Raw genomic sequence first — 72,089 nt, 5'->3', positions numbered from 1 at the left:
GGACACTGTGCCCCTCCTTAGAATTGGGAACAAAACACCCATGGAAGGAGTTACAGAGACAAAGTTTGGAGCTGTGACAAAAGGATTGACCATCTAGAGACTGCCATATCCGGGGATCCATCCCATGATCAGCTTCCAAACGCTGACACCATTGCATACACTAGCAAGATTTTGCTGAAAGGACCCAGATATAGCTGTCTCTTGTGAGACTATGCCGGGGCCTAGCAAACACAGAAGTGGATGCTCACAGTCAACTAGTGGATGGATCACAGGGCTCCCAAGGGAGGAGCTAGAGAAAGTACCCAAGGAGCTAAAGGGAACTGCAACCCTATAGGTGGAACAACATTATGAACTAACCAGTACCCCGGAGCTCTTGACTCTAGCTGCATATGTATCAAAAGATGGCCTAGTCAGCCATCACTGGAAAGAGAGGCCCATTGGACACGCAAACTTTATATGCCCCAGTACAGGGGAACGCCAGGGCCAAAAAAATGGGAATGGGTGGGTAGGGAAGTGGGGGAGAGGGGATGGGGGACTTTTGGGATAGCATTGGAAATGTAATTGAGGAAAATATGTAATAAAAAATATTTTTAAAAAAAGAAAGTGAAAAGAAAATTCAGGTGGTGCTTGGGATTGGGCTAAAGTCTTTTTATGTAGTCCAAGTTAGCATCAGAGTTATATTCCTCTTGCCTCGGTCTTCTTGGTGCTATTTTCAAGTTGTAACATTACATAAGACTGCTTGCCTAAAGTAAATGGCAGAGAAATCTAGAAGAGGGAGACTGCCTTTGGACGAGACAGGCTTTGAAGGGAAGGTGCCATTTGTGATGGAACTGTTAAAACGGTACCAAGGCACTCCTCTTGGAGACTTGACTACAGGTCTATACTAGGCTCCGGTCTCTACATCTAGGTTGTATCTAAGATCAAGAAATCCAGGGCCCTTTGCAGAGTAAACATATACAGTATATTCATTGCTGGCCCCTGACACTGTTAACCTTTGACACTCATGAGTCTACAGTAGAAAGGAAGAGAGGGATTCAAACAAAAGAGTTTTATACAATCTCATCGTGTTTGTTCAGTGGCTGACTAGTGATGGTCAGGGAGTCATACCTAGTCCTGGGTAGTGGACATCCTTCTCCTATCTGGAAAAGAGCAAGGTTTGCAGAAGTTGAACTCTGCAGCTGTAGGCACACTTACATAATCTAGAAGCTTGATCCTGGTCCAAGAGGCAGGACACTACAGGGCTAAAGGAGTATAGCAACCATCTTCTCAGCAGAGCCCTGAGAGTTCAGATGTCAGTCTGGTACCTCACTAAAGACAAAACACACACATGTCATCCCAATAGCACGGCTGACAATTTAAGGTCGGTAGTTTCTACCGTTCATTACATGAGCATCTGAGGAGAGGCTCGATATATATGTGCTAAGTTGATATTTACTACAACTGTGGATGGGATGTCCACAAGGCACATGGACATAAGAAAAATGTCATTCAAAAGACTGAAAAAAAAATAGCACAAAGTTCAGAAAGAGCATCAGGTCCCTATGTGGAGGTCCTGAGATGTCAATTGAGAAAGGGTGAAGTGGAGATGACGTGGCCTTTAGTGACTTCTGGGAGCATTAACACAGTGCCCTTGTGCACAATATTTTACAAATTTATTACACTACTAAATTGATAATGAAGAATGTAATATTTATCTTGCACTTAAGATGATAACTGACTATTGTTTGAGAGTTTGAGACTTGAGGAAAGCTTGGCTTCCAGATGCCTTTGCTGTCAGGTCCCTGTATACAGGCTAGGATCTGTTGATTTGGTTTGACATAATTTCTACCTGCCTTTTAAGTCTTTTGACCTTTCTGATTTTTTGACCTTTCTTTTTAAAAGCCAGATGTCATCTAAGCATCTGTTTGTGTCTCTTGACAGGAGTGGCAGGTGCCCATGCAGCCATCTGTCCCCCTTGGTGACTAAAGCAACCCAGCCACTGTAGTGCCTGCCTTTGGATTTGCTGGAATCTTTGTCTCTGCTTGCCTGATCTTTCTCAGCTTTTCTTCTCTTAGCAATCCCATATGGCTTATTTTAATTTAATTTGTTTAATGCTCCACTATGTTCATAGCAGCCTTATTTATAATAGCCAGAAGCTGGAAAGAACCTAGATGTCCCTCAACAGAAGAATGGATACAGAAAATGGGGTACATTTACACAATGGAGTACTACTCAGCTATTAAAAACAATGGATTTATGAAATTCTTGGACAAATGGATGTATCTGGAGGATATCATCCTTAGTGAGGTAATCCAATCACAAAAAAAGTCACTAGATATGCACTCACTGATAAGTGGATATTAGCCCAGAAACATAGAACACCCAAGATACAATTTGCAAAACACAAGAAAATCAAGAAGAGGTAAGACCAATGGGGAACAAAATACCCATGAAAGGAGTTGCAGAGACAAAGTTTGGAGCTAAGACGAAAAGATGGACCATCCAGAGACTACCCCACCTGGGGATCCATCCTACAATCATCCACCAAACCCAGACACTATTGCATATGCCAGAAAGATTTTGCTGAAGGGACCCTGTTATAGCTGTCTCGTATGAGGCTATGCCAGTGCCTAGCAAATACAGAAGTGGATGCTCACAGTCATCTATAAGATGAAACACAGGGCCCCCATTGGAGAAGCTTGAGAAAGTACTCAAGGAGCTGAAGGGGTCTGCAACCTTATAGGTGGAACAATAATATGAACTAATCAGTACCCCCAGAGCTCGTGTCTCTAGCTGCATATGTAGCAGAAGATGGCTTAGTCGGCCATCATTGGGAAGAGTGTCCCCTTGGTCTTGCAAACTTTATATGCCCCAGTATAGGGGAACACCAGGGCCAAGAAGTGGGAGTGGGTGGGTAGGGGAGTGGGGGGAGGGGAGGGTATAGGGAACTTTTGGGAGAGCATTTGAAATGTAAATGAAGAAAATATCACTCACTTCTACCTCCCAGAGGCTAGGATCACAGGCCTGTACTTGCCTGTTCACTGGTTGCTCCTTTACAAACTCAGCTGCTTCTAGAGCCAGATAAATACCACTGGATAATATTGAGGGCACAAACTGAGTGTGTAAATGGAACAGGGCTCTCCAGCGTGTGTGTGTGTGTGTGTGTGTGTGTGTGTGTGTGTGTGTGTGTGTGTGTGTGTGTTGCTACCTCTGTCATCCTAGAACAGACTGCTTCAAATTCAGGCTTTCCTGGGTACGTCCCAAATACCGTAAGAACAGACCCCAAATATTTACCCTTACTTTTAATTCTCTGAGTCTCACCCTCTGCTGGAGGACAGGTTTTTCTTGACCCAGCTGTGCAGGGTGATGAACGATTACCTTCTAACAGATGAACTAAGTTGAGGGTGGAGGGCATAAGGAGGAGGTGGTGAAAGAAAAGGAGGTCGTGAAAGAAAAGCCATCAGAAGCAACTGCGGAGGGAGTCCAAGCAGGAGAAGCCAGAGACCTTCCTGGCTCCCTTAAGACTCAGAGGAGGAAGGCCCACAAAGAACATCCATCGGAGGTCCTGAGCAAGCTACACCCCTTGCAGTACAGGTGGGTTCTGTGGTTCTTCAAGAATGACCGAAGCCGGGCCTGGCAGGACAACCTGCAGCTAGTCTCCAAGTTTAACACTGTGGAGGACTTCTGGGTGATGTACAGCCATATCAAGCTAGCCAGCAAGCTCTCTTCCTGCTGTGACTATGCCCTATTCAAGGAAGGCATCCTGCCCATGTGGGAAGACAACAGAAACAAGTGGGGTAGCCGCTGGCTGCTCAGCATTGACAAACAACTGCGCCACTTCGAACTGGACCGTCTGTGGCTGGAGACGTTGGTGTGTCTGGTCGGGAACTGTTTTGAGGAATACAGCGGTGCTGTCGTGAACATCTGCACGAAGAGGGACAAGATTGCCCTGTGGACGAATGAAGCAGAGGACAAAGCCGGAGTGATGCAGATCGGGCAAATATACAAAGAGCGCCTGGGCATCCCTACGAAGACCATCCTTGGGTACCAGGCCCATGCAGACACTGCTGCCAAGAGCAACAACTTAGCAAACAAGTTTGTGGTGTGAGACCGGTTTCAGCCACTACTTGGTGGGCACCCTCCTCTTGCTGTTTGATGGACAACGAAGACTGCACTGTGGATTCTGGGGCAGGCCTTGGGGGAGGCAGACAGCCTGGTTCTTTACCTCTCTTGGAACACATATAAGCACCACTCCTTAGATAAGGTCTCACCTGTTGCCCAGGTTGGCCTCATATTTGTGGGCTTAAGCCACTCTCCTGCTTCAGCCTACAGACCTGGGACTGCCACAGCTCATCACTGTGCCTGCATCCATAATAACTTCTTCAGCATGTTTTGGGCTCAGGCCTCATGGCAGCTGGCCAATGCTTATAAGCTACTCTCAATCGCTAGCCCTGCACGTGGCCATTTGCCAAGGGCAGGGTAAAGCAAAGTCCTGGCTCAACCATGCCAACCAAGGACAGCAGACTCCTGAGGCAGGCTCTTCTGTCTTGGGAGGATGGTTCCAGGCCACTGATATTAAGGGTTAGGAGTTCAGTTCTCCGTGAGCTTAAAGGCGTATTATGGGGTTACTCTCATCAGATCTGTAGCTTGGGTACCCATCCTAAAACCTGTTCCTTCCCTGGACCAGTTGTGATTGGGTCCTCCCTCCCTCCCTCCCTCCTCCCCCCACCCCCCCAAGTATGGACTAGTGATGAGGAATTTGTGTAAAGACAGGTAGGACTGGGAACTGGGAATGCCCTGCACAGCCTTCCCATCTGAAGACAGTCCTGTGGGTTCTGTGTGTCTCCTCCTGCTGAAGTGATGGATGGATAAACCTTCACGAGTGAAGAGATTACAGTGGTAGTTGGGCTTCCCCGTGGTTTTGTTAGGAGGGATTCATTTGCTGCTGCTGATGCTTACGGTCCTTTCTGTATCTAAATAAACACTTCCGGAACAACAACAACAAAAGAAAATATCTAATAATGAAATCTATAAAGGAAAAGATTTAATTTGTTTAATGTGTATTTATTTTATGTGATTGGGTAAATGTTTGCATATATATATGTGTGTACACCATGTGCATGTCTGGTCCTTATTGAAACCAGAAGAGAGAGCTGGATCCAAAGGAACTGAAGTTACAGGAGGTTATGAGCCACCATGTGGGTGCTGAGAATCGAACCTGGGTCTTCTGTAAGAGTGGCAGGTAATCTTAAGTAACAAGTACTGCTCAGCCCTGTCTGTAGCCTCCCTTTTGGTGTTATTTTGCTTGCTAGTTAGTTTTTATTTGTTGTTTGGGAGGTTGTGTTGTTTTGTTTTGAGACAAAGTTTTACTATATAGCTCTTGAGTGCCTGGAAACTCTCTGTGTAGAACAAACTGGTCTCCGAGCTTACAGAGCTATGCTTGCCTCTGCCTCCCAAGTGCTGGAATTAAAGTTATGCACCATCACATTGAGATTGTCATGTGGGTTTTAAAACGGCAATTCGGGGGCTGGAGAGAGGGCTCATCAGTTAGGTGCATTCCAGAAGACCCAGATATAATTCCCAGCACCCACATGAATGTTCACAAATGTCTGTAACGTCATTCCCAGGGGATCTGATGCCTTCTTCTGGCCTCCACCAGTACAGCGTGTATGTGGTGTACAAATATACATGATGCAGGCAAAAACATCCATGCATATAAACAAATAAGAAAAAGTGATCACTTTGGGACATGATCACATTAGGGTTTTTTTTATGGTTTCTCATCTTCTCTTCAAATTAGCATAGAAGCCTCTTCCTAAAGAATGGATACTTAATTCTTAACTTGAAAATATCTTTTCTCTGTGTGTTTTCCTCTCCATTGACTGTTCGCTCTATCTATCTATCTATCTATCCATCTATCTACTGAAATTAAAAATAAGGGAACGCCTTCTTCTCTTCATTCTTGTTTGTTGTTTGTTTGTTTGTTTGTTTTTGAGACAGGGTTTCTCTGTGTAGCCCTGGCTGTCCTGGAACTCACTTTGTAGACCAGGCTGGTCTTGAACTCAGAAATCTGCCTGCCTCTGCCTCCCAAGTGCTGGGATTAAAGGCGTGCACCACCACCACCTGGCTCTCTTCATTCTTTTTAAAACGATTTTTGAAACCTTTTTAGTGAGGTCAACATTGTGTACTCCAGTCCCACTCATCTTCCTGTCCCTTCCCTCTTAGGCCTGCCTGTCTGGTACCTCACTCATGTTTGTGTATTCTCTGTGCTGAGCCTCTTCTGTGCTTTCCCAGCACATGGCTGCTGGCTCCAGTTTCATTCCAGTCCCTTGTGATGTGAGCCTAGTTCAGTCTGCTTACTAACACTCTCTGTCTCCCAAACCATCTTTTTCAAGAAGCATCTCACTCAGCAGCCAAGCAGATGCCGTCAAGTGGCCACACTCGTTGGAGGTTGTCCTATAGGCTAAGCTGCTACCCTGGGCTGACACTTAACCCAGACCCAGCAAGTTATGCTGTGTAGAGGAGTCTGAGGACTAGAAATAGAACAGATGATGGATGGAGAAGCAAGGATTCCCTTAGGACAGCGGTTCTCAACCTTCCCAATGCTGTGACCCTTTAATACAGTTCCTCACGTTATTTCGTTGCTACTTCATATCTGTACTTTTGCTAGTGTTATGAATTGAACTGTAATGTAAATACCTGATATGTAAGTTATCTGATATTCGACCTTCAAAGGGGTTGTGATCCACAGGTGGAAAGACAGTGCCTTAAAGAGAGAGAGGGAGAGGGGGAGGGGAGGGGGGGAGGGGGAGAGAGAGATGTAGATTTGTCAGGAGGCATTCACTAACTCTAGTTCAGTGCTCTTAACCAGTCTCTTCTTCTTTGTGAGCTGGCATTTCTCACCCAAAAGCGGAAGTAGGGGTATATGTGGCATTCAGCCAACGCTTGTGCTCCTCTGTGACTGACTATCGTTGCCAAGGTTCTTGGTGACAGATGTGAGGTGGAAGGAGATAGAGAAGACAGAGACAACTTGCTGGCGATTTTTGCTCCCTTCTCAGCCACACAGCGGGTAAAAGAAAAACTGCATGTGCTGGTCAGAGAGCAGCCACGGGTAGAAGACATTTGATTTTTTTTTTTTTTCTGGAACTGTACTTCCTTTTACAATTTTCTATGATGAAATACTTCTCATGGTTTGCGTTTAAAAAGGAACAAATAAATACACCCTTTGCTATTAGAAAAAGACGTTGCATGGGGGCAAAGGGAGGAAAGGAACCATCAGGAAAAGCTGTTGTGATTGAGTGGGTTATCTGTCCCTATGCCTCATGTGTTTTCTTAGTCAGTGGATATTAACCGCTATTCCATCTCACAGCTATTCAATAAGGCTCTGAGAAGTACTCTGACGTTTTATAATGATTCACCATGTGTTGGAAGTTTATACGTTACCAATCGAGTACTTTCTCTCTTTGGTATGGACTCAGAGCCTGTCTTGACTTTTTATTATTATTATTACTATTATTATTAGATATTTTCTTTATTTACTTTTCAAGTGTTATCCCCTTTCCTAATTTTCCCTCCGAATGCTAACTAAATGCTGATACGCAGTAGAAGGGACTGAAGAGTGTGAGAAAGCCCATGTGCATGCATTAGGGAGCTACACATGGGAAGCCAGGTAGAGCTGCAGAGTAAAATGAATGTGTAAAAAAATTCAACAAAGCCTTTGGCTTTTGCAGAGGTTCGTGGATAGATAAAATATGGTTTTATCTAGTTCAGTGGTCTCTTACTTATACATATTTTTATAAGAATTGTATTAAGCTGCTTTAATTTTGAGACTTACGAGTGTTGTGCCCTGAGTCCACGGGAAACCCAGACGAGCCCAAGAATTGGGAAGTCTGCTGCAACTTGCAAAAGAGTCTTTTATTGTTTCAAGTTTGAACTCACCACATGAATGCTGGCAAGTGACCCTGAGTTCAGAAAACACTGGGCTTGTATACAGTATAGTTAAAAAAAGGGGAGCAGAGGGCTGTAAGCATTTGGTGGAAAGGTACTGAAGCAGGAGGGGGTTAATGGGTGTCTGTTCAGGGACTAATTTTATGGCTGTCATAACTGTCTGTGACCTGACCTCTGATTATCTTTTCTCCATGACTTAAACGTGAGGCCCTAGCCTTCCTTGAGCTTGTTATTTCTCTAAGGTCTCAAGGACAGACAAATGGAGAGTTCTGCTGCTTATCAGGAGGAGGGTTGGTTTTTGGAGACACAAAGGTGGAGAGGATGTCTCTAGCTGTCTCTTCAGAATGTCCTCATTAAAGGGGAGTTTTATAGATAGTGCCATTCTAACACTAGGGGAGGGGGAGGGGGCCCCAGGCAGGAGGATGCAGCACAGAAACCAGCTGTCTGCATATCGTGCTTGCCACAGGCTGGAGGGACAAAGGGAACTTCTGGCAGGGGGTGGGGGGCAGCAGGCAAACTGTACACAACACTGAAGTCTCTCTAGTATCAGTAATTCGGGGGTTACAACACGAGCAGACGAGAGATGGATAGCACTGACAATATCTCCCAGAGCAGGAAATTAAGTGACGTAGTTCATGCAGTGGTTAGAATGAGTGGTTAGTGTGTGTCTCCTCATGGATTCCCCACTCCCAATAAGCTGCCACTTCCCTCCTCTTCCACCTCACCAACACGATATATAAACAGTTTAAATGTTAGCTTGGATCAATATTAAATTTATACTGATTATAAGGTTATAAATATTTAACGTATTGCGCTTCTCTGCTTGGAGACTTAGTTTGTTGGGCTCCCGAGTGGTAAAATTACAGCTGCATGTTCATGCTAGACTAAATTATTCCTTTTTCTGCTCCCTTGAAGAGAAGATCTCTCTCACAAAGTTCGTTCTGGCCTTGAACTCACTTTGTAAATGAGAATGGCCTTGAGCTCCTCACTGCCTTGCCTATTCAAGCCCTGGGATTACAGATATATACCACCATATCTGCTGACATGTACCTGGGATAACAGGTATACATCACCATATCTGCTGACATATACCTGGGATAACAGGTATACATCACCATATCTGCTGACATATACCTGGGATAACAGGTATACATCACCATATCTGCTGACATACACCTTTAAAATTTGTTTTAGTTAATATTGAAAGATTGATAGTAATCTAATTATCATACAGATAATTAATATGAAGTTGTTTAAAGCAAATATTAAATAATTTATTTTAATTTCTTTTTTAGTATTGTAGACTTCTATTTGGTTCTTCCATTTTCCCTTTTTATTTCTCTTTATTTGGGGCCAGCATATTAATTAGAAAAGATACTCAGATGTCTCCACATCCTCTGCACACTCTCTGTCACTAAAAGTACTGGTCGACTGGCCATGCCTCAGTTTCTCCAGATCTAATATGCCTCGGAAAGTTCTTGTGAAGGTCAGATGTCACCACTAGAGCTTCGGGAAGGATCAGGGTCCTTCCTTTCCTACCTCACTTGCACTGGCAAACAGGATGAGAAAAGGCCCAGAATTCACTTCCCAAATGCTGTGGGATGGGTAGCAAGAGTTGAGAATTGCTCCTGTTTGAGGTTGTAGCTTTGAAAGATCCTGACAGAATGTAAAAGGTCACAGAAGCCCTGAAATTGGCAAAATAGATTTCATTGTTAGCAGAAGTAGCTTCACTGATTTAGAAAAATAGAGGTGCACAATGCTCTGGCCACTCCTTGAACCCATGTGTGTGCCCACTGCTGCACCTCACTGCCAGGTGTTTGTGATATTGGTTGCTAAGATAGAGTCAGAAAATCTCCCCAGCAACCACAGCTGGGGCCAATCCGGAGTTACTACACCTGCATTAGACTCTTTCCTTGTTTCCCTCCCATACCCATTTCTTGAGAAATCAATCATTTTACATTGTTTAGATCTGGAACCCCCCTACTCCCCCCTTTTCCTTTCCCCCCTGAGGACCTATAAAAACTGGGACCCTTCGAGGTTGACTCCTCTACCCCTGTGTGGGATATGAGTCGTCCCCAGAGCTCTGGCTTTCCCTGAATAAAGCCTCATGTGGTTTGCATCAAGCTTGGTCTCTCGTGAGTTCTTGGAGGTAGGCTATTATCCCGAGGTTTGAGGGGCTCCTCTCGGGGTCTTTCAGCGTAGTGAGGGAAAGACTGTCTAGCATGTACAAGATCCTAGGCTTTCTGATAAACTACCCACTATTTATTTGTGCCTTTGTAAACATTACTGGCTTCACACACACACACTTGATCATCCATAATATCAGGTGACCTGTGGCTCTCTCCATATTAGTCATAAAGAAATTCAGTTTCAGAGTTTCAAAGACATGTTGGTGTGTATTAAAGTTAAAATGGGAACAAGCAATTCACAGCTTGAGCTGTCTGAGTGACTTAAACCTTCCAGAGACAGCAGCAGCTCAGCATGACACGTATGGTAAAGGAAGACACATCACTTCTCTGGTGTGTTCACCAATTCATTTCCTCTCTTGGCTATTTAATTCTGCAGAGAATACAAAACCTCTCCCCCACAGCCATGAGACATAACAGGTTTTGGCAAAGTAGTTTTAATTAAGCATTATAACATATTTTGTTTTTGAACACAAATTGTGACCTTCCACTAGCAAAGTCAGGGGATGAGAGGCCTCCAAGGGAGGCAGGTGCACACATTCAAAGTCTGGCTTTAAGCGAGAACAGCTTGTTCTTTAAAAGTCTAGTTCTGGGAGGTTACATCTAATTCTCAGCGGGGGGAAATTGCCTTAACAGAAAAAAACTATCTTCTTTGTGGCTTTTTTGGCTTGTGCAAAAGCAGAAAACATCAGATGTGGAAAATCTGATGTCTTTATGTCACTGGCTCTGAGGCATCCTCCTGGGAATTACACACACTGTGGGTTATCTGTGGATAAGACTCAGGGCCAGCCAGCTCCTAATAAATCCAACCTCCTAGCTACTTTACTGTGCATCTAGCCTGTGCCAGAGAACTCGGATGATTTTAATACCTGCAACAGCAGGCCTGAAGTTAAAAGGTAAATCTGCTAAAAACAAAGTCAGACTCCAACAACATAGTACAGTTCAAATTAAGTAGTTTTGTTGTTGTTGTTGTTGTTGTTGTTGTTGTATATGGCAGTTGGCTCTCCACTTCCGGAATTCTGTCACACTCTTGTTGCAGCAATACTGGTGTTGCTGAATCTTTAGTTGTTTCTCTGACTTAGTTCAGATCGTCTTTCCTTCTGGTCTGTATTGATGTGTGTCCCATGCTCTTTGCAAATCCACGCATTTCTCATGATATCCTAAGATTACTTGGGGAATTCACTTTTGGTCATCAGCCTCTGAGATAGCCCTTAAAGATCCCATGCCACCCTGCTTCCAATACCTGTGCCCACTGTTAAGTTACCTCCCACAACACACCAGGGCTGTTGCACGACAGACATCACTGGCAGGAGTGATGGTGTGTCACCCTGTGATGGGGATGCAAGAGGCTGAGGCTTCTTCATCTAGCCTCAGGCTTTTCTCCTCTTGTTTGGTACGTCATGCATGGAGGGACCTGTCTAGCAATAAGGCAACAATATACCATCATCATTGAGCTTGGACGTGAGTCCTGCAATCCAGCTACCCTGACTGTAACCTCATGAGAGACCCCAAGCCAGAGCCAGAGCCATCTAATATAAGCCATTCTAGAATCTACAGGAACTAGTTGTTTTAATTAGCTAAGGTTTTGTTTGTTTGTTTTTTGTTTTGTTTTTTAAGATTTATTATGTGTACAGTGTTCTGCCTGCTTGTGCACCCGCAGGCCACAAGAGGGCACCAGATCTTATTACAGATGGTTCTGAGCCACCATGTGGTTGCTGGTAATTGAACTCAGGACCTTTGGAAGAGCGGTCAGAGCTCTTGATCTCTGAGCCATCCCTCCAGCCCCAGCTAAGTTTTGAAATTTAACAGTAGATAGAAATATATTGTCGATTCTTCTGTCATTACCTACAGCCTCCACATTTAATTTCCAGGTTGGAATTCCTATTTGCCCTGAAATCCTAGCTTTGTAAGTACCAGGATGGTGCTGCCCAAATCATTTATTTTTCTGATCACTACTCGTTTCCAACAGCTCTACTTAGTTATTTCCAAACCTACTCCTCCTTCAAAGTATCCTACCTACACCCTTTCCAATGAAATGACTGGGGCCTTTTTTGGTTCCTGGATAGAAATCGTGCAGTGCAGTAAGAGGCCCTTCAGTTCAGGATCTATGGTGTTAGACAACACAAATGGTAGCAACAGACAGATGGGAACAGCAGGCTGTGTTGTGTAGCTCTGGGGTCAGAGATCCTATGTCTTGGGGGTGAGGAGTGTTCTTAGGAAATTGGAACTTTCCATCTCTTGATAGCAGCTGGCATTATAGTTCCATGCTCTATGGTGTCTTGGCTGGTAAAGTGGTGGCAGCTGCAGCAGCTTTTTCAATCCCTGGGTCGCTGAAGCCTTCTTATAGTGATTTCCATTGGCCCTGCTGCCTGTTGCTGTTGCTTCTCCATTGCTCTGTTCCGCTGCTGGGTGTACAGCTCTATCTCTGCCGTTATTGAGGCCACCGGCAGTTCCCACAGATGTCCGTCTTCTGCAGCTGTCAAAGCTAGATCTACTTTTCTCTCCACTGCTTCTATGGCTCAGCTGATGGCCATTTGCTGTCTTCAGTGCCACGGCTTCTTTCTTCATCTTCCAGCTCAACCTACTCTGCTAAAAGAACCCAGGAAAAGAGGACATACGAGAAGCCTTTGGGGGAGTCTAATGTTGCCTGGGGGCAGCTTGGGGCAAGGATAAAAGATGTCCTGCACCACCCTTGACCCTAGGCTCTCTAAATACTCTGTAGATTTCAACTCAGAATGGTTTTGGCTTAGCACAGACCTTCCTTCTATGTCCTTGAGATGGTGACAAATGGCTCTCAAATTCTTCAGTCTTTCCTATACTTGCCTTATCTCTCAACTAAGTTGCAAGCCACTGTGATCCTTATATGTTGTGACAGATATTTCTCTGCTCTTCTGTACATTGCCCACAGCATGGTTCTCTGCTCCTTATCTGTTTTGACTTCACAGTGCCCTTGCAAGGCAGAGATTTTTACCTCCAGTGTTTTGGTGATGAAGCTGAGATGCAGAAATAACAAGAATTGTCCCAAGTTACATAATTAGGAAACTGTTAGTGGAGGCCTTTGGCCCATGTTTGTCCTCCTTCTTCTGCACCATGTACTGGTCTCGTCCATAGTTCTCAGCTTGGGGTGCAGTCAGGTGGTCGATAATGCATCCTTGAGCATCATGCTCCACTTAGTATATGTGACAAAGTGATAGATATGAGTGAAGAAAATGAAAAAGAAGGGCTGTAAATAGAAGTAATTACTACAGGACTACTACATTTTTAAAAAGGCATAAGAGATCATTTATTTTGAAGCCAAATATAAGTGACAGGGCCAGCAATACAGATTTGAGTTATTCCAAACTCAAGGTCCCTACTACATTAAAAATTATTTGTACATATGTATGTTTTTGTGTGAATATATGCCATGTGTGCTGTGTTTTATAAAAGCTAGGGATATTTTTGGTAGAGGTGCAATATGGTGCGGTGGGAGGGGGGCCTCAGCAGGCCCATACTGAGGCATTTCTTCCCCCTGAGGTACCAGCCATACGATGGGTCTAGTATAGAATAGACTTCATTTAGGGTCATGGAAAGGGGAGTTTAAAAGGGAATAGAGGCAGAGAAAGGAGAAAGAGAGGGCCCAGAGAAGGAGAGGAGATGAGAGGAGAGGAGAGGAGAGGAGAGGAGAGGAGAGAGAGGAGAGAGGAGAGAGAGGAGAGAGAGGAGAGGGGAGAGGGGAGAGGAGAGAGGAGAGAGGAGAGAGGAGAGAGGAGAGAGGAGAGAGGAGAGAGGAGAGAGGAGAAAGAGAAAGAGAAAGAGAAAGAGAAAGAGAAAGAGAAAGAGAAAGAAAGAGGAGAAAGAGAAAAGAGACAAGACTGGGCAGGAACATGTGGGGAGAGAGGAAGGAGGGGAAGGGGAGGGAGGGAAAAAGGGATTAGGGAGAGCAAAAGGAGTCAAAGAGAGAGCAAGGGACCAAGCAGCCCCTTATATAGCAAGCCAGGCCCACCTGGCTATTACCAGGTAACTGTTGGGCAGAGTCTAGAAGGAATGCCAACATTCCTCCATTTTGGTTTGATTTAAAAAGGAGAAACTAGAAAGAGGTAATGGTCAAGCGGGAATAGGGTTGCTGTGATCTTTAACTACTTCCTGCTGACTTTGGGGTGATGTGTAAACCTAAGAAAATAGAGATAGGGATGGGGATGTTGGTTCAGTCTTAGGAGAGTTGGCTGTTTTCTTGCTGTCCAGGGTCTGTGGAACTACCTGTGAGTATAAGGAGCAGGTTCAGAAGACGTGTCTGTAAGAGTAGGCTAGAACATCTGTGGGTTGCTTCTCTGGAGCTGTCCTGGATGCAGATTTTGAGTAAACACCTGGACTTGGCAAGATGCTGAAAAAACAGACATATATGTTTTTCTTAGGTGTACATTTGAAACCTTTAGGTCTTGGTGGTTGGGGTGTGGGGAGTCCCAATCCCAGGGAACAGGAGAGGAATTCCACCCTCACATCAGGTAGAGACTTAGGCTATTGATTGGCAGGTGCACTTATCCAGAGGGAGTCTGTTTGGTAGATCTAAGTGCATTTCTTGGAGTTTATAGGTTTATAAGAGAGATGAAGTTGGTAACAGCATGAACAGTCTTTAAGGTGAGCTTAGGAAAGACAAAAACCTTTTGTGGAGCAGAAGGAACAAGAAGGACTCTTTTTTTTTTTTTGTCTAGGAGACTGAATATATACAAATTTAGCATAGTGAGAAGCATTTTGAAGTATACAATTAAAATGTATACAATAAAAAACAGGAAACTTGAAAATCTGATGAACTTGTAAATATGATAATTGATCACATAGTTTAGCAGGAGAACACCTTAAGTCTGTGGTTAAAAGATAACTAATGGAAACTTAAAATTTGAACTTGTGATTATAAAACGTGGATCATATAGTGGAATGTTTTATTAAAGCTAGGCTAATTTATAAGAACTATTTTGGTTACTATTAGGACAGTGGTACAATAAGAGGAGAAAGTCTGAAGCATTTAGTCACTGGAAAGTGAGTTTAGATAAGGAAGTAGCAGACAGTTACATCTGTGAAAGGTTACATCTGAATTTGTGTATCCTTTATCGTGAAGCCTGTGAGTAAGGCAAACCTGTCTGTCTTTTTTATAAGAGATCTGGCAGTCTTAGCTAGTTAATAAATTGACTATTGAGCTAATAAGGTGATGTATTACCTTGGGATAAGGAGCTAGAGGTATCTTCTCTAGCCGTCAAGCTATAGTTAGCTTAGCTGTCAATATAAACAGAAATCTGTGAAGAATAAATTATAATCTAGATGTCATATATTAATTAAAATTACAGAAGTTAGTTTATAGTCCACTATCTAAACAGTCCCTGTTCTCTCCATCACAACTTGGATAGAGTCAGCCTAGCTGTCAGGCCCAGAAAATGAAAAGCTTTTTCCTGTGGAGTAAGAATATGGGAGAAATGACTCACCTTGTCATAGGCAATATGGGACATTTAACTCTCTGGGTATCCTCTGTCCACAATTTAGGCCAAGCCCTGGCAGCAGGCAAGGCAATGCAGTGGTGTTTCTCTGTGGTTATCATACCACAATCCAGGTAGTGTTGAAAGAATATAAAACTTGAGACCTGTGATTCATGTAATTTATGTCAAATAGCCCAAAGAGTTGTTTGTGAGCTTTGAAACCTGGGGCTGAGAACATAGCAGAACAGGCTAGGACATCCCCGGGAAGGCCCATAGTTAAGACATTCCTGAGGCTGCTTGGCCATAAAGATAAAGAGAATGACAAGTCCGACTGGCCCGGCGCCTCCCTATCTCCCGCCCTTCTGACCTAAGTTAAATGTTATCTGCATGTACAGTCTGCTGATGTTTAAATGGACCAATCATGTGAAACCGTGCCAATTCCTCCCCCATCCCCAGACCCTTTTCTATAAAAACCCCTAGCTTCCAAGCCTCGTGGTCGAATCCACTGTCTCCTGTGTGAGATACGTTTTGACCTGGAGCTCTGCTATTAAACTACCTCGTGTTTTTACATCAAGGCGTTCTGTTCTGTTCGTGATTCTTGGGTGCATGCTGAATCGGGAACAGAGTGGGGGTTTCCCCACTAGGTTCTTTCAGTGTCTTGTTGCTGTGCCCATATATTCTTAGAGACGTTAGGAGCAAAACTGTGAGCATTTGGGAGTCTCTGTCTGTCATAATAAGCTTAAATTTAAGCATATCTGAGTTAAACAATCTGTGCTTGTTTTTAATTACTTGTCCTAGATTGTATCTAGCAAATAAAGAGGGTATATTATAACCTAATGATAGTAAAAATAAGGCTAAAAATATCTTTAAGATAGTGATCTTTAACATTTTTATTGTTTTAAATCTTTAAATTAATATTAAAATTATTTACCAAGCCAGGATAGAAATTATATGAAAACCTTATCTTAAAAGTGTCTTTGGAGACCTTAAGTCAGATTGTTTGATAGAAAGAAGGCAGTGAGGTGGGAGCTGCCCATAACAAAGATGGTGGATAGTCATGAGACTGCCTTTAACCAAGATGGTAAAGAAGCTACAGTCAGCCATGTGACTGCCCTTAGCTAAGATGGCACTGAAGTGATAGCTTATGAAAAAAACCTTATCTGCCCATAACAAAGATGGCAGATAGTCACGAGCTTGCCTTTAACCAAGATGGTGCTGAAGCTATAGACAGCCATGTGACCACCCTTAGCTAAGATGGCACTGAAGTGACAGCACCTCCTGTGGAGGAAAGTCAGGTGTTATACCTTAGAATGGATCAGCAGAAGGTTGCTATATATCAGCAGAAACAAATGGACACATTTTGTCTGGTGGACAGTAGGTCTCACCACAGTCAGCCTCTGTTGCGTGACCCCTTCTCCTGGCATACCTATCTTAGAACTGGTAAGGATCAGAATGGAAGGAAATCAGAGATTAGAGATAAAATTTTCCCAAGAAGTAAAACTTTAAGACTGCCTGCTGAAGCAAACAGGGGGGTGGGGTGGGAGGGGGACTGCAGGAGCCCGAGAATTCAGTGACAGAGCAAATTAAGTCCAAAACAAGGTCTGGAGAGTGCAGTTAAAAGTCAAAGGGTAGGGAGCAAGCAGGGTGGGGAGGGAAGGAAAAAGGGGGTTGGGAGCAAAGGTGAGGGGAAAAGCCTACATAGAAATCTTTCCAGCTTAGGTCTGAAAGTTTCTTGTCTTTTGTTTTATTTTGTTTTTAAAGATTCGATAAGTGGCCATTTAGAGTAATTATCTATTGGGGCCAAATTTAGCCTGTGAATTAGGAAGCCTTTAAAACTGGAAGGCATCTCAGTAGTAGGGTGAAGGCATTCACTTTGAGTGACAGAGGCATCCCAGCGGGGTGCCTGGGGGTACAGAAGAAGGTGAGAGTAGAGGCTATTACTATCATCACTTTCTGCATCCCAAGCATAAGTCATAGCTAATAACGAGCAGCCAGGCGAGATTTACAAGGTCTTCACGAAATAGTAGATGAGCTGTGGACCAGCACCTAAGCTGTGGGGCCAGAGTCCAAGAGAGAATTTCGGTTTACCTGGGCCTAGGATATTCCAGCAGTGTGAGAGAGAAACAGAGAGAGAAACTGTCTTTGAAACCATCTCGAGGAGACTGACTGAGCTCACTCAAGTGTAGAGGTCCTAAAACAAGACTGTGGATATAGGAAACATATTAGTTCGCCGGCTTTTGGATGGAGAGTTCTAGCGATCCAATGGCTGGAAAGTCCACGTGGCAGGGGGAAATACGAACCTGTGCTGAGTTCATAAATCTGAGTCTTGGGAAATGTGAACCTGCAAGTTTCTAAATCTGAGTCATGGCACCAAATGTTGTATTTTATAAAAAGAGCAGGGTATGTTTTGTAGAACATGGTATGGTGAGGTGGGAGGGGTGCCTTGGTGGGCCCATGCTGAGACATCCCTTCCCTCTGAGGTACCAGCCATATTACGGGTTTATTTAGGGTATGGGAAGGGGAGTTGAGAAGGATGTATACACATACATACACACACACACACACACACACACACACACACACACACATACACACACATGAGAGAGGAGAGAGAGGAGACACACACAATGACTGGGAAATGAACTCAGATCCTGTAGGGAGTACAGCAAGTACTCCTAACCACTGAGCTGTCTCTCTAATTCCAGGCTATTACATTTTTTAAGATGGAAAAATTTTTAATGTGTTTATACACTAGGAGAAAGGAGCCAGTAGGCAGATATAGCAATAACAGTCGCCGGTATTTACTAGGCATATCCCTGTGCCAGGAGCCATGCAGACACTACCAGGATCACCTCCCTAAGCTTCCACAACATAGTCATCACTAAATATTAATATTCTCATAATACTTTACAGATGAGGGGAGTTAGCCTTTGTCCAAGATTATACAATGAGCAATGGTTTACAAACAGGAGTCTGAAACACCATGGCCCCAAATGCAAAGGCATAGACTCCTTTCTTGGGTGGAAGCCAAGCCTGTTTATGAGCACCCAGTAAATAAATAAATATATATGTGTATATACACCCATGTCAAAACTGGCAAAAATGAGATGGAATGGCTCTGACTTGTCCAAATTCTTTTTTAACTTACTGTAAAAATTATTTCTAAAAAACTTTTATATATTTTGACCATATTCTTTCCTCTCTTCCATAAATCCCCTAAGATTCTACCCAATTCATGTTTTGTCTAAAAACAAACAAGCAAAAAAACAAAAAACAAAACCCCAAATGACATCCAACAAACAAAACAAACCCTGAACCAAATAGACTAAGATCAAACCATAATAAGAACAACAAAAAGAATACAGTAAAACATGAAGTCTACTTTGTGTTGGCTGACTACTATTGAGCATGTTCCCTGCACGGAGGGTGGTTGATATACTCAATGACATTCCATTGGAGAAAACTCACTTTCCCTCTCCCACCAGATATCAGCTGCAAATAGCTTCATGGTTAGGGGTGGAACTTTGTACCTTCTCTGCTTGGATTTTGTGCAGGTTTTGTATATGGTGACTCGGTCTCTATGTGTTCATGTGTGCATCAGCCCTGTTGTGTTGGGAAGAAACTGTTTCCCTGCAGCACCTCTTGCTTTGACAATCTTTCTGCCTCCTTTTCCACCTAGGCTCCTGAGCCCTGAGGGGAGGGGTTTAGTAAACCCATTTAGTAAATGCCATTTAGGACTGAGTGTCCCAGTCTCTTGCTCTCTATCCAGCTGTGGGTCTCTGCGTTAGTTTTCATCTATTGCAAGAAGCAGCTTCTCTGATGGGGTTGAGTGATGCTCTGATCAATGTTGCCTAAACTCGTCACCTTCTATCTCTAAACAATAATATTCTGCAAACCATAGAAACAAACCATAATTGACATCTTAGAAGAAATACCTGAAACCCTAAGGGGGGAAAAAAAACCAATGACACTACTAAAAAAATGACAGGCTTTTGGGGAAAGTATTGAAGAATAGAACTCTCAATAGATTACAAGGACAACATCAAGGGGAATTAAAGGGCAGGAGATGTGCTAGCACAGAGGAACTCAGAGGTGAGTCAACAGCTCAGTAAGATGTGCCCTGTCAGTGGTTCTTCTTCTTGATAGGTTGGGTCTATTACAGGTCAGAAAGTTCCTTTATCCACTTTCCAAGACCAAAAAGAAAATGATACAGAGGAAAGCCTTGGGAGGTATTTGGGTCAGCAAAGTATAAGACACAGAGATTCCCAACTCAGTAGGGGATACTTTTCCTGATTAAATTTTTTGTATACTGAAAAATAAAGAGGACATTTGGATCTTAGCATGTATTCATAAGCCCAGTGTTGGGGAGGTGAGCCCACTCTGAAGGGTGAGTTCCAGGGCCAGCAAGAGACCTTGTCTCATGAAACAAAGAGACCAGAGGCTGTCCTCTGTCTCCACAGCTATGTACACATGTATTCCACCACCACACACATCTGGCCACAAATAAACACAAAGATAAACACAAAAGGAATATAAGATGCAATCCTATGATTTTTTTTTTTAATTAGGAGTTAGGATTACTGGAAAGGCAGTTACATGGAGTGCATGGCTGCTCTGAAGGCAAACATGGAACAAACAGAGTTATTTGGACATAGGATACTCAGCCTCTAAGGAAGGATAGCCAAATGGTAAAGCTTAATTCTTGAACTTAAAGGAAGAAGGCTCAGCTTTACGTGAGTGGTTATATTTAGGCCTTACTTCAAATACTTATTTATAGTAACCAAACTATTTGGGGGAAAAATAGAAAATTATGTCAGTATTTAAGCTTTTCATTGTTAAGTTATGCTTCTGCCTTCAGACCCATCTGGAGTAAGTTTACAAATGGGTTTGCTGGAAGATGCAAGGACCTAATATTTACTTTGCAGTATCAACTACAATCATAAGTTAAATGCAAAATAAGGAGGTATCAATCTCTTTGCAGCTACTTGTGCATTCAATTAATACAGGACAGAGAATATCTCAGCACAAATTTCTTTCAGAACTAATTAGAGTAAGGAAAATGGACAGAGGATGGAGATGCTGAGGACTATAGACCAGAGCGCCCTTAGCAAGAGACACAAAACCATGCCTGGCCTGAGGGAAGTCTTTAGGCTGTGATGACCTCCAACCCATCCATTTTACAAAACAAAGAAGGAAGAATCCATCCACTTCTGAAAAGTAGCTGGGTTAACATTTTAGCTGCACGCCTCTGAAAAGGCTATCCTCTCTTCCCCTATCCTAAAAAGCTATCCTAAGCTTCCCCTCCAGGAGGATAGGGCACGCTGTTCAGAATCCAAAGTCCACTGGCCACATTCTTGGGATACTAAGTGGCTCTAGAACGAGAGGCCTTGAAAGCTGATTAGTTTGGAAAAGGGTGAAGTGAGAGAAAGAGCAGCTCTTCAGCAAAATGAATGGCCTTCAAACATTAACAATAAGCTTGAAAAGGCCTGGAGCTTGTTCCTGGCACTATTACATCTCTGGGTAACTTAGGCACATACAATACTAAGGCAAACTGGCAGTGGATCTGAAGAAAGCCAAGAAAGAAAACCATGAAGGAGTGGGCTCTGTCGGCAGGGGCTGGTGCAGACAAACAATATGGTGGGAGGACAGCACAGTGCAGACAGCGGCAGGGTGTCAAGGGTTAGGAAAGTCAGGGGAAAACTGACATTGTTTGAAGATAGAGAATAAGGAAAGCAATCAACTGATAAAACTATATGGAATATGAGGTTAAATATCAGAAGTGAAAGAAAATGCTTAGTGTTGTTGGAGCTTGCTATTTGTTTAAAATAGAGAAATGCAAGCTTTTCTTTCAAGCCTCTTCTTTTGCAATCTGGAAGAAGGCCTGCAGTTGGAGAAAGCAACATGAAGCTTTGGTTAAGAGAGGGTAAACAGGTTCATCGTAGGATCAGTCAGAAACACGGAAGGTAAAGGTCAAAACATAAGAGAATGAAAATTCCCCAGCTCCCTTGTAAAAAGAGGACACTGCTCACTGAGTCAATAACGTTTTTATTTTTTATTAAGGAGATGGTATTTTTACGATGCTAAACCATCTCCTTTTCGCTCTTTGTGTGACAGAGGTTAAAAAGTACTTGGCTGTTTTTCTCTCAGTGCTTTGAAACATGTTCCCGGTGATTTAGTCTAATGTGATGTAAACTTCAATAGGAGGTAAAGTTTTTCTTAGTGGCATAGGGCTCCCATCCCTACAGAAGATCAGTTTATCTTAAGACTTATCAACTTGAGTCTGTCTGATGCTTTTGGCCAGATAGTTCTTAACAAAGGGTCATTCTGTGCCTAGAAGGATGTTAAGGGCTGACCACCTAGACACCAACAGCAACCAACACCACCAGCGGCAATGAGGACCAAAAATGTCTCTACAAACATCCTACGGGTGCCAATCAAACACTGACATAACTTAAAAAATGTTGGGATAGACTACTTAAAATTTACTATCTGAACCGGGATAGAGTGGGGCATGCCTCTGATTCCCTGTGATCTCAGCTCTCTGGAGGTGAAGGAAGGAAACATTTGAGGTGAGCTTGAGATATACAACAAGACCCTGTCAAAAAATAAAATAAAATAAAAATATTTATCTTCTGTTTATTAAAGAAATCAGCGGGCTTGTTTAATAAATTAACGATCCTCATTAGACTGTTTCTAACAAAGTAAGGTTCACTGGGATATGTAAATCTCACACCATCCCTTCAGCACTCAAAAGCACCAGTTGTTGCAAATGGCCGATGGTGATGGACAGGCATGAGGTGGAAGGTGGGGGTGGTGAAGGAAGAAGTGGCCGGGAAGGGAGGGAGCAGAACAACAAGTCCCAGCCACATTCTTGGGATACACAAGTCGGTGGCTCTAGAAAGAACTGCCTTAAAACTGGTTTAGTTTGGAAAAGGGTAAAGGGAGAGAAAGAGCAGCTCTTAAGCAAAACATATGGTTTTCAAACGTAAATGTAAGCTTGAAAGGCCTGGAGTTTGTTCCTGGCTACTTCAGGCTCTCTATGCCTGCTTCACACTCAGCGCTGGCGCTGGCTGGCTCAGAGCTTGTGAGTAGGGAGGGTGGAGGACAAAGGAGGAGTCACGGAGGATAAAGGGATTTGACTGGGTTTTCATCAAACTTTGCCTTTTTTTGGGTCCAATTATTTCCAGGCCTTCATTCTTTTATACACAGGGCATCTTCTGGTACCAATTAATAGCAACTTGGCCTTGTGAGAAGTACACACCCATCAGACAAATAGGATTTATTTCCAGGGGAGACATAGAGGAGGAAGATAGCATATTACTCACAGGCTTGGTAATGCTTTCAAGTTTCTCATATTTCATCTAAAGGCAATGAACTCCACATCCATTGTGCATATATGGTCAGTAAATGATTGGTTACTGCATGCAATATGCAGTAATTGGGCAGATGTTGATTAGCTTCTTTGCAGGGGATCCTAGAAAGGTTGTGAGGTAACCATTGCCCTCCACATTAGAGGCAAAATATCAAACTCAGAAAGGATGTGTTCTCTGCCTGACAGTTTTCTCTAAATAGAAACATTCCCTCTAGGGGTAAGAGGGCGGCTCATGAGACACAGGAGGTAAATATCACATGCCTGGAAAAGCTGAAAATTGGAAGATTCTGGAAAACCCAGTAGCTTTTAAAAAGCCATCAACACTTGCTGAGTGAAGACGCAGAGGGGATCTTTCAGACAAGTCATGCAGAGAACTACAGAGGGGCAGCTCTTTGTGTCATCACGGTCTCAGGTGGGCTTGGTGATGCTTTTGGGTCTTCTGTGCTCCTGTATGCAGCTCCTCACAGAACTGTTCACAGCCTCTTAAAAACCCATAGGTTCGCTGAGTTGGACTTTGCTGCAATCATTGTTTTTGTCAGTCCTGAATTCATATCATATCTGGAATGAATTGCACACTCTCTCTCTCTCTCTCTCTCTCTCTCTCTCTCTCTCTTTCTCTCTCTCTCTCTCTCTCTCTCTCTCTCTCTCTCTCTGTGTGTGTGTGTCTGTATGTGTGTATGTATTACATTCTCTCAGGAAAAGTCTCTCACACAACACCAGGATAACTATAGTTATTTTGACAAATGACATGGTATTCTTTCCATAGATCTTTCTCCCAGACCAGAGACACCCTTCAGGAGCTGTGTGCTTAAAACAGAACTTGTTCTGTAGCTCAGGTTGGCCTCAAACTCAGAGATTCCCCTGCCTCTACCTTCTGGGTGCTGAGATTAAAGGCAATTCTTTTCTTCTGTTGCCTTTTCCCACCCCTTACCCACCAGCACATCCATCCTAACTTGCTCATCCCACTAAGGGGAGGATGTAGATAGGGTACCACTTGGATCAGGAGGCTACACTAAGTACCACATTCAGAGAGTCCTAGCAGAGTTGATTCATTTCTGCATCTGTGCCAATCACAGAGAGAGAGAGGGGTACCCTCAGAAGTGAAAGTGGGACATTGCCTTGAGCCAGACTCATGTCAGCCAGTGGCTCATTTGAGCAGCTCTGGCAGTTGTAAATTCTTGAACTCCATCCTTTTTGTTGGTAGTTATTCACTGCTCAGAGTCCCTGCACCCTGGGGCCAGTGCCTAATAATCCCCCACCCCCTTGCTGAGCCACTTTAAAAAGAGTGTGAATAACACCGTCAGGGCTGGTGCTTTAATGCTTCTATCTAAGGACTGAGTTCCATGTACAAATACATTTCATTGACCTCAAATACCACACTGCAGCATGTACCATGTTAAGGGGATAAATGTACAGATCACAGAGTAAAGGGCTAGTAAAAATGGGAGTAGAGTGGAAATGCAGAAGGGCTTTTTCTTCAGTTTGACATTAAGGATAACCACCACCATTCCTCATTCTTGATCCACAGAGAAAGGAGACGGGAGGCTTGAAGACAAGGGAGTGCCTGGCAGAAATGGCTAGAACATATTCCTGACTGACCACATGGCTGAATCAAGAGTAGAAAAACAGCCTCCCTGTGCATTTGCCTTTGTGAAGATTAAGATAACTAACACAACAGGATACAGAGGTGAATCAACATTCACCTACTGACCAGGGGCTGCTAATTGACTTAGTCTGGTACCTGAGAAACATCAGCACTTGGGGGGGGGGGGTGTCAGGAAGTATGCAAATGTTGTTTCATTGTAGCATTTTTCAAACAGATTTTGCTTCCTGTGTTTCTCTTCCTCCTTTCCTCTCTGCATTCATTGGCTCCCTTCCATTTTCATGTTACCTGGATCCCTTTGCCCTGCCCCCTCCTTTCCTCAACATCTCTTTCCCTTCTGTGGTCTCTTACCTACTGTGGTGGTTTGAATATGTTTGGCCGGGGGAGTAGCTCTATTAGGAGGTGTGGTCTTGTTGGAAGAAGTGTGTCACTATGGGGGTGGACTCTGAAATCCTCCTCTTAGCTGCATGGAAGCCAGTCTTCTCCTGTTTGCCTTCAGAACAAGATACAAAACTTAGTTCCTCCTGCCTGCCTGGAAGCTGCCATGCTTCCTGCCATGATACTAGTGGACTGAACCTCTGAATCTGTAAGCTAGCCCTAATTAAATGTTGTCCATTATAAGAGTTGCCTTGGTCATGGTGTCTCTTTACAGCAATTGAAATCCTATCTAAGACACAGTTTCTTAACCTGTGTCCACTATCCCTATTATCTAGATATGCACAAACATTCAAAGTTAGTGGTGCAGGATGGTATCTGTATTTTTCTTTCTTTCTCAGTTTGCCTTACCCGACAATGTTAGACTCTCCAGATCTGTCTATTTTCCTGGTAATTCCATAATTTCATTTTCATTTACAGTGGAGTATAATTTAACTGTGTCTGTGTGCCATGCTTGATGGTGACTTCTTCTTTTAATGAAATGAGATCTTTTAAGAGACTTGTGTTGCAGGGTTTTCCCTGTCCAATTACTTGAGGGCAGTGGGAGGCCTGTGATTGGCCAGGGGAAAGGGAGAGCACGAAGAGATCGAGAGACAGAGCATCTCAGGGTAGCATGGAGAAAGGAAGATAGTAGCAGATGTGAATCACAGTGACTATGACCAGCCACAGCTTGTTATGATATCATAAAGGTTAGAATATTGAGATAACTTGTCTAAACTAGGTGGGCAGCTTTTATCATTATCAATTGGTTCTGAAATTATTGTATTGGCATCTTTTATATTGAGAATTTATTGATATATAAATCTGTTTATTTATAAGCATTGAGTCTTGTTTTTACTGGGTTACTGGGTATTGTGTTATCAAACCACAAGGATGGTGGATATATATGGTTATTGGAATGTGGGACAGAGCTGGCAGACCCCACCAGGACATAGCATTATGGCCTACCGGTGCCGGTACTAGAGCAGGAACGTAGCCTGGCAGGGCCCGGGAGTTGTGCAGGTTCATTTTTAAAATATTTCCCACAATAGGTTTGTTTTTAATATGTGTGTGTGTGTGTGTGTGTGTGTAGGTAGGTAGGTGCACATGAGTACAGATGCCCGCACAGGCCAGAAGCATTGCACCCCTCTGAAGCTGGAGTTACAGGCAGCTACGAGCGGCTTACCATATGTGCTAGGCATTCTACAAGACCAGTATGTGGTCTTAGTTACTGAGCCATCTCACTAGCCCCCAGTTTCAGGCTTTAAATTGAGGTGTTTGATCTACTTTGAACAATTTTTTGGGGGGGGGGCGGGTGTGGATCTTCTTTCATTCTTCTGCAGAAAGAAGCACCATTAATTACTGGGGTTTGTTCTTTGAAACACTGACTCATGTAGCCCAGGATAGCCTCAAACTTGAAACAGCAACCTCCTCAACCTCCCAACAGCTGGGATTATAGGTGTGGGCCCAGCCAATTCTATCAGATTAGCGTGACCCTGCTTAGCTCTGGGTGGGGCCTGTCTTCTATCAGCCAAGTTGAAAATCTGTAAATGCTTCAAGAGCGCCACGGAAGAGCAGGCCTGCCTTTGTTGGCATGTAAGTGTAGAGTCACAAATTGTTGCTCAAGCTCTTTGTTTTGATGGGTGGGGAGGGACGTTAACAGCTCTGTCACTGGTCTTTAATTCTCAACAATTGCTCCTTTAACTTGTGGTTTGCATGTGGAACCTAATGTGATAGTGAAGCAGTGTGTGAGCAGAAGAGTACACATCTGTCCCACACTTCTGCTTGCACGATGCACGTGATCTTGTGTCTCATCCAACCCCCCTCTGTGGATCCATCAGAATTCTGTGTGCTGTACTCTCTCATGTGAACATGTGCTTAACCAACACTGCTGCTTGTTTGTGGACACCTGTTCCGTGTGCACACATGAACAACATGGCAACAGCAGGGGCTGACAGTCCACAGGAAACCATACCTTCCAGCAGAAGTGGCATTTGCCTCAAACACAGAAGGTATTGATAATTATACAAATCAGAAAACCTATTGGCTTATCACAGCTGTTCTGCAACCTCTATTCATGACCTATTCACTTACACTGAAATTTCAATAGAAGTAGCAGGGAAGATAGGTTGATCTCTAGTTTTCATGTTACAAGGACTGTCTTTGCGTACTCATCACTGAGCCAAAGACAGGATGCATGAATACAAAAGGTGAAATAAGGTGTGTGTGGCATTATCAATGTCCTAATGATGAACACCTGGACATTTTTTGAACTAAAAAGCATAAGAGTTCTTATAATTTGTCTTTAAATTGATGAATGCTAAAAATTTATTTATTTTATAATAAAAAATTAAAAAATTTCTTCTACTTACAATGATAATTGGTACTATTAAACCATTAAAAATTCTTGTGGAGGCTGGAGAGATGGCACAGAGGTTGAGAGCAGTTAGTGCTCTTGCAGAGGACTCAGGTTAAGTTCCCAGCACTCAGATGGTGGCTCACAACCACCCATAACTCCTGTTTTAGGGAATCCAATGCCTTCTACCTTCTGAGGGCACCGGACACGAACATGCTATGCGTGGACATGCAGGCAAAACAATCATACATGTAAAATAAACTCTTTAAACAATCATGCCGGGCGGTGGTGGCACACGCCTTTAATCCCAGCACTTGGGAGGCAGAGGCAGGCGGATTTCTGAGTTCGAGGCCAGCCTGGTCTACAAAGTGAGTTTCAGGACAGCCAGGGCTACACAGAGAAACCCTGTCTCGAAAAAACAAAACCAAAAAAAAAAAAAAAATTAGAAAACAATCATTACTGTTAACTATGGTAGAACTGACACAACAAGATTATCATTTTAACCATGAAAGCGTACAATTTTGTGGCATTAGCATTTATAGTGCAGCCATCACAACCATCCATTTTCCTAAATACCATCCTTCAGAACTGAAATCCTGTGCCCATCTGAACCAACCCGCCCACCAGTTTGGTAACCACAGTGCTGCTTTCTGCTGAGTCTGACTATTCTAGAGTCCGCATAGAACTTAGGTCTTGGGTATTTTCCTTCTTACAGCTGGCTTACTGCACTTTACATAAAGTCCTCAAGTTACATCATGTGGTTATGCGTTAGAGCTCCTGGATAATGTCTCAATATGTAAAAGCCATGTTTTTCCGATCCACTCACTTGTCAGTGGACCCTTCCGAAGCTTTCACTCCTTGGCAGTAGAGAATAATGCTGCTGTGAGCATGGGTATATACACATCTTCCCTTTGCTCTTTTCCAGTTTCTTTTATTTATGTTTTTTTTTTTAAGATTTAATATTTGTTTTATGTAGACACACACCTCTGTTTGCATACACATCAGAAGAGGGCATCTGATCTCATTACAGATGGTTGTGAGCCACCATGTGGTTGCTGGGAATTGAACTTAGGACCTCTGGAAGTGCAGCCGTGCCCTTAACCACTGAGCCACCACTACTTTCATTGCTTTCTTTCACTTTTTTTCACCTATTCTCTTTATAAGCTTGGACCTTACTGTACAGCCCACACTGGCCTAGAACCTTTATTCTTCCTGACTTAGAATCCTGGGTACTGGGACACCTATATCTGTCTGCCACCATACTTGGCTCAGTTTGCTTTAATCTATCAAAAGTAGAATTGTGTGTGCTTGTGTGTGTGTGTGTGTGTGTGTACTCTCGCGTGCATGCATGCAAGTGACTTTTCCTGGGGAGATGAACAAATGTCTATTTGCACCAGATAAAACACTGCTGACAAAATGGAAATGAGTTTATTAAAGTGTGTAGCTTGATAAACCAATAAATGTATTAGGATGGCTTACAGAACCACAGGTGACTCAAAAGCAGCCGCATCACTGAAAAGCATGCCCAGCATCGGTGATAAAACTGTGAATGTTGCATCCCTGGAGTTCCCCGCCCTGCTTACAGGCAGCACCACTCTTGACTCCTCTCTGCAGCAATTGTCATGGTCATAACCTTGGGCAGGGCCCTATGTAACCTTCCTGAGTCTCTTTTGTTTTAGGGGCTTCATTGGTCTTATGAACCTCCCTGCTTCTTCCCAGAGGGAACATTTTAGCTTTATGTGTGTGAGTATTTTGCTTGCATGTGTGTATGTGAACCATGTGCATGTCTGGTGCTCACAGAGGCCAGAAGATGGCATTAGACCTATAGTTAGATGGTTGTGAGCCACTATGTGGGTGCTGGGAACTGAACCTGGGTCCTCTGGAAGAGCAGAAAGTACTCTTAAGCTCTGAAGTTCTCTCTACAGGCCCAGGAAGAAATATTTTAATTCAGGAGAAATAGCTACACAATTGAATCATATGGTGATTCTATTTTTAATTTTATGAGAATTGATCTAGTGTTCTGCTTTTCATAATTGCTATTTTCAATTTGCATTCCCATTAGCAGGGTACAAAGGTTTAATTCCTTCAATGTCTCAGTAACATGTATTTCATACTAATATATCCTCAGATGTGAGGTCATACTTTATTGTGGTTTTATGTTTCTCTAGGGATTATTAATGATGAGCCTGGAATAATTTATAATAATTAATAAAGGAAATGTTTTATATATTAGTAACTTAAGGTCCCTCTCTCCTTGCTCCTTGAGCAAAGTCCTCCCCATTTTAATTTCACATTGGGTGCTTGAAATGCTGTAGCCAGCTTTGCTAACAGGAATGCAGGAGCAAGGTGAAAAGGTCCAAGATGTGATCATTTGAACTTGTGATCTTTCTCAGAGCTAGGGATATAACAGTGGTAACGTGTTTAGAGCATATAAGGTCCTGGGTTCAAGCCTTAGCACCACAAAACAAAGGGTAGAATGTAAAAAAATATTTCTGTGAATTAATGACCCTTCTCCACCGGGAGATAGTGACCATCTATTCCTCATCTCTGCGACAACAGAAATAGGTTTGTGATCAGTCTGAGCGATGCAGCTTGAGAGACCTGGTGTTGCCTCCACTTCAGGTTTCAGCTGCACCCACCTGTCACGCATCACACATGCAGGAGCTGGGAACATTGTTCAATCTCTTGAACTTCGATTCCCAGTGATAGCTTGGAAGGCATTGCCTTGTTTGAGGCTTCCGAGAGGCTTTTTAACAAGCCAGAGGCAGGTGCAAAGTGAGCGTTTCTTGTTCAGTAAAAGTTCAGCCACATGTGCAGACTCTGGGGTTCTGAGAACACAAGGAGTCACGATTCTCAGGGCCTTCTATTCAGATGTCCCTAGATCCCATTCTTGTCACTTCTTTAAGCCCTGCCTGTTCCTGCATTACAGCGTATACTGGGTGAGGTGAAAGGTGACAAGAGAGCTGACAACAGCGGAGGGAAACAAGACTGAAAGCCTAGTCTACCCTATGTACAATGAGAATCCACGAATCTGGTTTTCGACAGAATGAAATTATTTTAACTCTCAATTTTTATCTCCTTTTTCCTGTAGCTACCAATTTTCAAGTTATTTTTCCAAGGAAAAGGACAGAATGTTTTGTATTTTTGAACCTTCCTTTTGGTACTCATGATATGTGTATGAAGTCCCATAGTCAGTTCTTCTGAAAGCTCCATATACGATAGCCTAGTGATGTGTTGTTTAGACACAGCTAAGACTTTCTTATCTGTATTCTTGTAGGTCCCTTCAGTGCCCAGGGATTTTCTCGTTGATGCTGATTCAGGACCTCACACATGGCCCGGAAGTGCTCTTCCACCGAGCTACAGGTACTTGAAAAATCTTTTTATCTTGGATGATTTTCTCAAAATTGAAGCTGTACTCAAAACATGGAGCTCTCTTCTACTCTACTAATTTCAGAACACTCTATCAGTCTCCGTAACTTTAAGATCCATTTACTTCTGATGTTTGTGGTCGCTTCTAGCATCCCTCTCTCTCACACCACTGACTTTCTCAAGCAGTTCTATCCCCAGCGGCTTCCATGAAGGGCTTAATGGCATGCTGCCATCTGCTTTCTGACAAATGACTGTCAGGCATTGTGGGCTGTGCTTATACTTGGTGTGTGTGCACAATGAGTGTTTTTCTTTTTTGCTCCCTGAGTTACTGCCTTCAGACATGGTTTATTTAGGCTAGGCTGATGAACCAGTGAGCTGTGAGGACACACTTGTCATTGCAATGCTGAGCCATAAGTACTCACTTTTCCTGGCCTTGTTTTTACATTGGATACTCGGGGTTTGAACTTAGATTCTCATGCTTGCAGGCTAGGTTCTCGTACTAAGACACCTCTCCAGCACCCTCTACAAAGCTATTTTGTTTCCCTTGTAGCTGACCTGAGTTGCCCTCATCATGTATTTAATTATATATATATATATATTTTTTTTTTACCCCTGCCTTTGTCTATGACTTTCTGAATCAGAGAGACCACATCGTTCATCCTATCACTGGCTTACTCTAAAAGTCAATTTAGCTCCTGTAGTACATCATTTTCGAAATTATGGCCTTCCTTTGAATCTTCAGGATAATGGAGCCATTCAGTCGGCCATCACTGCTGTTACAGTGAATGATTTAGGAGATATTAGTGAACAAGAGACAAAAACTCTTTTTTATGAAGGTTACATTTGGAATGAGGGGAGAGAGGTAACAGGCATAAATAATTAGCTTCTATAAAATGTTAGAGGAGTCAGAAGAATAGAGAAGTGCAGAGAATTGATAACACACTGAAGGCAGCCTTGAGATTATGGGCATGTGCTAGCACACTCAGCATTAGAATTGCACTTTTGGGCATGTGCAATTGGAAAAGTGCAATAAGGAAAGATGTCAAATGGACTACCTCATGAGTCACCTTCAAGAGGAGGAGACATGAACTTTCGCTATCGCAGAACAAAGATGTTTCATGATAATAATAGGTAAGATTACTAAGGGGATGTGTTCAGAGAGGAGCAAGGGTTGGATACAGTATCATTACAATGTTGAGAGTTGGAGAGATGAGTACCAACCAGTATAAAAAAAAGGAATTTCAGAAATGGAGTCACAAACTGTATTACATTCTGATATGCAAATGTAAAGGCAGAAGAGGGACCTCTAGATTTGTCAGCGCAGGGGTCATTGGTGACCTTAATGAGACTAAGATTGGGTGGATCTGTGTGTAAAACTTGACCAAAATACTCTAAGAGAAGAAACAAAAAGCTCCACACAGATGGAAGTTTTGGGTAGGTGACAGGACAAGCAGGTTAAGAAGATGATGGGGTTATGTGCCTGTGTGGTGCCAGCATGTCAGTGTGTGGCTGCATGTGTACACAGTGGTCAGAGCAAGGCCTCAGTATCTTCCTCTGGTGTTCTACCTTATGTTCTGAGACGGGGTCTCTCAATACATTTAAAGACAATCCTTTTGTCTAGAGTGGCTGGCTAGTGAGCTTTGTCCCCCAATGCCAGGGTTATAGATACATGCAGCCGCACCTGCTTCTTATGTGGGTCCTGGGGATGTGAATTCAGGTCCTCATGCTTGCAGGGCAAGCACTCTTACCCAATGAACAAACTCTCTGGCTCCAGTCTTTAAATAGATTGAGCAGCAAGCCTTTGTATTACAAGGATCAGCCTAGCACATCCTCCCTCCTAGCTCAGTGTTAACTATTCATGTGCATCTCTTTATACACGTGCTTCAGTGAGATCTGGAGACTTACACAACCACCTAAGTGCAGTACCTTCCTTCAAGGACCTAGAGCAGGAAAGTGAAGTGAGTGCTGCCCGGCAGTGCTTAGCATCGAAGGGCGTGTCTAAGGGTTCCTGCTGGATTATGCAAGTCCTGGCCTTCTGCACTGGCTCTCCCGTAAGGTGAAAAATTAGATTATATTAAATAGTGTCATTCTTAGAATGTATTTATGGTGTACCTATCTCTATTCCTGACCATACCACTTTATAGCCCTCTTTGGAGTAGTAATGAGATAACATTTAGGATCTGGAGGGAGGCTGGAGACAATGGTTACTATTCAGAATGCTTGTAAAAGACAGTGCCGTACAGCTGAGGGATAGTGCCAGTGTGTGTATGTGTGTGTGTGTGTGTGTGTATGCATGCCTGCATGTATATGTATGTGTGACACACACACTCACCTACACACACAGTCTTGTAGCCCAGGCAGACCTCAAGCTATACAGTTGTCTCTGTCCTTGAACTACTTCCTGACCATCTGTCTCCACTTCCAGAGTGCTGGGATTATGAGCATACATACCAGCATTCTCAAGTATTAAAGTCCTCTTTTCTCTCTTTGAAACGGACACCGTCGAGGATAAGCAAGAGTATCCTGATCACTTCTCTCTCTGCAGCCGACACGGTGTTGTACATTGAGAAATTCTTTCTCCCATGCTCTTTCCTGGAAACAGGGAGCGCTGAAATCGGGTGCTTGTATAGGTACTTTGCTTCGAAGTTAGGTCAACAGGTAACACACTGAACAAGCCACAGTGCTTACTTTTCATTTTCTGCAAAATGGTTTATTTTGCTGTTTGCTATGGAAAGGCTACAATACAATCTCGTATGAACACAAAGAACTGAACTGTGCAGCACTGTTAAACATATACCATCACGAGGCATTGAGAAGCCGGGAAACGGGGTGTGGCACTACATTTGCTCATCTCCCATAATACTCCGTATGTGTCAAAGGCACTTGCCGAAATGGTTAAATTAGGGATTGTGAGGTCTAAAATAATGACATACTACTAAGATATAAAAACAATGTTTGAATTTTCTTATAGATTGATCTCTGACATTTTACTAAATCCTTAGACATAGGCAATTTACAGCTTTAAAACATGACTTTTCAAGTGAAAAGAATCAAATGCAACATCGTAAAACCAGAATTTTTTCAATACTAAATCATAAGAACTCTTTTATCTCTAGGTTCACCTACCTCAATCATGTTACTTCTTGGCACACACTGGAAATCAGCCCTCACTTATTCACCACCAGCATGGTGTGACTTCTGGGGCACAGCCATACACACAGGGATTGCAGCTGAGAGACACAACGTGGTGTGGTCCTTGCTTTATAAGCTCAAACGTACGTTTATCCCAACTGGATTAGCAATGTTTTTCTTCCCATCCCTGCTAACCTAAGTAGCCTTGTAAAATAAACAAGAGCCAGAAGAAAAGCGTGTTCCACCCTTATTCTGCTTGACATAAGAAGGTAAATATCCAAGTGAGACTAACATCAGGCTTAAAGAAAAGGCTCACCTGCCCAAGCTGGCGCCCACATGTAGTTGTAGCTACTTCTGAGGCTAAGCTGGAAAGATAACTTGAGCCCAGGAATTCTTTGATCAAAAAGAAAAGGGCTGAAGGGTGTGGTGGCACATACCTCTAATCCCAGCATGTGGGAGGCTGATGGCTCTGTGTGCATCTGAGGTCAGTCTGGGTCACACAGTAAGACCGTATCTCAAAAAAAAAACAAAAAAAATCCAAACAAACAAACAAACAAACAAAACTAAAGCCAAAACCAAAACCAAATAAAACCAACCAACCAACCAACCAACCAACCAACCAAAAGAACCAAGACATACAAGATAAACTCAGACCCTGTCAGTCTAAGGGAAGGCACATTTGTATGGACTAAGATGGCCCCTTTCTGTGTCTTCTGAGCCACTGCCTTTCTGCTGTTATTTGACAACCCCCACCTTCATGTGTTTAGACTGAGTCATGCTCTTACTATCACTCACAGAGAAGTAAAAGTGACTCTGATAACATTTCTGTGAGAAAACACAAAATCTGATTAGTAGTCCAGTTCCTAACTTCGTAACACTCTGACTCAATACAACTAAGAACATATAATGACATTTGTTTTCAACACTAAAAAAACTTCTTGCATATTTTCTAGCCATAAAATATCTATGAGATGTAAATACAAGTCTGTTTGGTCTACAGTGCCGACAGCACACAGAACAGGTGTTAAGTGACAAGGACAGAGGTCAGGCTCTTATCACATCTGAGGGCACCCACATGCCATACAGAACAGAAAGGTGCCGGTTGCTGCTATCAGAATGGCATTACTTTCTAACACAGAACCCAGAGTGGACTGTAATGAGAGTCTACAGGAACCCCATCACAGGCACCTCTGCAACTGATGTGTGCTACCCTTTCTCCATTTTAAACAATGTTCCATCATCAGCACTGGACCTTCTCTTAATCAATAAATTTCCCAGCTTATAAACTTTTGGGACATTTCCCAATGAGTTTTGTTAGGACAAAGGAATAAAAAGACCACAGGCAACACTAACACTGGGTTATGATGGAGGAGGAACCCATTCATCACAAACTGCTGCAAGGGAGAGGCTTCTGTTACAGAAAAACCACAGGGGCACGCATCAGGCACGGCAGTGGTGACCTGATTTCACTGGGCATCAACTAACATTAGCAAAGCTACTTGAATTTTTCTGTTGATCTTCACTGTTGTTAAATAGTGATAGTTTTGATGGTGGTAAAACTTCATTTTTTCAAGTGCAGGATGATCTGAGCTGAATGAGAAAAAGAATGATTAAGGAGGGAAGGAAGGCAGGCCTGACATCAGTCTGACAACTGTTTCTCCTCTGATTTGTTTGCTTGGTTGGCTTTTTTTTTTCTTCCCCCAGACAGGTTCTTACTCTATAGCCCAGGCTGGTACAGAACACACCATGAACCCCAGGATGGCTTCAAAATCAGAGAAACCTTCCTACTTCAGTGTTCATAGAGCAGGGGTTACAGGTGTGAGCCATCACACCTGGCTCTTCTCAGCATCTTATTGTAGAAACACCCACATTTCCAGTATTTCACCCTAATGTCATTGTTAGGTCTCAGGATTACATAAGACCAAAAGGGACAAAGTGATAAACTGGGATTGAAGCCATCACTGTTGTAAAATCCTCAGTCCCATGACAATAGGATTTCCTCAGATTCGAGAAATTTAAATATAAACAACTACATATATAGGTAGTTAAGTAATATGTTTTATAATTAATGTTTTAAAATTAACTTTACAATTCTATGTTTTATAATTGTTTGTTTAAAAGTGGCATACTTAATTAAAAGAAGATTGAAATTTGGAGTCTTCTAAAGAAAAACACCCAACACTTCATCTTCGCTAACAGACACTGAGTGACAGTGTCTTCCACACCAAGCAGTGGAACTTGTGACCTGAGGTACAAGACACACACACTGGGATCAGCTGTGCTGATGGAGGAAACACCTCCATCCCTGAGCCACCAGCTGCTGGAATGCAGAGCACTCCTTCTCCAAATGATGTATTCTCAGTTCAGATGCTGCGCACAGGAATTGACGAGCATGGTGAAAAGGCCAGAGTCGATTTTCCACAGTGTGCAACAAACTGTAAACTCCAGCAATTATACTTAGATACCTAGGCTACCACTTAATCTTTTTTTTTTTTTTTTTTTTTTTTGGTTTTTCGAGACAGGGTTTCTCTGTGTAGCCGTGGCTGTCCTGGAACTCACTTTGTAGACCAGGCTGGCCTCGAACTCAGAAATCCGTCTGTGTCTGCCTCTGCCTCCCGAGTGCTGGGATTAAAGGTGTGTGCCACCATGCCCGGCTCGGCTACCACTTAATCTTGTTTCCACCTTTTCAAGTTTCTTTCCAGTCTAAACATTTTGTCTGTTAGTATTAACCATTGTAGAATTAAACAAAGAAAAATCCAAATTGTTTTACACATTTTGAATTAAAATGATCACAAAAACTAATATCTGTTATACAGGACCATTGCCCCCAATCCTGGCCGCCCCTGTGAGCTCTCTTTCCAGCTTGAGATGTCCATGTGAACAGTTCCTGTGGTCTCTGCCTTCCCCCTGCACAGCAGGAAGCACCTTCACTTTGACTTATTTAATCAATATTAAGAGGCCAGTACTCTTTACAAGGAACACAACTTGTCCTAAGAGCAGGCTGGGGTCAATGGTGGCCCCTCAGCATCAGTCACTGAGTGAGTATGTGAAGACATCTATGCTCCTGACAGTCGGCTACTGACTGACACTGGCTGTTTGAAGACCTGTGACACCCATCTCCTCAGGAGTGTCAGAGAGCATGAGAATACAAGGTGAGAGGCACATGACTGCGCTAACTTCAGCACCTCTGGCACAGGGTTAGTTAAAATTAAAAAGAGAAAACCACTAAAAAAATGAAGTCAAGAAAAAAATTACCTGCAGCCTTCACTTACTCACGTCAGAATTAGTCCCTTTTTATTGTAGTTTAACTGACAACCAACTGGACCAAGACTGGGAGCTACATAGTGCTCGTTTTCAAACACTCCAATGACATTCTTCAAAAATTTTATTATCTCCAGTTTTATAGGACCATATTATGATTTTCACACTGTTTAAATTTCCCATTTTCAAAATCCAAAGACCAAAAAATTACCACGTATTTTCTTATACAGTCAGAATAGGTTTACTGGAATGTTTTCGGGTAGAGCTGAAGGCAGAAACATTTACAACACTTAGCTTTTGTTAATCCATAAGTGTGGAAATTGCCTGCAAAGCAACTACAATATGAAAAGAATGGCATTCTTGCAAATACTGATAGGATGGTTATGCATCTCTTGCAGCAAAGAGTCAGGACTCTACATAGGCTTCCTGGTCACCAGACTGACTCTCACTTAGATGCAATAATGTCTTTAATGCAACTGAAACACAAGTATGGGGCATTGTTATCAGGGTTCAACTATATATACAAATAACAGACTGGCAAGTATCTAGTTTCAAATTAGATCCTTGGAATAAAGCAAAATAGAGATATTTCTACATCAAATATAATTATTCAAAATGCATTTTGTTAGTTGGAAAGGTGATCATTCGATATTCTCAATGCTCCAATTTGAATTGGTACTTGCCTTTTAGTTTCTTGAAAAAGGAAATTTGAAAGTTCTATACATAGGTTTCATTTACATTATGCAGCAATCTTTAAATATTATTGTCCCAGATCTTGTTTAATGAGGGTCTCTGTCATCAAATCAAGTACGGAATTTCACAACTATAAGAACTGTAAGAGAAAAAAGTAAAACAAAACAAAAAAAAGAGAGAGAAAGAGAGAAAAGAACAAAAAAGAAAAAGAATGCATGAGAATCAGAACCGGGTCACACTGAGGCAGAAGCACAGCCCTAAGCGCACGCGTTGGCCACTAAAGGAGAAATGAGGGCCAGACTCGGAGCTAAAACAACAACTATGAAATAAGAAGAATGCAAAAAATGTCATCAACAACACAGCTGTCTAACACAGGCCTCTTGAGCAAATAAACTATGACAAAACAGTAAAAATATTTCCACATTTAACAATATAGGAACATAATGCATATAATATTAGAAATAACGGATGTGATCTTAGCTTTTGAAAATCATGCTTACGTATCAATAGGAAAAGACTGAAAGCATATACTTTTATTAATCTAGTTCTGTTAGTATAATAATTATATTGACAGCAGCTAGCGCCATCGTGAGAGTACAGTGGACTGTATAGTCCTTTTTATGCTCGTCTGCATTTTGCATGGTATCCATCTTGTTATCTGTTCTACCAAGTTATCATGAATGAATATGGTGAATACTGAGCAATATTCCTAGGAAAAATACAGGGTTAAGTTCCCATGAGCCTCTGGCTACTACACTTATTAATACGCAATCTTGTCTTAAGTGTTTCTGTTAAAAGGCATCATGTTTAATAGATATCATCAATTAAACATTACCGTGAAGTCAAGGCCAGTAAGTAGCACTGCAGCTCATGCCTGAGCACTCCCTAACCCACACACTTTCTGTTAAGGCGGATCACAGCCAGCTGACACTTAGTAATGGGGACAGCATTTCTAGACTATCCTTGCGGTCCATCTTAAACCATAAAGTCAACATATGTGTGGACCATGCAGTCTACGAAAAAGACATTGGTGATGCAATGAAAGCTGAAATAAAAAGGCAGATCTGCATTTGACCCCAGCTAGAAACCTGTGGGTCAAGGGAGTCGAAATTCTTCTCGCTCTGAATGCATCTGCACATGACTATGGAAGTAACGTGAGCACTAACACAGGGCTTACAAATACACTGCAACTAGAGAACAAATTCACACAATAACCTAGATGATGACACTAGATTGTATTTCTTTATAAAATTCTCTTTTAAAAAATAGTCATAAAAATTTTCAATTTTTCTAGTTTCAATTTTCTAGTTCTTCATAAAATCTCTGTAAACATAAGAGACCTTGAAGAAAGGTACTTACAAAAAATGATCTGACTTTGAAAAGAATATTAAAGAAAATCAGAGAAGGAGTTATACTTTCAGAACTAAAATTCAGTTCAAATCTATATGCACACATATAAAATCATCTGAAGAAATTAACTGGGTTTGTCTCTCAAATACAACAATAAACAGAAAATTGTATTTTGGTCCCAAGTATAATACTTACCAGATTTAGCCTTAAAAAAATAAATTAAAAAAAAGACCAGCTGAGTTTTGTGCTGTGTCTTGGGTGTGGCTGAGGGGCAGGAGAGGGAGTATCCTTTGAGAATCTAACAAAACTTATAGACTCCCTACAGAAATGCACACATAATCACATAAGTTATACATTTTAAAAGCATTTTTCAGAGATTGACAGATTCTAGGTAAAAGGTTGGCTCCTTAGTCAAGTCATGCCATTATTCAACGTTGAAATTCCATATATTAGGTTAACTAAAATTAAAAGGAATTAAACTGATTTTTAACACAATACCCTAGCCAGAGGCCAACCTGAGCTACATAGTGGCATCTAGGACAGCCTGGGCTACATAGTGAGACTATGTCTCTGGGACAAAAAAAATCAAGACCAAATTAAACCCTAAACCTTACAAAACACAATAGCCCAAGAAACAGTGATCCAGTAAATACTTACTGATAATCATTAGCAAAAGGATCGCTGCAGCCAAAGCCATGATGGCTTTTATCTAGAACACACAAAAAGGCAAATGAAAGAGTTGACGTGTTAATACAGACAAGACTATCTGTTCTTCTACTTACTAGTCTCCACAGCTTCATTAATAAACAGGCACATTCACTGAGAGGGGTCCAATTCTCTACTTCTCACATGAACATGATGGTTGTTCTGTATTCTTGTATAAATAGCCAAAACTGTTGTGTTGGATGTCACTACCTGAGGCTGTACTATACAGTAAGCAGCCAACAGACGCCTTCCCAGGGCTGGGCCTGCTTCTAATGTGAGACACACAACTGTACTTTCTGCAGTTCCTCCACTCAGGACTAGATGAGAAACCACAGGCCATGTATTATTTATGTAAATGGTCCTGTCTTATCTGCAGTTATGTTCCCTATAAATGTGCTCTCGCCCCATGAATGCCTGAACCCATGGATCATACCAAATCCTCTACATGGAGTTGTCCCTATATAGGCAATCTATGATAATAAATTGATAAATTATATAGAAGAGACTAATAACCAACAGCAAAATGGAATGAGTGTATAGTAAGGCAAAATGAATTTGGTGGTTCTCTTCTAAAAGCCATGATAAATAGTTCACAGCTCACTGTGGATAAGCAACAATATAGACAATATGGCAAACAACCATGGAGCAGGGACTGCTATCAATATGGCATCAGGCTCCATGGGGGACAGTTACACACGGCAGCAGGTGCCATGGCAGTTTTCTGAGTACCCGAGAGTTGTTATCTCAGCTTACTTCCTTCACAATGTTTTAATCGCCATTTTTAGGACTACATTTTCTTTATGAATAATTATACTTAAATAACTTGAGAGTATGGACAATTTCACGTGAGAAGGAGAAGCCTTAAGATCACACTGTAGTCAGCCGCTTGACACTTTAAGCTCATGTTATCTTTCTACATGGAACTGCCACAATCACCATTGTATTGTCTTTTAAAATCATACATTATATAAACTAATTTTATCTCCTTGATGAATCAAAAGCCTTGCTTTCGTTCACCATTTTCATTGTACATAACTAAAAATGGCTGTGGCTGCCAGGCACGAGTGATCATGCCTTTACTCCCAACACTCGGGGCAGGGAACTCACTGGAAATCTCTGCGTTCAGGGCAGCCAGTCTTAAAATAAGTCACTGTTCTAGTGGACCAGTGCATAAGAATGTACTAGACCATGAAAGAGTGAAGTCCAGTGTGTGAGCCTCCACAGCTTCAGAGTGGCTGTTCTAACTACACACAAGGCCATCAAGATATATTGCCTAATTTTGTGTGTGATTTATTTTTATTTCCAAGATTTTATAAGGTTCATTTGAAAAATTTTAAAAAATCAGTATATTCAATATCATAAAAGGCTGATTCATTCTAGTGAATTAAATGTTAAATTCTAGGAATTAAATGTTTTAAACATAGACTGACTGCTAACACTTCGTGACATTGTAGCCGTGACACCAACAAAGTCACGCAAGGAATATACAAAAAGCTTTGGAATTTAGATATAAAAGCCCAGGTTTTTAATTATAACTTAAAAATATAAAAAGTCTTGAACCTGAGCTTACACTAAAATATACTTCAATTCTTTATTTAACCTAAAAATATTTTCTAAATAACATGGAATTTAAGAGTAGCTTTCCTAAAACATATATTAATGTGTCCTATTAATATAAAATTACTAGGCTGAACTTTACAAAATGGAAATGGAAATATCAAGAAAAGTGTAAAGAGCCTGTACTGAAACGTCTGCTCGTCCTCGGGTTTCTAACTTGGGGCAGCGCCCATCTATCTAACACTGTCATAGACAGACACAGTCCTACCACTGCTCAAAGCTCTTTCATTATCAGCGGCAGCCCATTACCACCCCACACCCTTCCCCCAGTGGCAGCCTCTGATATCTTTTTTTCCAATCTCCTTTTTTATAATAGCCTTCCTAAATCACTACGATGAAAGTCAATCCAAAAAATAGGAGGCCTGGGGCACCTCCCCAGATGAGCAGGAACACCGTGACTGATAGTGTAGGAGGAGACTGAAGAAACAGAACCCTTAGGGAGGAGGCACTTGCTACTGATATAATGCTGTTTATTAGATGCTGGATGCTATCCGTGGTCCACAAAGTTAAACTAAGGCCTTGCCTGTTTAAAAAACCATCCTATATATATTTAAATCTCTTTAAAACATTAGAGGAGGAGGCAAAGAAGAAGAAATGAAAGAAAATACAAAATTTATTCTCTGAAGCAAACAAAAATAAATGGGAAAAAAATTCATTGTGAAGAGAACAATGAAACTTGTCCTCCTTCACTTCTATTTCTGGGAACAGAATATTTCACAGGTAAATCATGTTTCATGTTTTCTCTTCGAAGACATGTTTTCGAAGAGATCCTTACCATATAGCAAAGTTGGGTTTAGAAAATTATTGCTGAACCCTAAAATGAGGGGTTAAAAACAATAAATCCATGTTTAAGGATTTTGGCAAAATAAAAACACATACCTAGATTCAAGATGAAAAAGGAAACACTTGTTCTCATGACATAATTGTTTTTGAAAAATCAAGATATTTTTCATGATTGTTCATATTTAAGAGAGAAATTCATTTCTGCAGAAATATTAGTATGCAGTGATTCCATTTGTCCTTATTAAAATTTAATTATGAAGGAATAAAATGAGTCTTTTTCCTTAATCTTTTGTTAGGAGAGTCTCTGGCATACAAACTGCTACTGTTTTTCCCACTATGAAAATAAAACAAAATCACACTTTCCTCAAATTTTCATTCTCATCAGAAAACAAAAAACAAAACACCAAATTCAAACCCACTCTGTACACAGTGAACTGTTCTCCAAGAGCTAGGAAGAAGTGGAAGTGGGTCTAAGAAGGGCACGTGTTTGTCACCACGTGTCCAGATGCTGAATCCCTACCAACGCAGGGCCCTTTGATGGTGAGAGCTGAGTGCAGCCTTTCAGGCACTGCCCTGCTCCTGTTTCCTAGGGGAGGAAGCTTTGGGCAAGGCCCTTCCAGTGTTTGTCCTCACAAGCTCAGAGACTCGCTGCTGCCTCGCTGCCCCTCCCCCACCCCTCACTTACTTTGCATCCACGCCACCACATTTGCCTTCGAAGCTGTTTGGATCTGTTGCTGAAAGCGGTGGCATTATCCGATAAGCTTTCTATATCACACAGGGTAGAGAGAAGGATTAAATGACATAACAGCATTCTTTTATATAGTCATACAAAGATAAACAGTAATACTACTTCTTAAAATTTGGTTCCCACAGAGTCTGTCAGTCTCCATTAAAACAAACAAACAAACAAACAAAACAAAGGAAAACACAGTGGAAGGTCAGTTTGTCAACTCTCCCACCCTCACCCTGACACCCACTCATGATTTCCAGAACTCTTCTTATCCACGAACTTAGTTCTGGTAAGAAAATAAGAGTTTAAAAATAAGCTGGACACAGAGCCTGACGACCTAAGTTTGACACAAAGAGCCCCACGTGATGGAAGGACAGAGTCAAGTCCCTAGCTTCCACATGCACACAATTAATGTAATAAAAGTTTTTAAATTAGGGGCTGGGGATGCTGCCCATGGGCAGATCCCTGATGTACACACTAGATCCCACACCAGAAACAAAATAAATACTTTGGCACATCTCTAGAAAAAATTTGCACACAAAAAAAAATTTTAATTTTTAGAAAACAAAGATAACTGATTTTGAGTGAAAAAAAAAAATCAAGCAAATCTATCAAGAATGAATCTGGCATACAGCTATTCACCATTAACACAGCAAGAAGGGCTAACATGTGCCAAGAGCCATTACAGGCTCAGACTAACATCTGCCTGTAAACAACAGTTGCTAAGTTTCCAGGGAAGCGTAAGTCATCATCCAAACAATACGCGAGGTCCAAGTGTGCTAGGAATCATGGGCACAGAGACTAACATCTGTGGGAAAATACAGACTACCTGAGTACCAGGGAAGACTAAATAGAAATAGCAGGCAAGTTTAAAAGGAGTACTAAAAAAAATGGATTAGATTTTAACATCTTGACATCCGAAGAAACACAAAGTGCATCAATATGACAGGGCAAGAGAAAAGAGGATTTAACTTTTTGGCAACGAAGTTTTAAACTCTCCATTCTTGTCTCAGTAAGAAGTAAACAGTACAATAATTTACATTAATGGGCAGAAACTAAGCCATGGAAATCCAGCTTAAGAACTGAATGTTGATCTCGGAAGCCACGATTCCTGAACACGGGCGGGTGGGCGATCAGACAAACGGAAAGTAAGCATTAGCTACACACAGTCACAACATCAAGAAGGGCAGCGAGTGGCTGTACCTGATTTGTCCTGTAGTTCATCCAGCCTCTCTCCTCTTTCAATTACCTTTGTAATATTCTCTTGCATTACATCAATAACTTCATCCACCTGATTCTGAACACTAGTTTGAAAAAAAAGGTAACATTTATTCTTCTTTTAGAAAACCCCACACTTTTAGAACTTTTACTAGATGTGGCAAATTCTCAGAGAACTGAGAGTTGTCATTAAACTATAAAAGTAAGCAGCGTTCTTCCATTTCTGGGTCTGAATAGCCAAGTAATTAAGGACAAAAGATACACTTTAAAGTAATACTTAACTGACAGCTTATTTTTAGTCTTGATTCTATCTTCAATGTAGCTCACAAGCAAACCAGACACTGACAGAATGCTCAGTGTGACTCTAAATGTTTCATCTTCTTGTCAGTAAAGTAGTGAAAGACTAGTTAAAACTAGTAATCAGAGTCCACCTTCCTCTGCAACGCACTCCAGCCACAAGACTTACCACGTGCTTCACCGGGTTTACTGAAGGCTAATGAGAAATAGCTAGTTCCCAAAATGGAAACGTACAGCACCCCTCTGAGCCACAGGATACCCAATGGATGTAACTCTTCAGTGCTCATTAGTTTTCTCTTCAGCCTAGGCAAGATTCAAGACAACTTGGAGCACCAAAGAATATTGGGAAATGCTCACTAATAGGCAAAAACAAAACAAAACAATTCAGTGTATAAATGAAGATGTTCTCCTCCTTATGTGATGGGAGCCTCTTCTAATCACACTCAGAGTGGTTAATGAAAACTGAAACAAGCTGAAGAATTAGTCAGATGTTCTCAGCTATCTGTCATTTAGGAGTTACCTCCTACAAAAACACAGACATACTTGCATGTCTAGTATTCCTCTGATGTTCTATCCATAGACAAATATCTATCTTAAATTACTTTATATAATAATATTTAAATAAGAAACATTAAATAAGAAATATATAAAAAGATAAATAAAGTGAATCTCTGGTCCTTATAACTCAAAAAATGTGTAAAGCATAATAACTATTAGCAACTATATACACATAGAAACCCACATATATTTAAGCAAATAAGAATATGTATTTGTCATTGTGGGTATGTGTATGTGTGTGTGTGTGTGTGTGTGTGTGTGTGTGTGTGTGTGTGAGAGAGAGAGAGAGAGAGAGAGAGATCATCCGTCCTGTCCTACACTATTCCCCGCAAATTAGCCCAGTCATACACAATTATGAAAAAAGTGCACTATCCTTTATTTGAGCTAGTCAAGGTCGGTGCTTTAAAAACAAGGTGAGGGCCCACTCAGACATAGGTGATGTAGAGGCAGTGCCATCACATTTTAGGAGCAATTACTATGACTGATCAGCTCATCTCTCACCTACGTTAGAAACATTACATATACCCATGAATTATCTACAGTCTTCAGGATTCATCACAGCTTCCCAGAGTTCTCCATCCACACATTATTCTACTGAAGGCTGTAAGGCTAGCTAGCTCAACCAAGCAGGGATGTGCATAAAGATCTGACATGCCTGCTGAATCTCCAAGAGATGTATATCCAATTATCCAAACAGAGGACAAAAGATGTTTATTCTACTAAAGAACAGTGGCATGAATATTTATGTAACTACTCACATGTACAACTAACACACTTTATTAATCCTAAAGCTAAACACAGCCAGTTCAGTCACACCGTTTTTTTTTTTTTTTGTTTTTTTGTTTTTTTCATTTAGGGACTGAGCAGGAAGTGAGAGTGCCTATGGATTTACTGACCACAGGCTTATGGTGGAGTACTGTAAATGTCTGTGTTGGGTAAGTTAACACTTAGGGTGTGTAAAAATGACCTAGTATCTAGAGAGCTGTAAAGCAGTGACAGGAAACCCTCTAACCACTAAAAATGAGAGCAAGTCTGTGCTCACAGCAAATGCTGGTGCGAATGCAGTAAGGCGAACCCTTATACTATTGGTGGGAATGTAAATTAACATAGCCAATACAGAAATCAATGTGGACGTTCTGGAAAAAAAAATTAAAAATATTCACAGGTATGTTGCTGTCCACCTAGACCTAGTATTTGAATGGAAGAGGAGGACCAGGCATTCAGGGTTATCCTCAGCTACATATGAGTCTGGGGTAAGCCTGGGCAGTCGTGACATTTTCAGGTAGTCATCTGTATATTACACAAATGTTGACTAGTAAGACAGAAATGAACAAAATATTCTGTGGCTGCTACACACAATCTGACAGATTATAGTTATTATGGATATTAATGTGCCATACTATACATGATTTTAAAATAAAACCAAAAGATTGAAGAAATAGTCATGTGTCCAAACTGCTGTAAGCAAAAGACTCCATGGGTCAAGGCAAACTGCAGCAACCCCTGGCACCCCCCACCTTTCCCCAATGAAATAGGTTTGGATATGACTTTTTCTTGAGTGCACTTTGAGCATATCCATCCCCTGTACTGTCTATTTTCACCCTCTCTCCCTGCCTTCTCTCATTCCTATTCTCCTCCTACCTGTGTCCATTTCACCCACCAGACTCCACACAAGAAACATGTGGCATTGTCTTTAGGATAACATAACATACATATATAACTTAACACAGTAATCCCCAGTTCCTCCCACTTTTCTGTAAATGTTATTTATTCTTCTTCACATCTGAATCAAAATTCATTTGCTGCCAGGTGTGGTGGTGCATGCCTTTAGTCCCAGAACTCAGGAGGCAGCGACAGGAGGATCTCTGTGAATTCAGGCCAGCCTAGTCTACAGAGTGCATTCCAGAACAGCCAAGGCTACACACACAGAGGAACCCTGCAACTCCACTTGCTGATGGGCGCCTAGGCTGGCCCCATAACTTTGCTCTTACGGAGGCTGTGATGAAAGACACCACACACCTCTCTGTGCTAGATGGCCTCGGAGGGGTTTTCTGGAGGGCAGGAGGGGGTGTTCACACCCAGAAGGAACACAGCTAGAGCATGAGTTTTCATACAATTTTCAAGGTTTTAAGAATTTTTTTTTTTTTAAAGATAGGGTCTTAGGCAATCCAAGCTTGCCTCAAACTCAGAACTTACTTGGTTGAGGTCACATCTGGACTTCTGATTTTCCTGTCCTGCCTGTCCACTACTGGGCTGCAGGTGGGTGTCCAGATGTGTAGGGTAACTTTTAACTTTTTCCCCCAGGAACTTCTACATTGATGTCTGTATTGGCTGGAGTAATTTACATTTTTACCAGCTGTATGTCAGGATTTCTTTTTTTCCTGAATCTTCTTAAATATTTGTCTTTTCTTTTTCTTAGCAACAGCCATTCTGACTAGTGTGAAGGAATCCCTTACCACTGCCCCCCACAGCTATCCTTGTCTCCCCCCCACCCCGGCCCCACCACCAGATAAGGTTTCTCTGTGCATCCCTGACTGTCCTAGAGCTTACTCTGTAGACCAGGTTGGCCTCCAACTCAGAGGTCCACCTGCCTCTACGTCCTGAGAGTTGGGATAATGACAAGAGCCCACACTGCCCAGCTGAGGTAAAATCTTAATGTAGTCTTAATTTACATTTCCTTGACAGCTGAAGACGGTGTACATTCCTTTTGGGAACGTATTGGCTATGTGTACTTCTTCACAAGTGTCCTTCAGTAACTAGATTACCTGCCTTTTGCTATTCCTTCTTTATTTAATGTGGCTACTAATCCCACATTGGGGGAGCAGCTGGCAAAGATCTTCTCCCGTCCTGCTGACTCTGTCCTTCTGCTGCACAGATCTTTGGTTTGATGCAAAGCCATCAGTCTTGCTCTGCACATGCTCCCACTGTGCTTTCCTCTAGTAGTTCCAACGTCTTAGGTCTTTAGACTCATTTTTGAGCTGACTTTTGTGCACAGTAGGAGAAAGGGACCCAGTTTCAGTCTTCCTCAGGTAGATATCAGTGTCCCCACACCATTTATTAAAGAGGCAGCATTTCTCTAGTGCATGTTTTGACACCTTCATTAGGAATGGGATGGACGTGACTGTGTAGAGTTATTTTCCCTCTGGGTCTTCTATTCCATTGGTCTCTATGTGCCTAGTTTTGGCTCAGCACAACGGTGTTCTACTATGGCTCTGTAGTACACTTTGAAGTCATGAATTCATAAATGTAACTAAAGATGGGAAAGACCCCATGCTGAAAACTCTAAAGCATGGATGAAGAGCTGTAGAAAACAGCAAACAAAAGAAGGCTTCCTGTGTTCAGAGATTATTTGCTGTATTATGAAAGGCAATCTACAGAGCCAGTACAATTCTCACCAAAATTCCAATGACATTCTTCACAAAAATGGAAAAAACATTTCTAAATTCATATGGAAGTAAAGAAGCTAAACATCCAAAGCAATTCTGAGGGGTAAAAAAGGAATTGGGGGTGTGTATGGCAGCTGAAGAGATGGCTCAGCAGTTAAGAGCACTTGTTACTTTTACAAAGGACCCAGGTTTGGTTCCTACCACCAACTTAGTGGCTCACAACTATCTCTAACTTCAGTTCCAGGGGATCTAACACCATGTTCTGAATTCTGCAAGCACTAGTTATGTATATGGTACATACACATTCATGCAGGCAAAACACTCATATACATAAAATATATTTTAAAATATATACTTAAATTTTTTAGAAAAGAATGAGTTCGGCATGGTAAGGGAGATACTGGATCTATCTAGAGAATATATGTAAGAGGAAGGGTTATTTCAACTGGGTGAATTGAATATGGCTCAAAGAATTGAGGACAGCAAAGAGAAGAAGACTGTTAGATCTAGAAGCTATGTAGATGAGTGGGAGAAAGATATGGCCACAGCTGAAAGGAAATTAAGAACTAAAACAGCTTACAGAGAGGTAAAACAGCTTCACGGCCTTAGATCATACAGGACTAGAAAAGGTCATCGGACACACAGAGGAAGGGGTTTGACTTTTTGAGCTGCTTTGCAGTTTAGCCTGTCACTTACTATGTGTGAATACTGCTTGCAAGGAAGGCTCTTTCAGCCTTGGATTTTCTCACCTTTCAAATGAGGATGATAGTTTGTCTCACTTGTGAGAATTAAATGTGATAGTCTTTCAAACACTTTACACGGCATGCAATGCTTAGCCATGTACTTGATAATGTCAATGCTCTTCCATTAAAAGAAAAAAATCCATGTCTGCAACACACACATTCTTCTTTATTTTATAGAGAAAACACTAATTTTCCATTAATACCCCCATCTTGTGGTCTTTAAAGGTACTGTTGAGCAAAAGAGGGTTTTTTTTTTTTTTGGTTGTTTTTAATTACGTATTTTATGTATATCCAAACAATGTTACTGACCTATATAGCTGAGAAATACTCTACTGAATTATTATAAATGAAGTGGTAACAATGCATCTTAGTTGAATAAAATAACCAATTTGATATACTAATGTCAGGGAGTTTTCCTTAAGCATGTGGCATGGCTAGTGTGTCACGTTGTACACACTGGTGAGTCATGTTGTGTGAGATTAGTGTTCATGAGACTCAGCCATCAAGGTACAATTGGCTCGTTTGATGACTGACTTCTAACTAAATCCAGCCAGCCTTCAGCTCTAGAGTAAGAACCACTACATCACTTAATAATTCCTTCTTATTAAAATCTTCTGTGATTGTTAAAGTTGCAGTAATAGTTTCCATATCCACATCATTTGTGCGTGGCTCCAAAGACACACTGGGCCGTAGTCTACATTAGATTCATTTCTGCAGAAGCACTTCAGATGGAAACAAAGTATACTGGCTGAACAAAAAACCCAGATGTCTCTAGATTGCTCTACTCCGGTGACACTTTAGATATGAGAGATGGATACATGATGTGGATGGATAGTCACTCTGGCTTAACAATTACATACAGACACCCTTGCAAGCACATTCTCATACACAATGCAGAATGTCCTGTGAATCCACTAAGACCCTGAGATAATGGCTTGTGAGGCCAGCTTCACTCTACTCCATGTGTACTTTACAAGACCATCATTAGACAGTTTCTTAAAGCTTCCAGGTACTGATGAAGAATGCTGTGTCTGAAGGCTACATATATAGACTATAATAAAATCCATTTAGCTGAAGTCTAGCAACAATTCCCTTGTAACACAGGATTCCAAACTGGAATTGCAGTTACTGGCTCCTTTTGGTATTATTGCTGCAGTGTGAGACAACGGTGCAGGAAATAGCACCTCTGGCCACTCTCTTTTTCTATATAATATGAATCTAAAGGCATTTTGTGTCATGATCTCTGCTACTGTAGTTAAAAAACAGCAATGGATAATATGGACACAAATAGATATAGCCTCTGTTCTAATCAAAACAATTTTGTTTATAAAAACAATGGGCAGATCTGTTCATAGACTGTAGTCTGGTAGCTGTGGTCTACAGAGAACTATGACAATCAATTTAACAAATGAGTATCTAGGAACTTACTGCTTAATTTTATCATTTCTAGGTCCAAATCTTGGTCCAGATGGTCCCCGTCTGAAAATAAAACATGCAGTATACATTAGTAATGACAATATTTCACAAATATGAGCACAGAATTACACCTATGTGTGCAATCAAGCTAGATTCTAAATATGGATCATCATTAATCATACAAAACTGTATTTTACAGGTGTTGGTAGAAATGAATGCTACATAATCATGTATAGACTTCATGGTGCATGTCATTGACCATAATCTAATTCTTCCAAGTGTTAAAAAACTTCCTGAGAAGGTACAGATTACATAATCCTAATCTGCTTGTTCGAGATAGGGTTTCTCTGTCTAGCCTTGTCTGTCCTGCAACTTGCTCTGTAGAACAAGGTGGTCTCGAACTCATAGATCCCCCTGCTTCTGCCTCCAAAATTCTGGGGTTAAAGACATGCGCCACTACTGCATAGCACACAATCCTAATCTTAAGTGATATTTTCTCCTCTCTACATAAAACTCTGAAATGTCGTATCAATAAAACTGTGACTATGAATACCTTCATGGTCAATTCAAGAACTAAAACATATAATTCACTTCGAATTTATTCTAAAAATTTAAAAATCTGAAGTATATTTTTGAACATCTTTTTTTACAGAGATACCCACACAGAGAGAGGAAAATGCAAGAACACTAGGAAGGGGCTGGAAAGATGGCTCAGCAGTTAAGAGCACTGACTGTTCTTCCAGAGGTCCTGAGTTCAATCCCCAGCAACCACATAGTGGCTCACAACCATCTGTAATGAGATCTGACGCCCTCTTCTGGTTGACGCCCTCTTCTGGTGTGTCTGAAGACACCTACAGTGTACTCATATACCTAAAATAAGTAAATCTGAAAAAAAAAAAAAGATTTAAAAAAAAAAAAAAAAAAGAACAGCCGGGGCGTGGTGGCGCACGCCTTTAATCCCAGCACTTGGGAGGCAAAGGCAGGCAGATTTCTGAGTTCGAGGCCAGCCTGGTCTACAGAGTGAGTTCCAGGACAGCCAGGGCTACACAGAGAAACCCTGTCTCGAAAACCCAAAAAAAAAAAAAAAAAAAAAGAACACTAGGAAGTATCTAACAGTCTCAAGTTCCTAATATTATCTTGTTATAGTTAAGTGTATATAACACCTTGATCTACCCATTTCAATGTTCTAGGAATGGGAGCTTCAGGGTATTTTGATGAATATTTTTCTGAAGATAGAGAATAAGGTATAAACCACAAAACTAAAAAAAAAAAAATCAACATAGGTTCTTATTACACATGAAACTTTCTAAAGGAAGTCAAAGTATGCATTTGTAAGAGATTGTATTTGAAAGAAAAAAAAATCAAACTACTCATTAAAATACCATTTACTAGTATGAAAATATCATGTTGCCATAACTTCTGTAAGTTTTTCCCTTTAGGTTTTCAGAGCTCCAACTAAATACTAGAGTTCTAGACCAGCATTCTATTCCAAATAATAAGTCAAAGCACAATATTTTATATTCTGAATCAGAGGGATTATAATAAATCAAGAGAAAAGCATGGAAAAGCAGTCATTAAAAAGAATGTGACAGATGAGGTAGTTACTTAATAATAATTATGTTAAAACCACTCCAAGAGCTGTGCTCACCTTTACTCATAGCCCTTTGGAGGCAGAGGCAGGTGAAATCTCTGTGAGTTTGAGGCCAGTGTGGTCTGCACAGTGAGTTCCAGGACAGTCAGGGCTATGTAGAAAAACCCCCAAAACAAAACTAAACCAAACATTCCAACTGCGTGTTAACTATAGAAAATATCTCCATATTTTATCTCATATTTCTGCCCAAATGATACGATTCCCACTCTCGGATTAGAATTGTAGCCTAATCAACAATCTTCATGGGCTTCAGTTTTATTTAATTTTTAATTTCTAAATTTTAAACACTTAGGCTCAAGCAATCTCCCACTTCCCAAATAACTAGAACTACAGGCACTGTCAACATACTCAGTTTCAAGGAATTGTCACAAAATATTTTTATTAACAACAGAAAAAGAAAAACAAACAAAAACCAAAACCAAACAAACCAAGAGGCTTGAGAGGAACAGTGGTTGGAAATGGACAGGATACTTTCTGCTTCAGTGTCTGTGAGATACAAATCTTGGTGCTACCAGGGCAGAATTATGGTCTGTGACTATAGCTACTGAGTCAGAAGAGGGAAGCTGAGCTTTTTCCCAACATTGCCACAGCACTGACACTGGCCCTGGGCTGAGTCCTCAGACAGGCTGAGAAGGGGTTAGGCGTCTCCTGTTGGCCTGAAGAGATGCCTCCATCTTCCCTCAGCAGCATTCTCCTTACAGGTTAATCAGGATGAGCACGTAGGACTTACCACACACCTGGAGCTGGCAGGGAAGAGCCTGCTGCATAATGACTTTGGCTACCTTGGAGCTCTTCTCAGCACTGTGGTGAAAACCTTTATCAGGGGCCACACTGTGACACCAAGGACAACAGACAGGCTTGGCCCTTCATCTGTGAACTTCTCGGGCCCCAAGGAAGACACTGTACTAGGGGACCTTAAGAGTCACCCTGGGAGGGCTTGATATGCTCTTTATCCAGGAGGTTTGAACCATGAGGTAGAGACTCCAAGTGCTGGATGTATGTATGGGACTCTTAAGGTCCCCAGTACAGTGTTTTCCTCGGGGCCCTATAAGTTCAGAGGGAGGAGCGGGAGAAGCAGAGGGAGGGAAAGTGTGAGAAGGAAAAAGAGTGATAGAAAGAAGACATGTTGACCATCATGACCATGTGTCTCTACACCGCCTGGCCAGAAGACTCCTGCAGCAAAGTTGTCCTTCCTAAACACATACCTAGCCCTGAATAAGCAGTCTTCCTCACAACTGCAGCAAGACACCAAGGTAACTCAATAGGAAAGAATAATCTTTTAATTAAAAGGTTCTGGAATGATTAGATGGTCATATGCCAGAAAAAAGTCCTTTACCCTTACTTCAGCAATGTATAAAATGTATAAAACTTAAAATGCCTAAAGGGTCAAAACTCAGAAGTCCAAACTATAATGCTTGTGCAAGAAAACATAAATTAAATCTACTATAATGGCTTATTTCTTCACTACAGTATTTATGATATAAGAAGTAACAAGGAAATAAAGGAAAGAGAGATGGGGGAGGGAGGAGAGGAAGAAGGAAAGGGAGGGAAAAGTGAGAAAGAAAAAGACAGAAAGAGTGATAGACAGACAGACAGACAACGGCACACATCTATAATCCCAATATTTGGGAAACAGAGGCAAAGTGGTAACTGAGTTGGAGGACAGCCTGGGCTACAGAGTGAGACCCTGTTGGAAGGATGGGAAGGAATGGGTAGATATGTAAATAAAATTGACTTCAATCAAACCAAAGCTCTAGTTGTGGTGTGGTCACTTTGGGACACAGATATGAGTGTGCAGAAGCCTTCACGCCTAGCTAGGGGTTTGGCTTGTGTTCTCATCTGCACACAAGCATTTACAACAGTTTTGTATGTTTGAGCCAACATCTAGAAAGCACTTAAACCACACAAGTGAGTGGACACATGGACTGTAGGTACTCATACAATAGAATATTACCCCAAACCATGACCTACTGACCCACAGACGGATCTCAAAATAAGCAGGTCATGTAAATGAAGCCAGCTTGAAACGTATAAAAAGGTGTGTGTGTGGGGGGGGGCACGACATATAAGTTTCATTTGTATCAAACCCTAGGGAACAAACTCTGCCGTGACAGAAAGGAGTGTAGCCCAGGAGAGCAACAGCTTACAGAGAGCGCCAGGGAAGGTCTAGGCAACTGTGTGCCCGTCCTTTATTTTGATGATACTATAAAGATTTATTTTTAGCACAGAGCAAATCTCACATGAACACTTTAACTAGATGCACTTCCTTGTATGTTAATTACAACCACCGGATTAAAAAAAAATTAACTTACAGAAAAAAGTCCTCTTCTTCATCTGAATCATCTTCCAAAAGATTTCTCTGTTAAGAAATGAAAAGGCCTTGAATTTTCAGATACAGAGGAACTACAAACTCTAGCATGCTCACATTTCTTAAAAACAAGCTTCCAGAAAGAGGGAACAGTAAATTACAGATGCCTCTGTGGCAGCTAGAAGAAATGGAACCTTGTTTGTTGATCTTCCAGAGAAAATGCGTTCAATCCCAGAATCTTACCATTCCTCCTGCCTCCACCCGCTCTGTTGGCAGCACTGAATTGTGGAGTCCAAGGGCTACACAGAATGAGTAAAGGGGTGACCTTAGGGCAGAGATAAAGGCTTTTCTAGATACTTATCCTGAAATATATGCTAATTTCCAACAAGGCAACTTTACAGTTTCACATTATCAAACAGGAAGTCTCCCTTGAAATGGAGATGGTGCTGCATCTCTCTAAAGAAGAGCATTAGGTCCTAACAGGAGGTTAAAATTAAGCGAAATCTAAACCTTCAGACACAGATAATATACATCTTGTAGGCAGAGTAATGGTGCCCCAAAGATATCCAAGTCCCAATACCAAAACCTGTGACTGTTAACTTGTGAGGTAAAAGAGACCTGGCGGGGGTAACTGAGGAGTCTTAAGGTCCTTACTGATTTTTCATTTAAGCCACAACTAAGGAAAATGGTTTTTCCAAGAGAGGAGGGAGGCAAGAAAGAGACACTATGAGACTGAGATTAAAGATGAAGGAAGGGTATGAACCAAGAAAGGCAGGGAGCCTCTTGCAGCTTGTCTCAAGGAGCAATTTCCCCCTAAGAGAATATAAAATAGTAGCTTTGTCATGCTTTAACTTTGGGGTAATTTGCTTCTACAGAAATGGGAAATCAATCACGTATGTATCTTTTCTGAGGACATTGCTCCTCCAAGAATTAGACCAGCCACAAATAAGTCTTAAGACACAGAAGAATCAGCCAGGCATGGTGGCAGACGCCTTTAATCCCAGCACTCGGGAGGCAGAGGCAGGCAGATTTCTGAGTTTGAGGCCAGCCTGGTCTACACAGAGAGTTCCAGGACAGCCAGGGCTACACAGAGAAACCCTGTCTCGAAAAACAAACAAACAAACAAACAAACAAGACACAGAGGATCTAATTAAAGGATCTACTCAAACCTGTAACCACATTTGGGGGGTGAGGGGTGGCTCATAAGCACAAGGACCCGAGTTTGGATTCTCAGCCTCCATGTTTTAAAGCCATGTGTGGCATCACATATCTCTGCCCACAGTGCTGAGGTATGGAAACAGGAGGACCTTTGGTGCTCTCTGGCCAGCAAGCCTCCTCAGTCAGCAAGTGCCAGGGTCAGCGAGAGACCTTGTCTCAAAAATGAGGAGGAAGGCAACAGAGGAAGAGACCTAATGTTGACTGGTAGTCCTCACAAGCACACATACAGGTGAGCACGCTTACATTCACACACACAAATATTAAAATAAGAGACGATAAAGTCATTGTGGACAATAAGTTAATAAAAAGTATAACATAAAAGAAGTCTCCAAGAGAGCTTAAGACTGTCCTATTAAAAGTTCTGAGGCTGAGTGTGGGAGGACGATGTGAGGAAGTGGGTGTGTGCTGATGTGTGTGGTGAGGAGTGAGGGCAGGAAGGGAAAAAAAAAGTACACTAGCAAAGGTGGATCAGTTTATTTAAATATTGCTGCTTAAATAGTCAGTTAATATTTGAAAAACAGAGGGAAGAAGAACAAAGAGGGTAAATCACTAAGGTGCCTAGAGGTGCCAAGGAAAGGTAAAAGATGAGGAGAAAAATAACCAATTTGGCACAAGTGTGAGGGAACAGAAGAAATGAATATATGTTGTATGTCTATGTAGAATTATCAATATATAACACATACTAAAGAGTAACAAAGGAAGGCTCTATGAAATGTTCATTAACAAATACTTGTTAATACTGAGCATTTAATATGGGAGCTGTACTATGTCTCAACTTTCAAAGTACTGGGTAATCCTGAGACAAATGTCATGGCTAGAATTCAAACAGCGACTGGGCAGAAAGTGACAGGTGACTACATGGGGTTTACACTGTTGTGGAAAATCATTCTGCAGAGATGAAACTTAAACTGAAGTTCACATGATAATAAAGAGTCAGCCAAAAATAAGAAACAGGGTATTCACTGCCCATAGGCGAACGGCTGGCACAGAGAAAGTCCGATAGTATTATTGACATTAAATGAATGACCCTATTAAAATCAAAATTTTATATGACCGGAATACCACAAAGTCTAGCCAATATTTTTTTTTCAAGAAATTCACCCAATGTAAATGTCAAATAAAGAGTAAGGTGGGGTGTGGAGAAAAGATATCCTGGTAAGTTCACGCATAAAGAATATTAGTAATATTCTAAACCACTGAAAGACATAACCAAGTAAAACCTTTTGTGAGACAATTACAAAATGTACCATCTTCCAAGAAGCAATGAAAATGACATAAAGGGACCGGTTAGATGGCACAGAAGTTAGAACACTGGTTGCTCTTCCAGAAAAGCCAGGCTGAATCCCCAGCACCTACATGATGGCCCACGATCTTCTGTAACTCCAGTTTCAGAGGATCTAAAGCCCTCTTATGGCTCTCCTGGGTACTGCACACACATGGTGTGCAGACACACATGCAGGCAAAACACCTATATACATACAATATTTAGATAAAAGGAATATAAGGTACTAATACAATATTCACAAATTTTGCAAACTTTATGAGTCAAAGAAACCAACCACAATAAGATACACAACCTACGATTTCACTTACATTTTATAAAATGTTCAGAATAAGTCACACTTGAGTCTTCCTCGCCATGGCTAAAGGGATGAATGGAACAGGGAGGACTGGCAGGGAGGACAAGGTCTCCTTCAGAGACACTGATAGGTCTTAAAACTGACTGTGCCAGTAGCTGCCCAACTCTAAAATACCAAGATCCTCTGAACTGTATACATCTCATTTAAATGGCCATAAAACCTGAAAATATTGCCCTGATTGCCCCCACCTTTCTACCTAGGAACTGATCATTAAAAGCATTCTCTGACCTACCCTGTCTGTCCCATCTCCAGCAGGAAGGAAGGAGCAGAGGCCAAGGAGAAATGAGGAAACAGTTTCTCTTCCTCCTCCTTTCTCTACGTAATTAGATCACACCCTTTGCCTTACACTTCCATACAGTCGTCTATGTTCATTAAACCTCAGCATAAAAACGGGCCGACTCACCCTGCTTTTAGATATTCAATCTAAAGGCCCACATGTCACATAAAATAAAACCATGAACAAATAAATATGTTCTAGTTTTCCTCTGTTAACCTTCCCTTTATTATGGGGCATCAGGCAGGACCCTGTAGGTGCAGAGGAAAACGACTGCCCTGTTTCTGTTTCCATGCATTTCAGACGCTCTTCTATCATCTGCAGGGAATGAGACTTACACTCAGTTTCTTTAAAGCTGAAGAGTCTAAACTTACCCTCTCACTTTTCACAGACCCGGTCACGTCATCATCATTTAGGTGGCGCTTGAACTTGGGAGGCATACTTCCTGCTCACAAATGTTCCTGTGTTTCCCAACAGAGTAAGAATTCACCACCTTAGGGGGGAAAAAAACAAACAAATTTCACCATATGAGGAACTTGGGGTATAAACTAAGTGCCTAACATTGTACAATGCCCTACATGAAAGTTGTCTCCTCACTTCTAACTCTAATTAACTACTTCTCCTCCATTCCACTGACTACACTCTATATGCTAAGTCTTAGATTGAAGAACTAGTTAAAATCAGAACAAAAATGGATGTTATTCCCCTAAGGAAACATGAGAGAGCAGATACTGTCAAAGAGGGAGAAAATGAGAATAGTCCCTAAATCTTGAAAAAGCTTTATAATTTTCACTTGCAGTCAGAACACAGTGGCATACTTCTAGTCACTGCACTTTTAATTGGTTGCTTAAGCAATGATTCAGTTCCTCGTCTGTAAAAGAGTGATTTCCCCAGAATTCTGCATGAAGTTAGGTGGTCACATGAGATAACACATACAAAAACATTTATAAACTATCATCCATTAGTGTTCCAAGAGAAAGGCTAGTTTGTAAATACTAATGTGACAATCTGGTAATAACAAGTCTATATTTACATATATGCACACACACATATATACATATATATCTCACTACATATACGTATACACATATTCAAATGTGTGTATATGTACATGTTTTCTCTCTCTCTGGCCTTCCTCTTTTTTCCTGACATGTAGACCCCAAAAGCCCCATACCCATGAGAGGTAAAATGAGTTATGCTAATGAGATTGACAGGTGTCCGGCAGTCTATAAGCAGCTTCAGAATGGAGGCTATCACTGAAAAAACCAAGTCAGGATTAAAAGGCCCAGCTATTTCAGTCCACAGCCCTCCAACCTCTGCAGAAGCTGGCGGGCTAATGGCAGAAGCGATACCTGACAGCTGCTATTGTAATCTACTAGTCCCACAAATGAAGCTTCCATGAAAAGCCAAGTGGTTGGGACCCCAGATACAAAAATCCAAGAGGTCCAGACCCCAGGGTGCTTGAGATATAAACATGTGACTTTCTAGAGGGTGGGCACCTGGAGGATCAGAAGAGCTCTGGGCTCCTCATACTTTTCCATCTAGCCCATCTGATAATTAATCTGCACCCTTTCTATCAGTCTCTAAAAATAAACTGGCAAACTTAAGCAAAGTGACTCCCTGCATTCTGTGAACCAGTCTAGTAAACTAATTGAAACCAACAAAGAGACTGTGGCCATCACAATTTACAGCCAATCAGGTACAGTAACTTGGAAGTACACTCTATGTGTACTTCACTGCCCGCTTTAATGTCACGTACGTATCTTCTGTAGAAGGTTTCTATTCAGTGGCCACCTGAAGAAGGGGACAGTTGTGGCTATTTCCTAGTAGACAGTGGTAGAAACGAACTAAGAGGACTCTCAACTGGTGTCTCCTGGAGAATCTCCCGCAAAATTGCTTGCTTTCTGAGGAAAAACACCCTCCTTGCTGTCTGGGTACACAGACATTTTCTGAGAGAAAATGTGCTTTTTCATACATAAAAACAAAGAAGTTAAACAAAGCAGTGCTCCTTTGCTGTGGAAGCACCCACAGCCTTTTATATGTTAATGTGCACTGTGATTTTTCCAGGGAATACTTGAGTATGCAACATAATCAAATTTTTCTAGGGGAGTGGCTATATGCAAATATACATTTCCAGTATTTTGGAGCAGATGATGACTGACTAAAAAAATCTATAAAAGCCTAAGATGCTTAGTACGTGCTAAACCCATGTATGCATCTTCAGTAACAGAAGCATTCTTAGCATCGAGTTACATAATGCATTTTCTTTTATTCTTGACACTTCTTTCAAGTAAGCATTAAGAAAATTTACTAAGATAACTGTGTTATGTCACACCACTCAAACAGACCAATAAGTGGCTATGCACTATCAGTTTTAATATTTAGTCATTTAGTTGCCATCGTGTTCTAGAACTCTGTTTTAGAAAGGTATCCTTTCTTATAACAACCTATCTTCTATAAAAAACAAACAAACATATTTAAATAATTTAGATATCAGTTTATTGATGGTAAGGCACTAAGAGAAGCCCGAATCAAAGTAATATCATTGAAGTCAGCTTCCTGTTGTTTTTAAACTAACAACTTCACTTATAACATAGCTGCTATCCATCCATGCATGAGTCACAGCCCTGGGGGTCTTTATTCCACATTACTTCCGTTAGAATCATCTGGCCCATTTTATTCCTTACATCTTAATCTCAGAATAAATTTCATGCAGAAATATTACAGAATGCACCGGGAAAAAGTTGATAAGGCAAGAACTGGAGAAAATGAGATTTAAACTGTATCTGGACGATATATTTATATCCTTGACAGCCCAAAAGAAACAACTGGCTGATAACAGATATTGATCTTAGCTAACAGCAAAAGCTGATCTTAGCCAACAGGAGAGAGGGATCAAGCAAATTCACAAAATGTCTTTACACGGTATGACACTAAAACGTAATGAGGAGTAAACCTCTTATTCAAGTTCTAAAATCCAAGCTATCAGTTTGAGGAAGGAAGCAAACTCAGGCTAGACAAATAAACAAACCACCAGCAAATCAGCAGATAGATAAACGAGCTACCCTGGAACTACCCGCAACTAATGATATTTACAGATTAAAAATAAGTAGCGTAAATAAACTGTACTCAGAAATCAGAGTTGACTCCATTCTGCCTACAGTTCCTCCTACCAAAAATATTCTTGTCGTTAACGTGTCTACGTAGTAAGAGTCATCGTGATGTCTTTCCACGTCGTGGATGGAACACCACACGGTTCACTGAAGTGTCAACATCGCACGACTCTTACGTGTACTTCCCCGCTTGCTCAAATCTCTCGTATGCATCTTCTGTAGTACGTTCTCTATTCCGTGGCTTTACATGTAACGCACTTCTAACCTGTTGTTTAATCTACACTGGCTTTTTACCTCGACAAAACAAGCTCTATTTCATTTCGCTAAAAAAGCTCGAATCTGGCTGGGCACGGCTTTCCTTTGCTCAGCCTCCATCCCCCTCGCCAGTTCTTCCTCATTTCTCATCTGCAGTCTCGGCTGGTAACAGTTCCACGCAAATCGTGACTGGAAATCTTACTCGCAAAACCTGTTACGTGTAAGGATTCACCTCCACCCCCGGGTCATTCTAAGCACAGCGGGGATGCGCGCTTTCTCCGAACCCCCGAGGAAGGACCTCAGGCGAGCCTCTCTGGCCAATTCCTCGGCTCCCTTCGCCGCCGCCACCCCAGGCCACGCACCCCGACATCTGCTCGGAACTCTGGCCCCCGACTCCCCGTACAGGTGCCCCCTCGGGAACAGCTCTCCCCCTGGAGGGCAACTCGATCTCAAAGCTCCTCGGCCGCCCCAGCCCCTCCCCAGTCCTCGCGCCCCTTCCTCAGGACACCCCGGGCCCCCGGCCTTCCCCACTCGCGACCCGACCCTCGCGCAGGCCGGTTCCCAGCCCCAGCGGACGTTGGGGGCGGTAGGCAGGGGCGTCGCCTGGCTTCCTGCCTGCTCAGGCGCGCCGGGGCGGGATACCTGCGGTCTCCGATGGGCTCCCGGCAGCAGTCCCTGCTGGCAGCGCAGGGCAGGCGGGGGAGGGAGCGGGAAGCGGAGGAAGAAGGGTGGGAGGGGGAAGGCCGAAGGCGCAGAGCCGCCACCGCTCCGCTCTGCTGCAGCGCCCCCGCTCATCGAGCGACTCGGCGCTCCGCCGCCTGGCGCTGGGCAGAGGGGGCGGGCTCAGGCGAGGGAGATCGAGCCGCTCGGTACTCCGAGTCCTGGAGAGGGCGCAAGGGGGCAGGCTCAGGCAACGGAGATCGAGCGTCTCGGCGCTCCGGGTCTTGTCTTCTGGCGGAGGGGACATGTTCAGGCAATGGAGACCCTGAGCGGGTCGATCGCTTCCGTCTTTCTTGAACCCGGGAGAATCCCCCGGGGTTGTGACGTTCAGATCCGATGGAGGAGCACGTGGGTTGTACATGGGATGAGTAGGGAACGCTGAGAAGTCTTTCAACTGGAGCTGAAAGGGTGACTAGGATGTAGGTCCCGTAGAAGATGCTACTTTGCGGGCTGTCTGAGGGACCTGAGTAAAAGGGGCCGCATGTGATAAAATATCTGTCTGATACCATTTACAAAATTGCTGAGGGTTACTCAGTTTCATTCCTTTTGCTTGTAGCCTAAATGGCAGGATCCAAACATAGGGATTCAGGCGGGAAACCACCCTTACATTGCCATTCTGCCAATAATTCATCTCCTTTACAGTCTCTGCTTGACATATTTATTTAAAGAAGTCTGGCGTTGATAGACTTAGTCCAAAACTGTAGAAATGTGTATTTCTTTTCTTTTTTTTTTTAATTTATCCTCCTCCAAGTCTTTTAAGCTTAATGGTTATTAGTCCTTTGTTAAGAGTTTTTAAACTGTGGGGAAATATATTGCCAGTTATTTGATAGACACAAAAATAAGAAAAGATGCTCAGGGACAAGAAAACAAACCGGAGGAGGAAAATTCCAGGAGAAAGCCCTCTTTCACCCGATCTTTAGTTAGGGTTGCTGTTGGGCTCACTGGTTGAGAGTTTTCTCCTCACAACTTGGCTGACTTGGACTGAAATGGCCTGCCCAGATAGAAGGTATCTTAGTCTGTGTCTCTGGCAGGGCATGGTAGTGAGATTATCACGGAGTCACTAGACAGCCCAGAGGTGGTCTTTTGTTTGTTTGTTTCTATTTATTTAATGTTTTTAAAAGATTTATTATGTGTATGGGTGTTTTTGGCTGCATGCATATATGTGCATACACTACTATGTGTATGCCTGATGCTCTTAAAGATCAGATGAGGACTTCAAATCCCCTGGGACTGGAGTTACAGGCTGTTGCAAGCTGCCATGTGGGTGCTAGGAATTGAACCTGGGTCGTTAACAAGAAGGATAAGTGCCTTTTCTCACTGAGCCGTCTCTCCAGCCCCTTCAGTTGATGATTTTATCCGTATATTTGCTTACTATGCCGAACTTCCTTGCCTTGTTTCCTTAGCTAGTTAATGTCCTTGTCTGTTAACAGCATAAGGAAATACGATAGTAGAGCTACAATGGACATGTCATTCATACATGCCTTATTATTCTTATGAGTAATCTGTTATTTTTCTTTGTATTTAGTCATAATGCCTTAATTTGGCTACTTATTTTGATTGCTTTTGGGCCAGGAACATATGCCCCCACTCTTCTTTAGTAATGTGGGAGAGACCCTTTGACTATCACTAGCATTTGTGAAAACTTAGGAAATGTGATTTCTATGGTCAGCGTGAGTATCTGTCTTATTTAGTGTTCTATTGCTGTGAAGAGACACTGTAACCACAGCAACCTTTATAAAAGAAATCATTTCACTGAGGCTAGCTTACAGTTCTGAGGTTTAGTCCATTATCAGCATGGCGGCATCAGGCAGACATGGTGCTGGAGAGGAGCTGAGAGTTCTATTTCTGGATCTGCAGGCAGCAGGCAAAAGAGACACTGGGCCTGGCTTGAACATTTGAAACCCCAAAGCCCACCCCAAGTGACACAGTTCCTCCAACAAGACCACATTTATTCCAACAAGAGCACACTTCCTAATCCCTGCCAAGTAGTGAGTGCCACTCCCTAATGACCAAGCATTCAAAGCTGTCAGCTTCCTGAGGCAATACTTACTCAAACCACCACAGTCACATATTACCAGTAAGTATGAATGATTACAAATATCTCTGTAACAAGAACTTAGAAACCACTTTCATTAAAAAGCACTGATCATTTGAATCCTTACTTGCTTGAACCCACAGGTAAATCAAGGTAGTATGAGAGGCAGGCATGGCTGCCTTCATTGTGTCTGTCTTCTTTACATTGACTCGGAATCCCACCAGACTCTGCATGCACACACGTTAACCACTCAAGTAGTGTCTTTCGCCTAGTGCTGTGGTTCTCAACCTGTGGGTCTCAACTCCTTTGGGAAGGGTATCAAGCAACCCTTTCACAGGGGTTGCCCAAGACCTTCGGAAAACTACAGATATTTACATCCTGATTTGTAATAGCAGCAAAATGACAGTTATGAAGTAGCAGTGAAATAATGTTATGGTTGGGGTCACCATAACATGAACGACTGTGTTAAAAGAGTGGCAGCATCAGGAAGGCTGAGAAGCACTGCTCTAGGAGAAAGGAAAGCATCCTAAAGGTGCTGGGCTTTGACACAGGGTCTTACTATGTAGCCCTGGCTGTCCTGGAACTTACTATGTAGATCAGGCTGGCCTCAGACTCACAGAGATCCATCTGCCTCTCTCTCTTAAATACTGGGATTAAAGGCAGGTGCAACCATAACCGGCCTGGACCCTTAGTATTTCTAGTGGCTGCCTTAGAAACAGCAGACAGCCAGAACAGTCAAGGACACAGTACCTACAGAGTCAACTAACCACCAGCCAAAGAGCATACGGGGGCTGGATCTCGGACTGTTAGACATGAGTCAACTAACCACCAGCCAGAGAGCATACGGGGGCTGGATCTCGGACTGTTAGACATTTGCAGCACAGAGGTGCAGCCTAGTCTTCACGTTGGTCTCCTAACAAATGGAGTGGCGGCTGTCTGTGACTCTGTTCCCTGACTTTGGATCCCTTTCTCCTAGCTGGACTGCCTGATAGGGCCACAGGGCCTCAGTAGGAAAGGATGCACTTAGTCTTGCTGTAACTTGATATCCCAGGGCCTGCTGGTACCCAAGTGGGGCTTCCCCTTCTCCTAGAAGAAGGGGAGGGGGTAGTGGAGGGAGGGACTTGTGAGGGTGAGACTGGGAGGTAAAGAGAGAGAGGGGCTGTGACTGTAAATAAATAATTAATGAAAAATAATACAAAACAAACAACAGAAACAGATGGTTGTGAGCGCCATGTGGATGCTGGGAATTCAATCAGTTTTTTTCTGCAAGACCAGCCAGTGCTCTTAACTGCTAAGCTGCCGCCTCTCCAGCCCCAAGTGTCAGATTCTTAAGTAGACTTTCCATCATTTCTTTTCCATTTAGCTCATCTCATGCTTTCTTCCAAAAGTTCTCATTCCCATTCCCGAGCCGTATTTGAGGTCCGTGTGTAAATCAGGTTGTCTCATGCCCTGCCCAGGATTCCTATTTCTCAAATCTGCTAAGACGATTGCTGCTCGATTTATTTCCTTTCCAGCTTTCAATCATTTGTTGCTATTGTTTCCTATGAGGAAAAAAAAAAAAGGAATGTAAATTATAAGAATGTGAATAAATAAGAAATAATAAAATGCTGAGTTCCATCTGTCAGTGAATAGCAGTAGGAGACAGCTCAGCAAAAAATATGCTGTCTATTCTTTCTTTATAGGGAAACACTCCTAAGCAAACAAGAATGTGGTCTTTCAAATATAGAAATACAGACTCCCTGGCAAACAAACTAATAGTATTTGCTTGCAGAACAATTCATATGTGTGGAATTTCTTTGGCAACATATCCGTGGGCTGAGATTACTTATGGTAAATACATCAGGAATCTTGTTCCGAGGGTATAGATCACTGAGAAATCGCAGTGTAAATTATTAATTAGCATAACAGTGTTTAACAGCTGTTTCATAGCTGAGTCAGCTAGCTCATTCTGTATTAGTGGGGTCACTATACATCTCGCTTAGAAAGCACATAGAGTTCCCTGGACAAAAAGTGCACCAAAGTCAGGAGTTATCTAAGGAGCAATGCTAAGTAATCTAATCCTGTCCCTACTTTGTATCATTTGATCAAGTAAGTTATGTGGAGCCTGGCTTTAAAATACAAACTGACTATGATTTTTTTTTTAAATCATGTTTGTATGGTCCTGGGAATGCCCTGATGACTCCTCAGAAACCTTAAACATGACATTAAAAGAAGGGTTCGTAGAGACACTCTGTTTCCCCCCAACCCCCTATACATCTTAGGGAAATGCCCCTCCTTCAAATGAGGACATCAGAGGAAACACATCTGGTTGTGTTATACGTCTTAACTTACTGTTAAAAATGGCCACCATTTGTCAAATGCCTGTCTTTAAGCACCATTCTCATAGTTAACCCATTCCATTACTATTCAACAACCTAGAGATAGTATCATTTTCCTTGTCAATTTAGAGAGCATGATTCCAAGATAAGATTGTGTAGTTGTTCAGGGTCTTAGGGAATACGCACTAATAAATATTGCAGAGATATAAGCTTACATTAAGGTAAAATAAATATTTCATTCAAATAGGTCACATGCTTCCCCTAAAATAGAAACTAGGCAGTTCTTACTTTTTAAAAGGAGGGATAAAAATGTTTAATTGTGGAAGTTTATTGGTAAATTGAGTCAATTGCAGTGTTGAATAGACATATCAGTAAAATTAGGAATTTTTCAGATACTTCACTAAGTTCTTTAAAATTGTATAGAATTAACATGCCAGGATGCCACGATCACACAAAGGTAGACTGAGACACAGTGGTTATCACATATTTGTAGTTAGAAGTCTAGGTGACCTACACTTTCAATCCCAGGACTCAGGAAGAGAGGCAAATGGATCTCTGAGCATTCATTGTCAGCTGGTCTACATAAGAAAGAAAGAAAATAGAACAGAGCCAATATTCAAATTAAGCTATTTCTAAATATTGCATTGTGATACATTGTTCCTAATACTGAAAATTTCCTAACACTTAAACATTTGTAAGCCAAATAACAAGAGACTGGGATAGTAAAAATCAATTTATCAACTTTATAGTTAAAACATAGTGCAAAATGGAGATAGTAAAATATAAAGTCAGTATGTTATTTTATCTTAGTACAAGTAAAACAATTTTATTATACAGAGCCTATCAAAAAGTTTTGGTTTAAAAGACACAATTTCTGTGAGCTGTGTGGAGTACCCATGATGAACAATGCTGTGCGGCCCAGCAGCAGGCCAGACAACAGCTCCCACAACCTGGGGGCTGAGAAAGTTTCATAAATAAATACACTGTCGGACCAGCTTCCTTCTATGGTGTGTGACCTCCTGGGGAGGTGTGAACAAATGTCCGTTTTTCCTCAGCTAGGGCACCAGCAGCAGACAAGAGAATAATTCCACCCCAGTCTATTGTGGTGAACCAAAGAGTTGATTGGGTGTGGAGTACTTCCTGGACTGTGGGTGACCCAAAAGCAGAGAGTGCATCACCCTAAGCCACCCCCTACATGGCTTGTTGCCCAACTAGCAGATGACTCCACTAGAGAGACTTAGCAGTTCTGCTTTTATGAGCTTAGGGTCTTGAGAATCTTGTGACTTGTAGCATTGTAGCATTCTGTAGCCTCCCGAATCTTGTGAGCCTCTCCTTCTAAGAGCAGTGCTCCAATTCAGAGGGGTTAGTTAGGCAACACTGTGTACTACTGCATTCAGCCTGTAGCCTTGACTCTATCTAGTTACTTCTAGGGAGATGCAGAGAGGGTGCACCTGGTACAAGTGTTTAGAATTTCTCTGAAAATGTCCCCTGTGCCAAGTTTCTTCCAAACTGATGAGCAAGCTCTTGGTTATTGACTCTCGGTCTTATTTTCGACTAACTTTTTGTAGCCTTCCTTTGATTTGACACCATATCAATAGTGTCAAATGGCAGGCCAACATAGAATTCTCTTATTTTCTCCTCACAGTTGTCTGCCATTGATTCTTCTGTTTTATCTTTAGCTGCTCCAGCAGAACCTCAGTCTGATCCTGTGGCGGTAGCTGTGGACTTCCTGCAGCCCATCCACTGTTAATGGGGCAGCCATACCCCCTCACCCCCAGCTTATTCTTAAAGCATATAGAAGCGCTCTTTCAAGTTTAGTACCTTGAGATGATCCCACTTGATCTAGGAGGGTTTAGTGTGCTGAAGGTCAAACATGGCTTTCTTGCTGAAAGTGGTAATGCTAATTTTAGGTGTAGTGTCAAAGTGGATCAGCTAATCTTTCAAATATATGTGACAGGTATTCTATTAAAGTTTGAGGATATAAAAGTGGTGAACTATTACATTCTCTTCCAAATACAGTCTTATACAGCAACACAACACTAAGTGTGTTAGCCTCTCCTCATGCCCCACCCCCTGCTCCCTGCTTCTGCTTCCATGCCTTTGCTCCTCCATCATGGACTCTTAACTCTTTGGAACTATAAGCCCAAATGAATTCTTCCTTCTTTAAGCTCCATAGGTTGGTTGTGGTGTTTTACCATAGCAATAGAAAAGTAACAAACACAGCAAGAGGTAGCATAAAAAGAAGGAAAATCAACTGAATTAATGAGTTTCAGAGATTTTAGCTCATAACTTAGGCTCCTTGCTTTTGGGCATAAAATAAGACAGATTATCATGGCAAAACAGCACTTTGAGAAGCAAGCTGACCACTTCATAGTGGCCAAGAGAAAAAGAGTCAAAGAGACCAGGCAGTGGTGGCACGCGCCTTTAATCCCAGCACTTGGGAGGCAGAGGCAGGTGGATTTCTGAGTTCGAGGCCAGCCTGGTCTACAGAGTGAGTTCCAGGACAGCCAGGGCTACACAGAGAAACCCTGACTCAAAAAAAAAAAAAAAAAAAAAAAAAAATCAAGAAAAGAGAAGAAAAAAAAGAGTCAAAGAGGCCGAAGCCCCACTGTTCTTTTGGAGGCTATGTCTCCAATGGTCTAAGACCTCCCAAAAACCCATGTCCTGAAATCTCTACTATCTCCCAATAGCACTGCAAGCTAAAGACCAAGCCTTCAATATAAGGGTTTTTGAGGGATGTTTAAGATCCAAACTGTAAAATAAGCAATAGTTGAAAAGGATTTTAGTCAGGCTTAGAGTCAAGTGAACAATGGGATAAATGTATTTGGGTTTAACAGTAAAACCACAGTCAAGTCAAGTGGGAGTGCTGTCATATCCTGGAGGTAGTAATAAGGGGAAGGCATTATTGTGTCTTGGCATGGATTGCTTCCTGCAATAGTACGCTCAGTAGAAGAAAAACAGAAGTCACAGTTGTAGGAGAAGGGTTTCTGGTAGTGGAATACAGCCATGGCTAACCTGATCTATTTCTCTCCCCTTTTCTCTTGCCAACTCAGTGGATTGTAGTGAAAGGCAGAAAGAAAGATAATGAAGTCTCTCTTTTCTTCCTTGTGCCTCTTTTCTTTTTTAGGGCAGCAAGTCATTTAGCATAGGGATCCTCCCAATTGCCATCTCTAGGAAGAGTCCAAGGAAGAATATTTACAAGAATGTCTATTTTCTATTGATGTGTTGAGATATCAGAATTGGTCATTTTATTATTTTTAAAATGATTTATTTATTTTTATATGCATTGGTGTTTTGCCTCTATGTATGTATATATGTGTGAGGGTGTTGATTCCCTGGAACTGGAGTTATAGACAGTTGTGGGCCTCCATGTAGGTGCTGGGAATTGAATGTGGGTTCTCTGAATGAACTAGTCAATGCTCTTAACTATTGAGCCATGTCTCCAGCCCCTGGAATTGGGTATTTTATAAAAGGTTCGTTTAACTGCTGTATTTGGGAGGATGAAAAATCCAAGATCAAATAGCCCCATCAGATTGGTCCCTGGTCAGGGCCCCTTGTCTACATCATGTAGCAGATGACCTCATGGAAGGAGCACATAAAAGATGAGAGATTTCATGAAAAATAGAAAGGCACAGTAGGGCGAACAGAGTGTTGCTTTTATAACACAAAGATACTACCTTCAGGAACTTAGCTTTGAGTCTGTCATCTTAGTTCATCCTCCGCCTTGATATGTTTGATGATTTAATTACTTTCCACTAAGCTCCACTTCTTAAAAATTCCACTGCCTTCCAACGTTGCTGCTCTGAGGACTAACATATAGACCCTTGGGAAGTCTTCCCAAAGGATTTCCAGACCACAGCCAAGGAGAAAGCGCTGTGACTCTAAGAATGAGTGCCTGTTAGCATCTGGGGTGAAGGGATGAAGAGCTGTCAGTGGTCACACTTGTACAGAGTAGTCAAGACAGTCAGGCTTGTGGTACATCCCTGAAAACATCACAAGCTAAGGCAGAGGATGATAAACTCAAGGCCAGTCTGGGGGTCTATAGCAAGGACTGCCTCAGCAATGTGAAGCAAAACACACACACACACACACACACACACATACACACCCCTGGGGGGGGCACAAGGAAAACAAATAAAAAATAGAAGAGTGTGGAAGGCTGGTCAAGCAGTTGTTTAACAGGGTTTTAACCCTTGAAACACCAAGACTCCCACCCCAATGAAGTGGAAAGGAGACTGAGTATTTTTATCAAAACCTCAGAGAAAATAAAATACTAGAAAAGCCAATAGATTTATTGACTCCAAGGCCATTACCGGTTTTTCACAAGTATTTTGATTAACATGGGAGAAATGGAAGCCACATTGACAAGTTTAATTTTTAGTAGAATTACAGATTTGTTTTTATGGTGGTTTGAATAGGAATGCCCTTCAATAGGTTCATATATTTGAATGCTTAGTCACCAAGGAGTGGCACATTTTGAAAGGATTAGAAGGGTTAAGAGGTGTGGCCTTGTTGGAGGAAGTGTTTCACTAGGGGTGGGCTTTGAGGTTTCAAAAGCCCATGCCAAGCCTAGAGTCTCTTGCTGCCTAGCCATCAGGATTTAGCTACTGCTCCAGCGCCTGCCTGCCTGCCTGGTGCCATGCTCCCTGCATGCAGATAATGGACTGAGACCCTGAAATAATAAGCTAATTCCCAACTAAATGCTTTCTATCATAATCATTACTTCTGTCATGGCGTCTCTTCGCAGCAATAGAACAGTCACTAAGACACGTTTTGTGGAGTCAGGGTTCCATGGAAAATAAACAAGTTATATTTACTAATAACAACATTTAGCCAATGTACGAGTGAAATTGAAAAGCCAACTATAAATAGCTACAGAAATGAGAGGATAAGACTACAAGATGTCGAATTCTAGACTAGGAGAGATGACCTGTCTTTAGCAGTGTCCTTAGATACAGATGAGGGATTGTGAACTGGAAAAGAAAAAATAAAATGGCATTAAATGTAAAGTAACAAAGGTGTGGCCCAGATTAAAGGTGTGTCTTCCCATCTCAAGATCTGGATTAAAGGCACATTGTCTTGCTCCCTTGAGATCTGGATCATCGGTATACACTTCACTTCTGGATTGTAGCTCACTCCAGGCATAGCCAAGCTGACAACCAACATAAGCCATCACAATTGGTTAGTGAGAGTTGGCCCATTAACATTGATTTTGTTTTTGTCTTTGATCTTTTTTTTAATATATGTATTTCAAGAACATAAAAAGAAATGTGAGGCTAGTTGTGGCTCAGCTGGTACAGGGTGTGGCAGCAAAACTAATGTTCTGAGTTTGATCCCCAGGAATCTATGTGGTGTAAGGAGAGAATTGACTATGTTCATTTGGAATATTTAGAGACAAGTGTATATTCACATGCATAATACCTGTTGTGTGTCTGCTACTAAGTCATGAGCATAATTCAAAATACATTATTGCTTTTACCATAGATTAAATTTCAAACAGAAATGAGTACATCAAATAATTACACATTGCCACGTATTTAGGAAACAGTAAAAGAATTATTGACAGTAAGACTAGAAGAGAAGTTAATAAAAAAGAAAAAATAGGCTTTCTGAGGGAGATACCTTTAAGTAGGAAACTTCTAAGCTGACTAAAAGTGTGAAAGGCTCCTGTCATGAAAAACAAGGGAGAGAATGTTCCAGGCAGAAGGACAGCAAAGGACACTAGGCAGGAAAGAATGTGGCATTCAAAAATAGTATTTTGACCATTGTGCTTAAAAACACATAAACCTTTCCATCTTCATTATGTTGAAGTAGGTGGTTTTCAGTGTTAAGTACACTCACATGTTGGGCATCAAATTCCGGGAACCTTTATAGCTTGCGAAATTCAAATTGTATACTTACTGGCAACATCCCTTTTGTCCCCAGCTCCACTAGCTGGCAACCATAATTCTACTTTCCTTTTCTGCCCTTCCTGAGCCCCACCCCAGACCTTGAG

At 41.9% G+C, this 72,089-nt stretch overlaps 1 protein-coding gene and 1 pseudogene across 4 annotated transcripts; one reads left to right on the top strand and one right to left on the bottom strand.

Moving 5' to 3' along the window:
* Positions 3,358–4,975, top strand: Gm5705 (predicted gene 5705; annotated as a pseudogene).
* On the bottom strand, positions 33,362–61,929 carry Vamp4 (vesicle-associated membrane protein 4). 4 transcript variants are annotated; one of them, NM_001356527.1, is made up of 8 exons: positions 61,664–61,929; positions 58,028–58,146; positions 54,526–54,572; positions 50,575–50,625; positions 44,148–44,248; positions 42,900–42,979; positions 39,767–39,818; positions 33,362–37,898 (listed from the first exon to the last, which is right to left on the bottom strand). In NM_001356527.1, the coding sequence occupies exons 2-8, from the start codon at positions 58,091–58,093 to the stop codon at positions 37,870–37,872; spliced, it is 426 nt and encodes a 141-aa protein (NP_001343456.1). In that variant the 5' UTR covers positions 58,094–58,146; positions 61,664–61,929; the 3' UTR covers positions 33,362–37,869. The 4 variants fall into 4 exon arrangements, with proteins under 4 accessions (NP_001343456.1, NP_001343455.1, NP_001334054.1 ...); NM_001356526.1 differs by having other exon boundaries at positions 33,362–35,395; NM_001347125.1 differs by lacking the exon at positions 61,664–61,929 and adding an exon at positions 61,565–61,616.
* Between the last annotated feature and the right edge of the window lie 10,160 nt (positions 61,930–72,089).

The sequence above is a fragment of the Mus musculus genome, chromosome 1 (genome assembly GCF_000001635.26).
Source record: "Mus musculus strain C57BL/6J chromosome 1, GRCm38.p6 C57BL/6J".
Classification (NCBI taxonomy): domain Eukaryota; kingdom Metazoa; phylum Chordata; class Mammalia; order Rodentia; family Muridae; genus Mus; species Mus musculus.
This window is presented reverse-complemented; position numbering and strand designations above follow the sequence as displayed.

Coding starts and splice junctions, on each gene's coding strand:
- Vamp4 (NM_001356527.1), bottom strand. CDS start 58,093: ATGCCTCCCAAGTTCAAGCGCCACCTAAATGATGATGACGTGACCGGG. Junction 54,573..58,027: donor GGTCTGTGAAAAGTGAGAGG/GTAAGTTTAGAC, acceptor ATTTCTTAACAG/AGAAATCTTTTGGAAGATGA. Junction 37,899..39,766: donor CCTTTTGCTAATGATTATCA/GTAAGTATTTAC, acceptor TTTCTCTTACAG/TTCTTATAGTTGTGAAATTC.